This window comes from Meleagris gallopavo, chromosome 15 (assembly GCF_000146605.3).
Source record: "Meleagris gallopavo isolate NT-WF06-2002-E0010 breed Aviagen turkey brand Nicholas breeding stock chromosome 15, Turkey_5.1, whole genome shotgun sequence".
Lineage (NCBI taxonomy): Eukaryota > Metazoa > Chordata > Aves > Galliformes > Phasianidae > Meleagris > Meleagris gallopavo.
The window spans coordinates 16,659,955-16,732,043 of record NC_015025.2 but is presented as its reverse complement, the minus strand read 5'-3'; the positions used below and the strand labels follow the sequence as shown (position 1 = coordinate 16,732,043).

The 72,089-nt window shown below is 43.4% G+C and overlaps 1 protein-coding gene across 1 annotated transcript; it reads right to left on the bottom strand.

Moving 5' to 3' along the window:
* Positions 1-13,248: 13,248 nt before the first annotated feature.
* On the bottom strand, positions 13,249-71,376 carry LOC104913323 (follistatin-related protein 4-like). Its single transcript, XM_031555748.1, has 3 exons — positions 71,212-71,376; positions 60,231-60,264; positions 13,249-14,363 (listed from the first exon to the last, which is right to left on the bottom strand). The coding sequence occupies exons 1-3, from the start codon at positions 71,338-71,340 to the stop codon at positions 14,080-14,082; spliced, it is 447 nt and encodes a 148-aa protein (XP_031411608.1). The 5' UTR covers positions 71,341-71,376; the 3' UTR covers positions 13,249-14,079.
* Positions 71,377-72,089: the final 713 nt, after the last annotated feature.

Sequence of the window (72,089 nt, the reverse complement as noted above, 5' to 3'; positions counted from 1 at the left end):
AAATTGCTTTAGCTTAGGCTGTGACCCATGGACAGTATTTTACAGTAACAGCTAGATCTGAGAAGAATGAGGAAAAACTGCTTTCAGCTGTGGGATGTGAGCAATTAAACCAGAATCCATTAAAATGACAAGGCATTAGATAGAGTGCATGACCCTGTAAAGTTACTTTGTATTAGAAATATATTCAGCTATTTCTACACATGAACCTGGTCTGAAGATAAAGATTCATCTAGTTAATATTAAGGGATTTCTGCAGCCATAACTGTTAAAAGCAGCTACTTAAAAATGTAAATTTGAATGCAAGATCCAAACGTCTTACACAAATGCACATATTTGCATTTTATTCCACAAGTTATATTTGCATCCACTTTTTTGTGTATTTATTGCAGTGCAATTTGTGAAAGCACTGACAATTAAGCCTTAATCCAGCCATAATAAAACGCAAAAGCATTTATATAAAAAGCAAAAAAATTAAATCCTGACTTCAACAAAAGTTGTTACAGGCCTCAAAAGCCCAAGCACCATGAAAATCCTTCATCGTTATAGCACATAAAAGCATATTCATTCACACTGCCTCAACCCCCCACTGACTCCACTGTGCACAGAAACTTCGTGATCATAACCAGCACCTGCAAAGGTTCTACATAAAGCCCAGGGTGCCATCAATTTTTGCATGCAATCAATGATTGGCAGAGAAAACCAGCATTATATCACAGAATCATTAAGGCTGGAAAAGACCTCATAATCATCAGCCACAACTAAGCAACCCACCCTCACCATGTCCACTCACAGATGGGATGTGTGGTGCATTTTGCCTACGTAACCATCATTTCCCACCTGAAAAGTCTGCACAGAGCAGGTGTGAGGGTGTAGTATTTAGGGATCTCCGCAACAGATGGCAGAAACATGGAAAAACTGATAGTATTTTCAGACATTGGAGAGCAAAGCTTTGGAAAATAGCTGTTAGCATCCTCATTTGCATGAAGGAATCGCACAAAGGGTGCATAAAGGCACCAGCCATGTGAGCAAACTTTTAATGGTGGAAAGCGTTTGGTTAGGACAATAAATAAGACATGCTGAGCAGCAATTTTTCCAGGGTTAATTTGATGCAAGCACTTCTGTTCTCACTGGTATAAAAGAAGCCCTGCCCTCCTCTCCCTCCTCCCTGGAGGGAAGAAATTCCTTCTGCCCCAAGAACAGCATTAACACCAAAGTCAGCCCGGACCTGCCAGCCAAAGACTGTGCTGTGGGGAATGCAGGCAGCAATGCAGGCAGCAATGCAGGCAGCAATGCAGGCAGCAATGCAGGCAGCAATGCAGGCAGCAATGCAGGCAGCAATGCAGGCAGCGAGATGTGGAGGTGGGGAGGAGCGGGTGCTGAGGGCACCCAAAGATCATGAGGTCTGCACAGCGAGCAGCACCCAGCTGCCTGCCAAGCTGCTGAGTGTGTGCCAGCTTCCTGCTCACATCACGCCTCTTCAGGCTTCTAACAGCTTGAGAACTGGAGGACATCAGCTCTAAATCAGTGCCTCACACTGCCGTACCACATGCGGCGCTGCACCGCAGCACTCTCCAAAAGGGTGAGCTGCAATTAGTTAAAAATTATTACTGTTTATCCACGCTGAGAATCCCTTCTCGCATCACAGCTCAAAGCCCTGCAGCAAAGAACTTTGCTTTAAATATACATAGACAGCATTTTCCCCACAAATTCTCAATTTTGTTTTACGCTCTTTAAACATTTTATTTTGTTTTACAATGACAGACTTGATTACGAGGTATTAATTTACAGAGATGTTCTGAGGGGAAATTGCTTCATAAAAGTAAAATTAGAAGGCATGAGTTACTTCCCTTCATAAACTTTTCCATTTTCTATAGCTTAAGAGGGATTTAATACTGTATTGAAATTCTGAGTGTCAATACTTCACCTGCACAGTTTCCCTGCTGTAAAATTCCCACAAATGTTCCCTGTGTAGTTAAGGATTAAAAACTGTTCTCACAGCAATAAGTTAAGGACAGCATGCTGATGAAGGCCCTACATCAGTTCTGATCAATCAGTGCTAGGCTGTTTTACAGATGTGTATATCCAGAATTCAACACTTGATATTTTCACTAAACAATTACTGGAAGTCAGGGGGACAATCCAGAAAGACAGACTGAGTTGCTCCAAGCCATGGAATTCCCTGTAGTAAACGGAGGCTGAAGAGACTTATGGAGGTGGCCAAGAGCCTGCAAGGAGATGATGTCCAGTGGGACGTGTCTCCTCTACCAAAAAAAAAAAACCCACAAAAGAATACATCAGTTCTCCTCCCTGCACTTCAGGGAGGCAAAGGCAAAGCAACCCTTCACAGAGCAGTGGTATCAGTACAAGCAGTGACTGCCACTATAACCAACCCTCAGTACTGCTGAGGTGTGCAGAGAAGTCATGCAGCTACCACCTGCCACAGCTGCTATGCTCCTATGTACAGTTCCTCATGTGATTATGAACAATATTACTGAGCTCATGCTTTGCAGACCAAAGGGAACTGTGAACTGCCAGCAGAAATATAATTGCAATAAACTGCTAGCTAATATCTTATTCTGTGCTTTTTGTGATGGAACACTCAGGTTTTTCACTTCTGTAGCAAGTATCAAGCCAAACACAGTAATAACAGAAGAACTGAGAGCAGCGCTTTTGGAAGTGCTCAGAAGTTTCCTCACGCTGCATTATTTACCAGTGAGCTCAGAGCAGAAGATTTGCCTCAATGTTACGCGATTTTTTCAAAGCCTTTAAATGTCACAGATTAAGGCAGGTGCTTGCATGCCTCCCAGAAGCATGAACAGCCGCATACAGCACAGAGAGGCAGGACTTAGCATCAAACCTCTGCGTGATCCATCTTACCTACTTTCTCAGCATTTGAAATCTCTCAAAAGGGACAAAACTCACTTCGGCTCTGCTTTAAACAATACCTGCTCACTCACAATGTAACTCAGCCTGAGACCGAGTTGGAACATTATTTCTATAACAGCTTAAAGTACTTTCTTCCATACATTAAGTTTTTTCCCATTGATCAGAGCAAGGATTTTCAGATGTTCATCTCCACCATTCAGAAGCACTGCAGGATGCTGACCCACCCAATGCTCGGAGAGCTGCCCTGCACTGCAGGCCTCCTTCTTATCCCAGCTTGTATCTGCAGCTTCTTGGCTTTCCCAAAGGAAAAAAAAAACACAGCAGTCCACTGCCTGGCACCAGGAGCACAAGAGCACTTTGTTGGGTGAACAGAAGCAGGAAAAAATGGGAAGCTTAAGTGAGTAAAAACATGCCCATTTAAAGTAAGAGATTTTGGGCTCCCAAACTGAAACACCTCTTTAAGCAATCTGGCAGATGCAGCTTTCAGCTGCTTTCTGAGTGATGAACACCATGAGACGATGTTAAGAAAATATCAGTAAATAGGTTAAAGATATATTTAGAGATGTGGTAATTCTACCTGATTGCTTTGAAAATGTCAGAGTTCTCCCAGCTCCTTGTAGGGGACAACAGCTTTTCCTGGAGCCTTTTTGAGGAGCAAGGAGACAAGGCTCAGGGATTCCAGGTAGCTGCGTGTCTGCTGGATGGACTTTGGGATAACTGGTGGTATTCTACATGTGCTATTGTCAGGAAAAAGAAGTTGCATTGCTCCATTTGCAGAGCTTAGACTACCAGAGATAAGGCAGCACAGATCAGATGCCATTACAAACAACAGCTGCTCTTATGACCCTAACAGTAGGGAACAGGATAAGAAGCAGTTCTTAAATATTTCCTCAATTCTTTCTCTGTTTTGAAGTCTCCAAAACAAAGGTGAGTGCAATAAAGTGTAAAGGAGATGCATATGACCTCTGCTGATTCAGAGCAGGTGCTCTGCAGCACGACTGAAAGGGAAAAAACGAGCCATATGTCCATGTAACACAGGGAAAGACAATGCAGAAAAGAAAAAAAAAAAACACTGTTCCCAAAATTATATTCAGTAATTTCTGTCCATAGGAAAATGCTGTCAGTCTAAGAAACTGAGGCCCAGCTGGAAGAGCCTGGCAGAACTGAGCTGTTCAGGTGCAGAAGAGCCCGAGGAATTGGCAGGAACCGATGAGCCCAAAACTGCAACCTGTCCATGTTTCTGAAGTGACCCCAAAGTAACTGTGCTCCGGTCTGCACAGACTCATTATGTAAAATAAAACCTAGCTGAATGCCAGCGGGGGCTGCAAATGCCTTCAATTACCTGTAGGTTCTGTTCCAGCAAAGGTGCGGCCAAAACCTCATGGGCCCAGTGGGGCTGGGCTTTTTGTCCTGATAGCCTTGTACCTCCTCAACTCCACACAGCTTCAGCAAGATTTTCTGCTGCTCTGTTTGGCTCTAACAAGCCATTTCTCCATTAAAACAAAACAAAATGTGTCTGGGAGAATTAAACATTTTCCAGAAAGCCCTGTGTTACTGAGATGCCCAATTATGAGTGCGAGGCAGATGCACGCCAGGTGTGCTGACACCTCATATCTGTGCTGGACATGAGGCTCTGGCCCAGTGCTACCTGGGGTGTCCCAGATCCCAGTGCTCCTGCTTCCTATCAATTACATTCTCCAGAAAACAGCCACATCTCCCTCCTGCCTACAGCAGGGCCAAGGATGAAGTCTGATGATTACCAGCGTATGGAACAAGCGGGGAAGTCAGAGGAACTCATGGATGGAGATGCACAGCACTGTGACCTCCCCCCCCCGGCAGTCCCATCCCAAGGCAGCACTGCAGTGGTTTTCTTTCAGCCTGCCTTATACCTCGGGAAGAAGAGCACAGCAGAAGACAGAGCCCAGCAAAACCCATCGCATGGCAAGGGATGCCAAGGACAGATCTCTTGGTACTTCAAGTCCTTCTCTCGTGTCAGCCCAAGCACAGCTCTGATACAAAACAATGGTAAAAAAAAAAAAAACAACCAAACCAAACAAACAAAACAAAAAAAGAGGTTCCTGAGAGCCCACAGGCACTTTGCTATAGCATTTTACCCGCAAGGCACCCAGCTGCTGTGCAGGGGACACTTCATGCAGCTGGTCCTGCCACTCATCAGCCTTTGACATGGTCTGAGAATCCCATTTCCTAATGAGACTTGCTCTAATTGGCCAAGCAGCTCCTCCCAGAGGAGCCTAGACAGAGCTCCTGCAGCAAACACAAAGCTAAAACCCATTTTCCACAAATAGCCAGGAACATTTGCTTGCTGGCAACACGCCTGTTGGTAAACCAATTTGCTAAAATATTCACAAATAGCAAACTAAAGGGCCACAGATTCAGCCAAAGCGATTATAGACAAAATTAAAATAAAATATTCACCGCAAATGTTTTTGCAGCATTTCCTCCAGATTTACTGAGAGGGGGAAAAAAAGTCAATAAAATCATAGTAATGCCAAAAATCTCAGCAGAGGGAGAGCAGTGATGAAGGGAGCTGTGCCATGTGAGCAGGGCATCAGTGTTCCTAACCCTGCAGGAGGAACCAGGGCTGGGGCTGCTGGGCCAGGACAACAGAGAGACAATACTACTGCCCAGCCAAGCGCTGCCTGAGCTCTGGCTGCAAGGCAAAAGCTCTGCATGTATTCTGGATGCAATCAAGTTCTGTCCCTTGAGGCTTTTCTATGCCTTGATCATAATGATCTGAACAGGATAAACAGATAAAATCCCACTGACACTTCTGTTTTTCCCCTGAAATTGTTTCAAAAGTAAAATTCCTCGTGTTGTCCCCAGACAACAGGTGCAGTCACTAAATTCTCTTTAACTGCATTGCCCATGTGGCAGAGGCAAAGCAAGCAAGCAGGGAAAAGCAAATCCCTGAGACAGAACCTGAAAGGAAACTGTAATCATTATGGGAAGAGAGAAAACACCAAGGTTTTACAGGGGGACCCTCTGCAGGCGAACCTGTGTTTGCTCATCAGGCTGTCTGCAGTGAAAAGAACCCCCACTAAAAGCAAAACAAACACCTTCCTTTTGTGTGGACTCCTCACACCACAGCCTTTTCACTATGCAGGTTACATTTAAGCAAGTGTGTTTCTAGCTCCACATTGTGCAGTTCTTCCCACCTCTGATTTTTTTTAATTGAATGAGCAAAATAAACCCAAGCAGTGCTTTTTTCCACTTTTTTTCCCCCATACTTTTATTACTGTGGGAGTTTTTTTTGCTCAGCAAGATCCTTACGAGATAAGGAGACTGCAAGTGCAACTGTAAAATTGCAGTATTTCCTTTTCTGTCCCAAAACCGAACACAGAGCCACTGTTTGCGTAGCATCACAGCTGGATAGGCTTCAAAGCCTGCTACTGTGAGTGCCGTGCACAGCACAGCTCCCTGTTCACAAACATCACTGCCCACAGCCACATCTCTGCTGACTGGAACTCACAGCCCCAGCCAGACCTCCCCTCTCCTTCAGCCCTGTAAATGTATAGGAAAAAGAACAGCACGTGCCACGGGATTTTTGAGGGATTACAGAAGGGATGATTTGGCAAGAGCTCTGATATCTGCTTCTATGATCTTGAGGAAGCCTCTGGTTCCCTCCTAAACTGCAGACTTTCTCTCTGTAGAATAAGGACTAACATTTTTCCAGTACGTAGGGCTGCTGCAATATCTAATTCATTAATCTTCGTAAAGCCTTCTTGGACACTGATGGAAAACACAAAATACTATTAGCGTGAGCCTCCCATTTCAATCTCACCTGAAAATCTTCCTTGTGGGTCTTAATTTGAGACTCATCACTCTACCACTGTGAATGGGATCCGCACATTTGTTACACTGTGGAGCTGAGGCAGGAAGGGGAGCTAACACTGATGGAAGCTTATGGGTTTTCCTCAGCCACTTAACTGAATCTACAGTATAGGGTCTGATGGTATTCCCCAGCATTCAGAATCCCAATTTGTACCAAGGATTTTTATACTCAGCACCCAGTGAAAGTAGCATTTGGGCAGAACACCTTTTAATCAGCCATTCTCAAGTGTGAAAGCACTCCTAAATCTCTTTGCCTAAGTCTCTCTTAATTCTAAGATGTATTTGATATACACAGATTCCATGACTTAGTTTCCAGCAGCCTTTACTGCAATCGAATCATCTCAATCTTTAACGCTCATCTCAACCTTTCAACCTTTTCAACTGTCTTTTAAAGTGATCTCCTGGTCTTTCTCAATTGTGGGTTGGTTTTTTGGGGGCCTTAAAGAACATCCACTTCCAACCTCCAAAACCAGAAACAGGAGCTTTGTCAGTAACTGCTGCTCACTGTGACTCTGCCTCCAGACCAACAGCTTTCCATACAATGAAGGCTTTTGTTCACTTTGCATTGGATTCTAGAAAAAACATTAGAATGCAAAAGCCAACAGAAGTCATCCTACACCTCTTCCAGTGAAGGAGGACAACCAGCAGCTGGTTTTGGAAGGCTGTAAGGCTCTTCATGGTTTTTCTGGCAGCAGCAGTATGCTCTACATGGTATCGTCACTATCATTAAATGTTTCAATAAAGAATAAATTAAAATTATCCTTCCATTGAGAATTAATAATGCTTGCAACCACAATAGATACAGGAGGAAATCTCAGCAAGCTGTTTGGCATCAGAACACCAGATTTACAGAGAAAGAAAGCATCTTCTATTCAGTTAACATTTGGGATAAAAGGCAGGTGAAATTCTGCAAGTACAACAATGGATGGAAAATAATCTTACAAATCTTAGACATACTCCTACAAGATCTCTATTACTGCAGCCAGGAGCAAACCACCTCGTGTTTGCATTCTACATAAATCAATGGATCTTCCACAGCCTACCCCAAAGACAGATGCAGTCAGTTTATATAGGAATCAAGTTGTCAATCACATTTTAAAGGAATCAGCCTGACAATCGAGGTAAAACTGATCATTCCTCAAAAGTCTCAGAGGAAGAAGCTGATAAAACAGCATGGGAATAACAAGGAATCCTTTGGATATTCAGAATCCTGAAGTTCCTGAAGTATTCGTTGCATTAAGAACTGTATTAGCCCTAGTGAAATGAAACAGAAACCTCTATTATATAAAATGCTTATCTCTCTTTCTAACATTTGAAAGCTCTAGCATGCTTACACTGGGCACCAAAAAGATCATTAAAGGCCAATTCTGCATGCTGGAGACCGCGGTCTCCTCCCCAGAGGCATTAATTATACAAATCCCAACTCCCCAAGCCCATCTCACTGCCACCAGCCTGGCAGCAATGTTGCAGGTTCAAATTGGCAAATATTAACTGTGGGCTGGAAAACGTGCCATTAACTCACACTCCAATTTTTCCACCTGGGAACCTGCAGGGCTAAATGGAGCAGGTTTTTCTGCAGCCTGCAGTCCAGCCAACCAAACGGATCTGTTTTGCCACCACTAAATGAGAAAAACACTCAATATATTCTCCAAGAGGTTTTGGAATGCTCTTTTCTAGAACAAATGACTTCGGCAAGTAACAAAACACAGCACTAAGACATGGACAATAAATAAAGTAGCGAGGAAACAAACCACCACCACCTGAGGCTGAATTCATAACTACTGAAGATTGCTGCAGTCCTACTTTGCATGAGTTACCAGTCTGGTTCTTTTTTTATTTCTCCTCCTAGTTTGCAATTCTTCTTAACATTTAAGCATTGAAAGTTTTCTGTCATCGTGCAGAAGATTATAACGTTCCATAACATAAGAAGAACAAACAAAAACCAACTTTTGGAAAATAGGAGGATGGACATATAAGAAGTCAAAAAAGAAAAATGCCACTTAGGCTGTGAAATGGTGAGACCATGGATAACCCAAAGGTGGGAGAGGCCTCAGCACTGAGACCTCCAGCATCACATCCTGCTCTGAGCAGGATGTTCAGGGGTGCTTCCAGCCAGGTCTGGGGTGGCAGAGTCTCAGGAATGGGCATTTGGCAATGCCTACGTTGGGAGGCTGCATAGAGGGCTTGTGGTATGAAACGTCCTCTGAGCAGCACTGCAAAGCTCAAACTCAGCAGCAGGACTGCATGCAGGATGTACGCAAGGCAGGCAGGTGCTTTTCCACACCTTTCTTTCCATTTTCCAGCCCAAATCAGTGCAAAAGTATGATTTATTATGAGGCAAAAACTGTCCTTAGCTAAGAAGGAAAATTAGAAGTATTTCCTTAATAGGAAAAAAATACTTTAAGTAATAGCAGCAAATCATTGAAAAAATTACCACTAACATTTTGGGAGAGGGTAGAGAAAGAACAAGAACAGGACTGAAATACCAGAGCATGAATGGGTTTTTATAATGTCCCATTTTTCACACGAGCTCTGTCAGGTCACATAAAATTAGACATTTAGTAGAAGTTGGAATAGATTAAAAAAATTAAAGAATAAGGTAATAGGAACAGCTACATTTACATAATGTGAAGCTCAAGAACGTGGTCAGTTGTGCTGCACTGAATCCATGTGAGAGCTCCAACTAAATCTGACCAGCAGCAGTAGAAAGTCACTGCACATCCCAGCGAGAAAAACTGAGCTTCTCATTAAAGACAATAATGATACAACTGGATAAACAGAGTATGCCAGAGCCAGAGGAGATAAGGAATGAGTTTGGGCAATAACACGGCCACCCTTCCTCTAACAGAGCTGAGCTGATGCTGGGTGTTTTAGGATTGTTGATCTCACATGAAACAGCGAGAGAGAAGAAGTGGGAAAGGGGAGGAATATTACTAAATCTTGGAAATGGAAAAGCATGGCACTAAACACAAGAGCTGTTGTTGTTTTTGGCTTTTTCCTAGGATATGCTCACTGCTAGAGAAGTAAGTTGTTCCTGTGTTTGAGGAGAAAGGGGAGAGGTAAGAGAAGAAAATCTGTATTGAGCGCTGCATGTGCAGCTTTTGCTGGCCAAAAATAAGAGGAAAAAAAAAAAAATAAGTGAAGAGACTGAGTGGGTGTAAGAACTCAAAAGGAAAGAAAAAATGAATAGAGTGGAAATAAAGGAACTGCTGCCATGGAAGAGCAAAGTATAGTCCAAATCACTGAGCAAAAATAATATAGCTGCATTATGTGAGGCATTTATTCAGATAGGAACATTCCAAGGGCAACTGCTCATTTTGCACATCTGTGGGACAATTGTCATTACAAGCACAGGCATCTCTCTGGTTTTCAGTTACTGGAATGCTTTTGGGGAAGAGAAACCTCTTCTCTTTGGCAAGGAGCAAAATCATTTTCTCCTGATGTGTTTTGTTACAGAATCAAAATCTCCAAGCAATTCTGTGACAACAAGAACACAAAAAAGCAGTTAAAATATGTTTAAAAAATATATTAAGTAAATAGAAAACCATGAAGTCAAGATGTCTCAAGCAGAGCCTTGTTCAATGAGAGAATGAAATTGCTTCATACCAGTGAAGACGGACCAGGGAGGGGTTCAGCAGCTCCGTGCAGGAGGATAATTCATCAGAGACCTCTGGATGTAGGGCTCCTGCTTTGTGGCACTCCCCTGTGGGTTTCAACTCCTAAGGAAGGTTTCCTACCTATTTATGGACTGTTTGTCAATCGACCAAAAGGGGAAGGTAGGTACTTTTCTGCCTCTTTCAACTCCTGGATCTCAGCAACCTCCCCCAGCAGGGCCAATGCTTCTAGTCACACCATGAAGAATATGCTGAAAGACCTCAACCATTCCCCAACATACCAATGCAGGAGAGAAATAGAGCTCTTTCCTGTTGGCTTTGTTATCAGCCTACTACGGACAAACTGAGGACAAAAGGGAACGGAGGTTATTTTTTACCTGTTGCACCCGACAGCCCTCCAGTTTGTCACTGATAACTGGGCAAAGCAGCAGAGCACACAGATGCTGCCGTGTACTTCTGTGCAGGGCTTTCAATCCTAATTGAAGGAGCCAACTGAGACAAAAAAAACATGAGGAAGCCCACTCAGCAGCCTAATTAGACTCAAATAAGTAAACTGTTTACTTGAGGGAAAACAAATAGCACATGCCCATGATATATACCTAACATCTAGGTGAAACAATACATCTTGCACCTTTCAGATACTTCTCCAGTCACAAAACTTACATTTACAATGCTACTGTGCATATCTGTAGATTAACAGCTTAATATAAATCTACTGATATAAAGAAGTTGTACTTCAGTCTCCTGTTTGTAAATCAAGAATGACAAAGAAATGAAAGGATACGTAGATGGTTACCCCAGGAGCCACATATCAGAAAGAAAAGCTGAAACCAAATATTCCTCAGTCCTACTCTGCCTGTTTATTCTCCCTTAAGGTAAACTCCTTTTCTCCTACATTTTATCTCTGCAGACAGTCACGAAAAGTACTTTTTTATTACTCATGATGGAAGCGAAGAGAGTTTGTTTCTTTCTTTCCTTCCATAAAGCTTTTATTTTGCTGGAAAGCAGATTTAAGGAATGCCCCATTGCAAGAGTTTAAGGGTTACTTTAAACTGGGACACAAAACTACAACTTGTGACATCATTTCATGGCATGTTCAGGAAAGCATTCAAGCGTGACATTGTATCATTAGGTATAATACAGCCATTCCAGAGGCACTGATTACCGCAATGAGAACTCATCTTCTTTAACAGTATATGCGATAAGGAATGAATAAAAACCCAGGCCAGAAACATCATTGTAAAAAGGCAGGCTATGTACAAGAATGGAAAAAGCCTCTGTAGGCATCTTTTGGGGAACTGGAAAAGAAAAACCTGTAGCACTAAGTGGGATTCGGGGGATGCTGAGCATCCCTGGAAATGAAGATCTGTATTTTCCCCTATCCACTCCCAATCCTTGGGGTTTAAGGTCCCTTCCAACTGTAACCACTCTGTGACCCAAAAACAAGTCCTCAGAGTAAACAAGACTTTGCAGTGTTGAGCAAAACAGAGTGTAGACAAGTCTTGAATTTTGGGGCTGGTATCTCAGGACTTCCTCAGCCTAGAGAAAAGAAGGCTGAGGGGTGACCTCATTGCAGCCTTTCAATACCTAGAAGGAGCCTACAGAGAGGAGGGGAATCAACTCTTTGAAAGGGTTGAAAACTGCAGGACAAGGGGAAATGGTTTTAAGTTGAGGGAGGGGAGATTTAGGTTGGATGTCGGGGGAAATTCTTTACAGAGAGAGTGGTGAGGTGCTGGAACAGCTGCCCAGAGAGGCTGTGGATGCCCCGTCCATCCCTAGAGGTGTTCAAGGCCAGGTTGGATGGGGCCCTGGGCAGCCTGGGCTGGTGTTAAATGGGGAGGTTGGTGGCCCTGCATGTGGCAGGGGGGTTGGAGATTCATCATCCTTGAGGTCCCTTCCAACCCTGGCTATTCTGTGATTCTGTGTTCCTATCTACGAAAGGTATCACAAAGATAAATTAAGTCTCTTTATAAAGAGCTTCTTTAAACGGGCCCCTCTTTCTTAAGTAGACTCTTCTACCATCACGCACTTGCAAGTGTTAGTAAATGAGCACTTCTGATGGACAGCTGTGCACACAGTCAAACTCCTCAGGGCCTCAAGTGCCCATTGAGCTGAAGATAAAAGAATTATTTTCATATTTGATCACATAAATGTCACTGGAGATATTTGCAACAGCCCACTCTAATCTTTCTGTAGGTAGATGGAGGCATATTCGACAATCAGTTTTCAAGATATACTCCAGTGAGACCCTTATATGACCCCTCATTAGAAGTAAAATAATTTACGACTACTTCCACTCTGTGGCATTATATCACACTCCTCCCAGTACCGCAGCCTCACTTGATTTGTGACAGGAGGTACACAGCCCACGAGTTATTAACAGGAAAAGATAAAAGACTCCATCCCAACAGCACTTCAGTGCAATAATGATAATGAAATTTACTATCGTACCTGTCCAACAACAGCAGATGATTGCATCCTACTGGTAAACCAGAACTGTCTTTAACATCATCGCAGCTGAATTGCTATCACAGCTGAATTCCTCCTGGACTCAAGTCTCATGACACAAAGGGAGAAGTAATGCAGGAGCACAAAGCTTCTCTGCCCCTTGACATTCCTGTTTGTGTACTTCCTCCTGCACATGGTCTCCATGTGCTTTCTTAGCAACTTCATTGCTTTCCAAGATCAGAAGAGCAGATCCACACCAAGTCCAAAGCAAGGCTTCAATCTTAGAAATTTCAGGTTTATTATTTGCAGGAGCCCATATTGCTATGAGCTAAATCTCAGCAGTAAGCCATCTATTTTTTCCCCTCTGCATTTCATACATAATGATTTGGCTATAAAGTTGATCCAAAGATCAACTAGATCAAAGATCTGGAAAAAAAAATGTCACAAAATAGCAAACATTTTTGAACAGCTGCATGTAAGCCTTGCTTCAGAGCCCAAATACCCAGCCTCAGAAAGCCATTTGAAGTGTTTCACTTCTGGGCACAGACATTCTTACAACCAACCGATCTGCCACTTCTTTTCTGCAGGAGAACATCTTCAACACTTCATCATCTATTTGCCTGTCATTCTTCTTTGGTTCTGATGGTATGTTTCCTGCTTCTCTAACTTCATTTCAACAACTTTTCTCCTTTGCCTGTGTCACTTGCCTACATGGGCTAAAGTCTAATTATCACTGAGGTGCTTTTGGGGAAACATCGACCCCATGAAGATGACAGATCCCTAAATGTCCCAGCACAACCACACTACCAAATCTGTCAGACCCTCACTGCCAGGGCTTGGAGAGCAGGCAGTGAACGATACTGCTCAGCTGGTACAGATTCAGCTTCTACATTCAGTATTAGGAGACAATTATTTTTTTTCCCCTCACTTGTGCAACGGATTTTTGTTAATACTGTACACATTTTTCATAACGTCTTAGTCCTTGTCCAAGCCTTAGCCAACAAATCAGCTTGTAAAAGGTTATTACACTGGAAGCTGTCAGTACTGAATACAGTATAACTGCAGTGCACTCAAAGCATGCACCAATGTTAATTATTTATTCGATCACAGTTTGATTACATTTTGGGTGACAACACGCAGGGGCTTAGATAACTGCATAAAACATTGCATTCTGTTCTACAGAGACCCAGAATAAATCATCCTTTATAAATTCATCTCTCAGAAATAAAGCACATTACTCAGTCATTTACCAGGATTACAGTAGGATGAGTGATGGAAGTTATACAGAAGTATTCATTTTTAATGATGTCCTACCTTTGAAGAAACAGTCCTTGCTGTGGATAATGTAGATTTTCTTCCTCTGAAGACAGGAGGCTCGATGTAACTGACAGTGATTTTCATAAAATTTGCCATCAGATCCACATATTGGCATGTAGCTGGACTTGCAGTCTTCTATACACCTGCACTCAGGCTGGTTGGTGTCCCTGTTCACCACACACCTACTCCCTCGGCCGCAGTACTTCTTCTCACATGATGCATGGAGGCCATCCTGACCATAAAGAACTGGACAGAGAGAGAAAAAAAAAAATCAGTGTTAGCAATATAGGTATATATAGCAATATATACCTAACAGACCATCCTCGTCTGCTGCACAGCAGTGCACAACCCGTACAAGTGCAGAAGCTAAAAGGTTCCCAAGGCTAAAAGCACACTCTGAACAGCAGCACGATGGCAATCTGCAGAGTATCTCCACTTCTGTGCTCCCAGACCTCCAGCTCTGAGTCATCAAAATCTCAAGTATGTGCTGAAAGTGCTTCCCTGAGAAGTGGTGGACATGGGGCTGTTCATTCTTCTAGGCTTCTGCAAAATTAGACCCTAGAATAGGAACTAGCGAGAGTATTCCAGCGCCAAAAATTTGAGCATGACTTGGACTCAAAAAGCCATTCTGAAAGCCCACACTCCGGCAGACTTACTGGATATAATGCTCTGAATGTTACTGTAACTGTCTGCTGTTTGATACCATTAAAAGGCAAACCGAGCTGCCCCAGTGCTGTAACATTTTCTGCTTCTGAAGTCAGAAGGCTTGCAACAGAACGTTATTATAATTCATACAGGACAGGATACTCCCAAACAAGCCACTACTCAGAGCAATAATTAGCATTATACTCAGCAAAGAGAGTTGGAGGGAATTGGATTATTCTATGCTAATTGGAGCACACAAAGCAGCAAATTGTAAAGGGAAGCTGCAAAAGGCATGATTAAAGGAGGAGTAAACATTTAGCAGTGCACAACCTGCTGCCTGCTCTGCACAGCCTCCCGACAGCAGCCACCCCTGTGCTGCGACTCAATCCGGACCAGCAGAGCAGGTCAGAAGCAAACCCCAGCTGTCCACATTCACCACACGTAGGATTGACTCTCGGTGAGCTTTTGCTGTGTCCCAACCTCTCACCCCAAAACCTCCATCACACATAATGGAGATGTGAGGAGCATCAGCAATAGCTGCTTCAACTTACTGGTCCTATTTTTTTTTAATGCTAAATTCCTTGCTAACAACCACACAGTCCCTGCTTGCCCAACCACTTCAAGCCACATGGAACATCCCGGCGTTGAGCCCACTTTTCATCTACAAGCAATGCAGGGTTAAAGCATGTTCATAAAGATGAGTAAAAGTTCCCACAAACCCCATTTGATTTGGTCCCGTTAAGTCTTTGTTTTATTTGAAAGGGGGGGAAAATATCTGCTGCTGGAGGATTAACTATTTGACTCAATAACTCATTAAAATTCTTCCAACCTTGGCAAGCTGGGTAATATTGACTTTTCCTGACTTATAATAAACTAGAAGGTCAGAGCATATCTGAGCAGTGCAAAAAATACAGTCCCTGGAAAGCATATCTAAATATTCTTTATTTATTTACTAATTGTCCCAAGGTTTCTGAAAAACATCCTCAAGAATACACACTTTGTGACCTCCAGGTGAGCTCACTGCCAAGGGCACCAGCGCTCAGCCCTGCTGCCTTTTGGAGCAGCACAAAGGCTCAGGTCAGCTCCTAGAGCATCCTAGAATCACCGAACCACTAAGGTTGGAAAAGACCTCTGAGATCACCCAGTTCAACCATCCACCTACAACCAATGCTGCCCACTAACCCGTGTTCCTTTGTACCACAGAGTGCTCCTCCCTTCCCTCCTCCTGTTGGCGCAGGGACCCACACCATGCAGGCACCAGGCTCATCCATCACTACAGACCTCACCAAGACATGCACTGGGCACAGTGACCACCGTGACACTTAAAACCAAGATTCTGGTGTTACTGCCTACATACACGTAATTCAGGTACAACTACAGCACAGCCCCCCTGTGCTATAGCTGCAATTCTCCCTAGTCCCAGCACCAGCTGAGCACCACACAATGCACCTCACCAGAGGTTACTGCCCCTCCTGCTGACTACATCCTGCCCCAATGGCCATCACACACAGCAGCAGCACAAAGTCCTCTTGAAGCCTCACGTATTATGATTTTTAATATTAATTTGGCATTGCTGAAAACAAAAGCAATTCCTATTGCAAAGACAAGGTTTGTTGTTTTTTTTTCCTTCTTTTTAAACAACACAGCAAAGATTTGTTTACCACCAGCTTACACAGCAAAGCACTCTGGCTATTCTATCACCACCTGGTTACTATGGAGAAGCCTCATAAAGCCTGTGTGCTTTCATGTCTCGCTCCTTTTGTTCAGTTTGGTTTATTCTGTGTTCCCAGATGAAGAACTCCTGTTTGAACACTCAGAAAGGGAGGTGGGCTGGACAGCCCACAAACAGCATGGAAAGCAAGAGCTGTGTATTCAGTAATCCAGACACCCAAATCCATGATAGCAGCACATGAGCAAGCAGAGTGTTAATATAGAATTTCTTTGCCAGAATCTGATAACGCTGCTCATAGCCCCTTAATTGAATTACTCCCTGAATATTCCTTGGAGGAACTGAAGGTCCCCACACGCACACTCAGCCATGCAGACAGGCCCTGCGCTGAGGAAGAGTAAGAAACACAGCACACAAAACAGCGGTGGAAAGCCAGAGGATGGAAGGTTTCCAACGTAAAAGCTCTGCTGTCTTTACCCAGGTAACCAATCAACCCCCGGCAGCACCGCACACCAGGACCCAGGGCCAAACAGGCAGGGCAGCAGCAAACAGCCATCGTTAGCTCTGCTGCGTTATTAGAAGTGACTGCATTCCTCACTCTTACAAGGATTATTAAAAACAGGAAAGTTAATCAAGTGAAATCACCAAGTAAGTATGCGTGGTATTTAGGAGCCTCACTGCACAATATAATTTATTTAATTTATTAGTCGCAGCGAAAGTCATACACTTAGGTTAAAAATGGGTCATCTTGCCAAACAAGCCACTTTTCAATGCTAATTAAGTTTACCCAACATGGCTAGTGACTGAATTGCGGCATTTCAAGTCAGCTTGCTGGAGAGAGGAAGCCCATTTGTGTACATCCACAAATCCGCATCACTTTCTCAAATCAGCTTCTGGCTGCCCATGAGAAATTTGGAATTCCACTCAAAACCCAACAAAGCCGGGGTTCAGGCAGTACAATAACCGAGTTTGGGAATTGTGGAAGGTGCTAATGGCTGCCTTCATCTCAAGCAAGACCTAAGGAAATGAAGATGCCATTGCTCTGTTTAGACACTGGAGGATACGCATCCTTTGGCTGCTCATTAATTTATAATGACTTAGGCAACAACTGCTATTACATGTCACTAAACATGTTACAGATCAGACTTGAGCTATCAGGTAATTCATTGTTTTCTACATCCAAATCCAACCCTTTTCCTTATCTGGGCAAAGCTCCCAAAGAGTTCAGGGAAAGGCCGGGATGGTGACAAGCACTGACTTCATTTAAGACCAAACAGACAAACCCATCACACACAGAGCAAAGCCAAAAACCAAACAGCTCTATCATATTGCTGCTCATAGAAGGTTGCTTACATGCTGCAGAAATATAAATTACTACATTTACATTTAAGAAGCCAGTTTGTCTTCAAGGAACAGCGCACTGCTGCAGGACACCTCATTTCATCTGTGAAGGAAAGAGCTGAGGCTTTACATCAGAAGAACTGGAGCCAGAACTGGCAGCTTTAATTATGAGGAACTGGAGATGGGTATAACTACAACTGGAAGCTCTCACTCCAGCTGCTTCCAAGGCAGATGATGTAAAGCAATAAAATAAAATCTTCTGTAGTTGTAAAAACACTCAGTCACCAAACCTCATTTGTTGCTTCCAAGAAGGAACGCAGTGAGCTCACAGGTCAGCAGCCACTCCTCCCCCACCTTGACGCTGAGTTCCAACATTTTCCTTTGCTACGTTAAAATAATCTGCTGTGGTCTGAAGCATTGCACCTACAAGCACTTTTTACTGCTGTAAAGAATACGCTGCTGGTACATGCAGATGCCCATTTGCCAACTGAATACGTAGCCAGTGTGCTTGAGCATTGCTCTGCTGCCTGCTCACAAACAGATCCACGCACACGTAAGAGTGATCTGCCACAACTTCACTCTTTGCTGGCAACACGGCATCCAATGCAGCAGCACAAGGCCTCAAAGCTTCCCTTCCCAGCACATTTTTAACACGTGCCTTGAAGTAACAAAAGTTCAGATGCGTGACTATTGCACCTGGCTGCTGCTGTGAGCAAATGCCTGTGCTGCACACCTTGTTACTACTGCAATAAAATAAGAAAGGAAACAAAGCAAGAATTTCATAATGAACTGCTCTATGAGTTTCTCTGTTTTTTGCTGTACTCCTGTTATGGAAATGGTGAAGTAGAGAAGTTGCAGTGAAACTCCTGGCGCAGGGAATGGCAGCAGCACAGCCATTAGCTCTCTTACTTGCCCTTGGTGCTATAACTTATTTATTCTTACAAAGCAAAGCCAGCAACTTGTCCTGGAGGAAAACACAGAAAATGAGTTGTCTTCAAGTACGTGTTTTTCTAAGGATGCAAACTATTTGGATCCCAGGCTCAGAAGATAACTGGGGGGAACATCTTGGAGCAGGAGGGGAAGGATGCATTAGCCTCTGCTGAGGAGGAAATCAGTCACACACTAATTTGGATGTTCTACAGGGAATGAAACACGGGGTGACACACAAACCCTCCTGCAAACAAAAATTACCAAAACTTCTCATTATTTCAGGTTTCCTACTGAGAATTCTTGCAGAGTTTTAAAAAAAGAAAGATAAGCACGTAAAGGAAAGGGAAATTGCATGCAGGAGTCCCATGGGCAGTAATTACGGGGCTACACCAACACTGAGGGTCTGTGCCTGCCATTTAATACCAAAGACACTGCAACTGCTCCACGTTCAGCAACGACATGCAGTTGTTCTGCAAAAACAACAGCATGAAACACTCAAAATCATGAAATAGCTTTCTCTATCAATGGTTAGATCTGAAACTAGGAATCAATGTCATCTCAGTGTAATTAGACTAATTCTTGCCCACTTTCAAATCCAGTTAGCCACGGTGACACCAAGAGCTTGATTAAACTACATTTTTGGATGGCACTTTGGTTTATGAGGGCACTAACCTGAAAAACAGCCAGAAGAAATCAAAAGATCTAAAGCAATGTGAAGTATTTGCACAGATTATTGAGGAAGAAACATGGACCGAAACAAGACCATACATATTTAGGTCCTTGCCATGAAACTCTACCACGCACAATTTGCCTGATTGTTCTGCTATTGAAAATACTAAAGAGGCGATTCATAAAATTGCTCTTTACTCAACGTTTACCTAAATTTCTCTGTGATAAGTACTTCATATTGAAGGCAATTTTATCCCATCGCTGCTGTGCAGTAAGTGGAGATCTGTGCCCAAGCCCGCACTGCTGAGCACACGTTATACGGGTGCCCATGCAGATGCTGCCTGCAAGGATGGGACTTGGTGTTTCCTTCAGCACCCACATTTAGCCTGTTGTGAACAACCTGGTACAGCTGGACAGTATGAGCACACACACGGATCTGTTGTACTTGATCACGCATTTAATTATCTCAGTGCTGCACAGCGTGAATAATGCAGAAACTTTCCAGTGTCGGATCTTGAGGGAACAGATCATATTAATACTTGGGTTTCTTTGACAAAACTGTGTCAGAAGAATACACTCTTCTGAAGAAAGGCAATGAAATTCCCACAGGTGACTGCTCAAAACCAGCCTTGTTGCCTTTAATCTCTCTCATCAATCTCCTGCCTGCCCCAGCCCCTCGCTCCCCCTCCCAGGACCTGCCTCGCTCTCCTTGCTTTCAGTTCCCTTTCATCCTCTGACCAGCACAGCAAGCCCCAGCACTCTACAGGCTGCAATAAAAGCTATGAGGAATCAATAACAGTGTCATGCATCTTTCTGCTATTCCTTCAATGAAGTTCTTGTGGCAGAGACTGTGAAGAGGGTCAAATTCAATAATGAAATAACTACAGGTGACGTGCGTGTCCTCCTGGTGAATTCTCCAATCATATTACCAACAGAGCTGCCAGAGGCAAGCTGAACAAACAAGATGCTTCCAGTTGTCCATGTTATTGAGCTTTAAACCCAGCCCCATACATTGCCTTTGCTTTGTTCCTGGTTTTCCCCCAGACACAGAGCTGCAGCAGAAGGGGGACACGCACTCGGCCATCATTCATCACACCAACATGAAAGTTACAAAGCACGTTGTAATATCAGCAGTGGTTCCAGAGCAAAAGACTCCATGTTTCTCTCTAAGGGGTACTCTAAAGTCTGTTTTCTATTTATTTATTATTATTTTTTTTGACTCATTACCTTCCAATAACACCATTTACTGGAAAAGTATTATTTTGTTTACTGTATATTTCTTTTTCCCTTACACATGCACAAGTCAAACATTATTTCACACCGCATGTAATTTTTTTTCTTTTTCAGTTTCCTATTTGTTTTCTCACTCAGTGCATCAATTTCTCAGGCTCACTGAGTAAAAAAGAACAGCTCATTGCATTTGCCTCAGAAAACAACATTTTTCTAATAATATATTTTTGGTTGAAAGATGAATAGACAGAACTTTTATAGTTAATACTCACTGTGTGCCCTTATTACATTATTCTGGAGTTCTGCTCTCAGTGAACATCACCAGTCTTGCACCTGTCTGTACAACTGCCACTGCTCAAGGTTTCAGGGTGACTGATTACAGACATCACAGCAATACCAGTGTCAGCACTTCCCTTAATATTCCCTTTTCTGAGGAAGCACGTTTGAACCCGAGAAATGAAGTCTCATTCTTAAGAAGCATTTTGCAGGCATGTCCCGAAAACGGACGACAACAGGCTGCAGACTTTCACAGCTAGGAAAAGATGGAGAGCAGGACTGGGTACGACCTAAAACACAATGATCAGGCTCCAGGTCTTCCAGTAACTTCCATGTTCCACTCTATTATTAGTGTTACCTGGAAGTGCACCGTGGCTTGGAAGAATGGTCTTTGTGCTGCTCCACCAGGAGCAAATACTCAAAACATGGATCCATAGCAGAGCCACCTCTCCTACAGCAGCCATATATGAAGTTCTCAAATCAGGCACCATCCTATACCAAGGGAAGCTCTTACCCTCAGAAGGAAGCAAGCGAGAGTCTCCAAATCCACTTCCAGGGACACCCCAGCTTTGTTAAGGCAACACACACATAGGCTCCTTTCCTCGCCCCCCCCCCAACCTGTGCTGATTTTCATGGTCAGGTTTCCAGACAGAGCCCATCACCAGCTGCACGCACAGCCTGCAGTTACTCCTTTCATTTGGTACAACACATGCAGGAAGGCAGACAACGTGGGGGAAAATTAGGGGCTGGATAAAGCTTTTGAGAGTCTTATTATGAGCATCAACATCTTTCCGTAAAACTTGACAGCTGCTGAATATAAATTGAGAGAAAAAGGAAAAAAAAAGTATTAAAGCTATTTAGTTGTAATGGAGTTTGTGTTAGTGCAGGTGGTTTTTTTACTTCTTGGTGAAGCATAATGCGTGTTTGACTCATGACTACTTCACCTGATTGAAGAGACAGCCCCAGCAATGGGATGAGCAGCATTCCTGTACCACATCTAAATCAGCATCAGCTTCCTGCTGGAACTGCTGAGATTGCACTGTGGCTTTTCACATTTTTTTCCCCCAAGACATTTCATTTATGTTTTCCTGACTCGATGCCTTCGAGCCTCATACATTACAAGTGCAAGAGCTTGCTGGTTATACCAAAAGTGGGAGCTGGTAGCTAAACAGGGCCATTACAGGGAGAAATACAGCCACACAGCACCCAACGGGCATGCATTACATCTGCGTTGGGATGCAGGAGGATATTTTTATAAGTCAGTTTTAAGCCACTCCTCAGAAAAAGAAATATCTGTTGGAAGGACCCACTCAGCTGCTCCATGTGAGGGAGCTGGTTGTTGGCCTGCACACATCCCGTTTGCATTCTTAATGATTCATGTAATCTCGGTCAATGAGAAAACTGCAGTGTGCAAGTGGGTGCAGCAGAAGAAAGCCATGGGAGGAGCCTGCAGCCACCGGTCAGCTGCTGCACTCTGACTCCTTCCTCTCCATTGCTCCTTCAGCTTTGCAAGGAAAAGGGAAGCCCTGAGGACCACCAGCTGGAGGAGCAGCTGGCCAGTATGGTGCAAGAGAAGCATTTCCCAGCTCAAACTTGCCTCCACCAGCTCTGCCTCACACACAGCCAAAAATCACTTTTTCAGCTGCTCTAAAACCACAAAATACTTGAGCTCCAGATGGCACTGCCCTCACCTGCATGTCCTCCAAGAGAACAGCAAGACCTTTCCTCCTCACCCTACCTGCTGCCCAAACACTGCACCGAGAGAAACATGCTGTGGAAACACATTTCATTGAGATAGCAGCTAAATCTTAAATACATGTTACTGCCCAGCAATGGCAACGGGCTCAGCACTCACAGCTGTGCCAAGCTGGGCTGGCTGCGGGTTAAGGATGTTTTCAGAGGGAATGCTGTATTCAGATCTGCACAGTGCCAGGCAGATGAGCCAGTTTTAATTGGGATGTCACCAAAACAGCCAAAAAATAAATAAATTACGTCCACCAAAATCCTGAGCTATAGATGCTGCTCTAGCAACAACCTGTCCTCAGGTGCAGGACACAGCAGTGCCTGTAAGCCTTAACTCAGTGCTGGCCAACTTGAGTGAGCAGCAGGTGCTCCCTAGGCTTGGAGTCAGCCTGAAACATTGCCACAGCACCACACAAATCAATAATCATTTGCATTCCACTTTCCCCATTCTGTTATTTTTAATTAATCCCCTCCCCATCCCAGAGCCAGGCACCATTTCTGTCTCAGGAACCGCATTACTATTCATCCCTCTTCTCTACAAACTCAAGGTGATAATTTTAAGTTTCTGGAAGATTTTCTCATATTTCCTTGTCACGTTCCAACACTCTCTGTATATTCATTTGTCAATCATTTGTCCATAGTTTCAGCCTTGTTCTGACAGATATTAAAAATATACTGCACCAAGTGGTTGGAAGCATAGGCATCAACATCTTAATCTCCTAAATTAAACAAGAGACATTCATTTTATCCCCATTTACCCTCCAGCAGTTACTTCTCTCCATACTTCTACAAAGAAGGACAGAAGAATTAAAGCCATTTCTAATGCATCGCAAACCTTTTATTCCCCCCACATTTGCTCTTGCTGAGGAAGCAACATGAAATGCATTTACCTGATGAAGAGTTACAGCCTACCAAACAGGTAACACAATAAACTAAAAACCTACTAAAAAGTTTGCTTGGAAGTGAAGACTTCAAATCTCACACACTGTTAAAACTGACTCAGATGGTATCAATACAGAAACGGAACACCAACACTGAAACACTGACATTAACTACTTTGTTTTTATTCTGAGGAGTAGGAAAATCACCAGCTTCGCTGCTTGTGAGTCACAACAGAAAACAATCCAGAAGAGGTGAAAATAGATAAAAATAACTGTCACAAATTAAGGGTTTCTGCAGCAAGTGTTACTTGCTTTAAGTATCATGATCTGAATTTTGTCAATTTACATAGGTGGGGATTTGGACTGGTAGATATTACAGCCAGGGAAGGGATGGGCTCAGCCATGTGAGATGAGCCCACCTTTGTGACATCCCTCTGCCATTAGCAGATGACATTAATGCAACCACCACCTAGAAAAGAGGATTACAGCTGTGGGTCCCTGCAGGGCACCTGTCCCAGTGGGGCAGAGCACAGCCCTGCAGCCAGCCTCCCTGAGCTGCATCCCTAGGGAACTCCTGGGCCACGCTGTACCCGAAGGCAGCAGTCTGCACCCATGGTGCAGGAGCAGTATTCGTTCATTCATGCTGGGAGAGCACTTGGAGAGCTGAATCTGAAAGGGTACATATATAATAATAGCACATGTATTCACTGCTTTCCCTTCAGAAGTGTTCTGTATGAGGAATAAAAACAAACACAACTGATAGAAATCAACACAGCATTATTTCTCTTGGAATACAAAGGCCCCTGATGGAAACAAAAGGGTCACATTTAATAGCAGAAAAGGGAAAGCTTGGGATAAAAGGCAGGAATAAGCCACAATCATCACTCATCAACATCAGAGCGCATTGGGCTGAAGCAGCATTACAGGGCTTTTTATTCTTTTAAGATAGTAATGGAATAAAACGTATTTCAGCACAGGGCTTATCTCTGCCCTTAAGCTGATCCACACCAATACAGCACAGGCCTGATCCTACAAGTAGAGGAGAGGAGTACAGACACCCAAGGCTACAGTTACACCTGACCACAGGTTGGCTGTAGGAAGAATCCAAGCAGCTTCCAGCTGAGCCACCAGGTGAGGATGCCCAGCACACAGCACAAAAGGACAGGCACTGCGTTTCAGACTGAAGACTGGGACTAGGCTTTTTCCATCAGTTTATAATTCAGATTCATTCCCTGGTGCCTTAGGAAAAAAAAAACAAAACAGAAGTAAAATATTCATTTTCAAACTTAGGAACAAGGGAAGAAACTCCCCAGTCTGCCTTCACTATCACTGCCCCTGGCACAGGCACATGCAGCTCTCAGGCAGCTTAGGAACTGGATCCAAGGAAAGGAGATCTGCCACAGCCCATTGAGAATACTGTCCAGAAAGGAATAAAGAAATTAGAGGCGCTGTATTGAACTCTACAGTGAGAACAGGCGTACAGAAACAGCTTTTACCAATTTACCTGAAATTACAGCCATCCTTCAAGCTACCTTTTAGTTATGCTGGCAGATAAGCAGCCTTACTATTTTATCCCTCAGAGAGAAAAAAAAAAGTTTGAGAAGCTGCAATAAACTTCAAAAATTACTTTTTTAAAGGGACTAGATATTAACTGCACTTTGGCACAGCTGATAACTTGCAAAAGAAGTGCATAAGCAGCAACAGGACGACTGCAGAGGTCTAGGGATTAGTTCACTAAACAACATTTGCATTAGAGAAAATGCTGCTCCTTGCCCATCCAGCATGGCTCATCCCATTGCACCCATTGCTTACGGCTGCAGCTCTCCTCCTGTACCCACACACTGCTCCACAAGGAGAGATGTTGCTTCAACCCATCAGTAATGGGTGAACATTTCCAGAAGGCAACATCCAGCAGGCACGTTGTGGCCAGGGTAAATAGGATTACTGGCAGCAGTGAAAAGTTCAGTCCTCTGCTCAACAACACACCAGGGATAGCAGCTGCTTTCCAGCCTTGGACTGCAAATATCATCTTGCCAAAGCTTTCTGTGCTAATGGGGCCTATTTTCTCTATAGGGAAGAAAAAGGCAGGGAGAGAATTCAATTTTTATGCTTCCGAGTTTCCTACTGATGCACATGTATTTGACTGCTCCTGTTCCCATTAACACCCAGCATGGGCGGATTTAAACAACTTCAGAGCTGCTACAAGCTGGGATCATCCAAGAGACAGAGCAAATGCTTAAAAAAAAAAAAAAACAAACAAAAAAGTTGTATTTCATGTAAAGATTTTTCTGCACTAAATAATACAGTATAGATTTGACTTAGGAAAAAAAAAAGCCAACCAACAATGTACTTCTCAACAGAAATACTCTTTGGAAGCTGTGGCACAGAGCAGTGCTGCCTGCCTCTGTTTGCACTCACAATTCTCACCAACACCTCCAGGAGCTGCGCTTGCAGAGCAGGGTCCCGCAGGGGTCCTGGAGGCAATGCACTGACTCCAGCACGACAGGGACTACACGGCTGCCTCTGGTTTAGTCAGGTGGAATAACACACACAGTGCTCGTTCTGGAGGAAAAAAAAGGTCTGAAACGGTCAATGAAAGAAATCCCTCCAGGATCCAGCATGAAATGGAGTGAATGAGCAGCTGGAGAAAGGGAGAAAAGCACATTGTTCTCAGAGTGTGATGGCAGGAGTCATCCTGAGCCAAAACTAAGTTTCCCCAAAGTTCACGTTGGAAGTTGTACTTGTCTCAACAGCACTCATGTACAAGCATGTGAAAAATTGAAAACAAGCTCTATTTGTGTGTAGATGCCCTTCCATCAGGAGCAGGGCTAGGTTTCCCAGGAACAGAGTTTGCTGGGGGAAGAAATAAGACCACTGCTTCCCGATTTGCACCATGAAAACCTCAAGGCATGTCCCAGTCAGGAGCCCGATGCTGCAGCACAGGGGTCCCACTGTGGGATATATCTGCTCCCACTGCAGTCAGAGTGCACACTTGTGCTGCAATTTCAATCTATTTGATACTGAAATGTTACTGCAGGACTAGACAGCATCACACAAGAGGTGCAGATGCATTTAACACAGCCAGCAGCAAATACATACTTATTAAAGGGGAAGATGGGAGAGTGAAAGATTCCTCATTCAATATTTGAACTTAGAGCAAATATTCTGCTTTGACAGAACAAGAAAGGATCTGTTTCCCCCCCCTTCTCGTGTATCCTTCCCAGCACAACTGTTTCACGTGTTCAAACCAAATAACAAACGCCTGACTGTCTTTGCAGACATAAATTGGGAAACAGCAAAGAAAGCTGCTAACACCGAGCTTTGTACTGCGTGGTCCAAAGGGAGTCCACGGCGGGGACAAGGCAGAATGCATTAAATCTCAATTAGATCACAGTACACAACAAAGCACAGAACATTATCATCATATTTGCTCACCCAAGGATTAAGTGGTTTCCTTCGGAGAGGGCTGTGCTTGCAAAGTGTCTTGGGGACCGAGTGGCTCTTTGTGGTGGCGAGCAGCCACTGCGCTGACTTCTCTTAATGACTTGCACCCAGCAAATGCATCTCATAACACAGCACTGAACGTGCTCCTGTGTGACAGACTGCGGGCTGCAAAGTGATTTAGCTCAGCATTTTGGAAGTGCTTTCTGAGTATTTTTAGCCTATGTAGCACACTGGTGCCTGCCTAGATATGCCAGAAAAAAAATAAAATAAAAAAATAGTGATGTAGAAAGAAAAACAACAGCAAAATATAGAGAAAATACCAAAGAAAATAAAGCTTTGGTGGCATACTTACATTACTGTAACAGTGTACTGTTTTAGTCATTTTAAAGCACCATGATTTAGGCAACATGATGGCACTAAGGAAGGTGGTTTAGTGATGGGACACAGTAGGTCAGGTTCACAGCTAGATCTGATGGCCCTGAATGCTCAACATCCACAAGTGCTCAAAGTGATGTGTGCAAACAGCTGATTCCCAGCACCACAAACACAACGGCTGGCACACACAGCCAGGCAGCAGCACCCAGCCTGGGCTCCCAGGCTCCATCCCAGTGCATATCCTGACACAAGCTCCAGCAGCAGGATTCACTCAGCCACACAGAAGAGCTTTCACCCCAACCCCTCCTCCTCAGAGCCAAAGGCTTGCTTTCCCTCGACTTCAGAGCCCTGGGTTGGGTTCTTAACCTCAGCAATTCTTGCCCCACTCCCCAACTTTCCCAATTCCCTTCCCCCACTCCCCAACTTTCCCAATTCCCTTCCCCACTCATTTCCATAGTTCTAATCTCACCTGCCACCACTCTAAGCACAAGATTTGCCTAAAAATCTTCCAACACTGGACAGTTCAGATGCCACCAGCAGTGACAAACTTCACCTAACCAGCCACCGTGAACTGCTAGCTGTTCTTTGGGAGTGAAGTGCAAAGTGCAAAACTTCTGTGCTGTTTGATTAAAGCCAGTGAAATTGATACGTGCAGAGTGGAACCGGCCTCCTCCTGGAGGCCTAATGAACCTTAAAGCCCCATGGCTGCCCCCAGAAGCCTTCCTGCACAACCCCTGGGTGCTCTACAGCTCAGGTGTGAGCATCTCTGCACTAACTGCCCATAGCAACAGCCATGGAAAAAGAAATAGTCATATTTTACAGGGAACCCAAGTGCAACAGGAGGGCAGGTGCTTCCGCTGTGTATGTGTGCCTGGCTTATACAGTTTACAAACACTTGCTGTTGATACATCTTAAAGCACACAATATTCACTAAATGCAGTGGAAATTATCTCAAAAGTGGCAGCACCTTGACTTGCTCGTGCAGCAGCACTGTGATACCTGCACACTGCATTAAAGCCCCTTGGAAGGCTTTACTCTCCCTCCAAGCATCAGAACGAGCAGCTGAAATCACGGCAGGACCAGCAACCTCAGCAGGGTCCCCATTACCTTCTGAGGGCACTTTTTGGACTCGCACCAAAAAGGGAAGGAATCGGGTGCCACACACTGGAGTTAGGATTTGTGAGGTATTAATAAAACTGATTAAGATAATTTTTTGCACTGCAGTGGCAAACAAACTGCTTCAGCTCAGTGTGTTGATAACAGGGCTGCCAGTTATTAAAACTGAATTGAATGGAAAGTCACCAGAGCCCCTCCATCCCCTGTGCCTGGCACAGCCCAGCTCTGAGCATTCAGACACACTGCAGTCCCCTCCAAGTTACATTAAGGGGAAGCGAGCTCCATATTGAGGGGAATTCTGGAAACACAACGCTGCTGCACAACCAGACCATCACCTATCAACATGGGAATTGCTCAGCCAACAAAAGCATGGCTTGCCAAACACCCTGAACCACACACGTACCTCCAAGAAAGCCCATCACAATATTTTCTCTAACAACCTAAGCTATTATTTTGCCCTACAATGAAGATCAAGACTTCTACAATGGAGGGATCTCCTGAAAAAGGACATCACGCTACCTTTCAGAAACACATCTGGAGCAAGTAGCTCACATCTACAAGCCCTGAGGCTTTCTGCCCAGACATAGAAACAAAGCACTCCCCTGCCCCCAAGGAAATAAACACCCTGCCCAAAAATAGCTCGAGTTCCTGATTTCAAAACTCCCTTAATGGTTGGGATTCAAGCTATATGGTCACAGCACAAATTATATTACACATCCCCTGACTGCACACACTGAGATTATGACTGCTCAGTGCACTCAGCATACAGATGCTCACAAAGGAACACTAAAAGCAAATTCTGGCCCTGTCTATCATCCATAATTCAAGAGAAATCAGGGTTAAAAAAAGTGCATGAGCAATTGACATAATTTATATGCTGCGAGTGGGAGAGTTGGCAGTCTCTCGCATCATAAAGTTTAAATAACAGTAGTTTAACACCAGATGTATCCGCAGCTGTCCTGAGCATCGTGCCATTAGCTCCATTACGGCACAGCACTATTCCTCCCCTTGCTCGGTATCCAGCCCTGCCCAACCAACTACTGGTGAAGGCAGATTTCCCCAGGAATCTCAGGAACAACCAGGCAAACACGCACTGCAGCACAAAAAAGCACAAAAAAAAAAACTCACCTTGAAAAGTTTTGTGATGCCATCGATTGTGAAAGGTGCTACCTTTAGAATTAAAGGAGGAGAGACAGGAAGAAGCATCGGCATCTTCAGTGCAGCCAGTCCTGCAGCAGTAGCACCAAGTTGTGGAGATGCAGCTCGGAGCTTTGATCAATATAGTGACATTTACCTTTAGAAGATACACTTTCTTTCTGTTGTAAAATAACCAAAAATATTCTTCTTCCCACTGCCTTTACACGAGGGAATATCAAATTAATTCAGTGTGTGTGCACTGGGGGGTATTAATTGATTATTCAATCTAAACCAGCTTTTAGTCAATAAGTCCTACTGAAGCTTCACTGAAACAAGAGAAACCTGGAACGGCTGCAGCATCCTCCCAGCATCCCCAGGTTCACCCACAGTGTACATTTCCAGGAGAAAATCCAAGCTCTCCAGAGCTGAAGTATGACACAACAGTATTACGTTATTGGGCAACATTGGGATGAGGCACAGGGAATAGGCCACCAAAACTCAAACCTGTACAAATCGCTTCTTCAACTGATTTGTTCTCCACCTCCTCGCTCCCACTGCAATTTGCTATAGAATGACTAACAAGGCAGAATATAACCAATACCATCCACAATTACAAAGTTGAATTTGATGAGTGCCAAACCCAGAAAGCTGAAACCAAAAGCCTGCAGTCCAGCCATGCCTCCTCCTCTAAACCCAAAGTCTTCTTGCAGGAGGCCGTGCATTTGCAGAAACCACAAGGCAAATATGAAGACAGAGCACTGATGAACACTGCCATCCTCCTGTTGGTTTTGCAGCACCTTGCACATATCAGGATGCCATCACTGCATTACCAGTCCAAGCACCATCTTTCTGCAGTTAATGCTACAATGCAAGATTGACAGTTTTTTTTTTTGCTTCCTTCATCTGTGCTCAGCTGGGAAGTACAGCTAAGCTGTGTTTAAAACAAGAAGTCACCATCAGCACAGAGCATCAACACTAGGTCAAGAAATCCCTTTTCTACCTCCCAAGAGCAGATTCAGCATCTCCACAGCATGAAGATGATGAGACACTTCCCAACTTCTTCATGAAACACAAAACTTGGTGAGCACACAGCAACAAGAAACATAGTGGGGAGGGAGTCTGGGTCATTTTTAGGGTGGTTTTATTTTTCCCCATCTTCTGATTTCTAAGCAGCAAAGCAGGACCAGAACAGGTATGATAGCAAGTGATGCTAACACAGACCTAAGTCTTCCCCTCTTCCTTTTATAGTCTCAATCTCTCTCTCTCTCTCTTTTCCCCCTACCGCTCCTGATGTGAGCAGCACCTCTGCTCCTCAGTGTCACTGCTTCCAGGGCCATGGCTCTCCCTCCCAGCTGTGCCAAGCCACATCCCACACTACCTGAAGGAAAAAGCCCCCGACCATCTTCTAGGCTTTTTTCCTTCCTCTAGGTCATGATCCAACATTCTTATCAGAGCATGCAGAGCACACTGTCTAGACAAACTGCTCCTGCAGCAGCACCCAGGAGCACGGCTGCACACGGGATATAAAAGGCACACGTCTGAAATATGGCACAGAGCATCCCTTTTAACACTGCCACGTGAACTGCCAGCATAAAGCACTTCACATGGGATTTACAGCACCCATCTCCCTACCCAGGAGGTGAGGAGAGAAATCCGCAAAGAAGGCAGAACATAATTTAAGTTTATGATTTATATTCTTTCTTCCAGTAGCCAGAGAAGAATTTAAATCAGGCATTTCCAGAACTTCCCTGAACATCCAAATCTCCACATATATCCACAAAACTCAATGAAACCTCAGGATTATGTTATTCCTCAACTCACAAAACACAATATATGGCATCTCTGCTGCCACTTCATACTGACTTAGTGTTACAGTTACTGGCACATCTGGAACTAACAAACATTTTGAGCAAATTAATAAGATGAGTGACTTGCTAAAATCTCTCCCTCTGGGCTAGATACCCTACAGCTTCCTGAATAACGAAAACATGGAGGAAAGAAAACCCCAAGCCTCTTACTCCAACCTAACAACCAAACACAGAACCTCTGCAGCCACCCTTCTGCACCAAAGGACGCATCTTCACAGAGTCTTCAAGATATTCTTTAACACATTCTCTCTTGAAGACTTGCCCAGCTCCCCCCAAAAACTACAATCCCCAAAGGAGAAAACAAGAGAAAGGAATCCCTAAGCCACACTGGATCATATGAACCACTGGCCATGCTATAATGCTGCTCTGGGGGGCTCACCTGGGACACCCACCTCTGCCTGCTGCCACGCTTCCCACTGCTTTGTTCCCATCCTCTTCTATACTGACTCTACAACTAACCAGAGCAACAGCAAGGCAGCAAATGGAAGGGGGCTGGGTTTATCAGCAGGACAAAAGGGGCTCCCTGCCCCAAATGAGCACCACCAGCTGCGATGCATTAACAAGGTGACCTTGCTCTGCCTGCCACACACACCTGGGTCCCATCATGTTCAGTCAAGAGATCAACCTCACCAGGTGTAAACAGGTGCCACCTTACATCAGAGCAATGAATTTCCCACTTCAAATGAAGCACAAACCCCACAAAATAGGAAACTTTGGGAATGTCAAGTTTATAGCTTCTAAATCCAAACCACTTTAAGTACAAAAAGATTCTGCCCATCGTATGCTGTCTGCATAACCTCCCGGTGAAAGCCTGCCCTCCCCAATCCTTGCAGGGACTTCTGCATTTAAAACACCTTCAGCTGCTGAGCACAGAGCTTCAGTGCTGCCCCACATGTTCCCAACAAGGCACACCCAGCCCAGCCCAGCCCAGCCCCTGCCCTGGGACATGGGGATGCAGCAGCAGAAAGCAGCAAAGCTCACAAAGGCAAGTAAGGCAAGTTCTGCAGCATGATGAAACGCAGGAGAATCATCCAGATCCAGCCAGAGGGAACGTCACACCCAGTAACTGCAGTTCTAATTACTCAGGATCACGTTTAATACTTCTGCTCATCTTTAGCAGCATTTTGTCCCTGTACAACATTACTAAATTTACTGAGCACAGTCAAGGTGCCACTTTGCACAAGCATGGATGGGAGGTGCACATTTAACAGCAATGCAATAAACTAGACATCCTTTTTTTCCCAGAAGCACGATCAGGGTCCCATCCTGAATCCCCTGCATGTGGTGGGAGCTTTGCTATTAATGTCTGTGAGAACAAGAACTCCTACCTGTATTTATTCCCTCTGGTCTACCACGCTATATTTAAATCCGTTTCCTCAATAGGAAGAAACTTAACCAACCTGGAAAATAACAAATCAATGCTACCTGCATTGTTTTTCATGTCTGACTACACCATTAATGCCGTGTCAGACACCATCAGCATCAAAGGAGGCATCAGCCTTTGCCAGAACTATAGCATTTTCTGAATGAAAAAGATATGAGCAAACCTCTTAAATTCCCAGGACACTTTTCCTGCTGAACTTGCCCACTGCCAACAGTGTGATGCCCTCCATGGCCCTGCCTACTCAGCCTGTTCATACAGTGCTGTGCTGGGAGTTTCTGCCCCAGAAACAAGAACTGTGCCAACCTGCCCTCTGAGAATAGAGACTTCCTTACAGAGCAGCTGGTGAAAGGTCTGGTTTCCCCATCAGTTGAGATGATCCTGAAGGTCCAGCTGGGAGGCTGCTTCCCCTGCTGGAGTATGGGAGTTTGTAAGCATAATATCCAGACAGAACTCAGCACTGTGCTGTCAGACAAAATTCTCATTCTTGTAAGCGCAGCACCCTGACAGCTGCAATATGTCTGCTGTGTGGTTAACAGGTGAGATTGGTTTGCAACAGGACTGAGAAGCAAACTCCAAAAACATACAGGTTTTCACGCAGATCTTCGTTTTCCTTATGCACTTAATTGTATTTTAAGCTGTTCTTAATTCCAAGTGCCATACAGTTGTATGCTGCTTGCTGCAGGGCTCCCCAGGAACCCTAAAAGTCAAAGGCACAGGGCAGTGTCACAGCCAAGGATGCAGACAGCAACCACAGAGCTGGATGAGCAGAAAGGTTTAAGTCAAACTGAATACAGAACAGGAGAAAACATAAATAGCTGTAGATAAAAAGAGTTAAGTATGGAAGGACTCCAAAACCAGCACTTGTGGTTAGCAAACATTATCCTGCTGAAATTCAGAGAAGTCTTTTCATGTACAACATTATTTCATATCTCCTCCCCCCAAAATTTGGAAGGACTGTGGTAGAATAAGAGGGGAAAAAAAATCCTTATCCCTCTTTTCAAGAGGGAACTTAAATATATTCTACTATGCAAAGTTGGCACAGCTAAGAACACCCAGCAAACATTGCACACTGTTCACAAAGAGTACTTAACATCGTATAAGACAATAAAAAGGCAGTAGAGATTTGCAGACCATTGCAGACCAAGGCTGCCTGTCATACTTAGATTAAAATACAAACCCATGTAATGTATTCTCCCTGTTAGCTCTGCTAAAGCACTAACCGGGGCATACTGCAATCGACTTTGGAGAGAGAAAGGGCCATGTCTTTAAATACAAAAGAAATGCATTTGCTCAAGGACAGGAGAGCTCACAGCTCCTCCTTGCACATTGAGGGTCTTAAAGCAGCAGCTATTTAACATGTCTCAAGGACCAATCAAGAATGCAATAAATTCTTTAAAGAAACCTAAAGGGCCTCCAAGAACCCAGGAATAAATAACAAGTTCACACAGCTTTATTTGCTGTCCTCCCACCTGCACAGTCCCCACTCACTGTGCCACCTGGGCTGGGTGCTATGGGGAATACCCAACAGCAGGGCCTTGTCCAGGTAGGAAGGTGCCAACCAGATCTCTGGGCTCTGCTCTCATCCACACACCCATGGAGCCCCAGAAGATGCAGCCGAAGCACCCAGCCACGTGCCTTCCCACATGGAAATGCACACTGTTTGACTTGGACCGCAGCCGTGCTGGCAGCAACATCTGCATCAGCACAGCCTCACTCACTGCCAGTGCCCTGCTATGCCAGGCAGCCAGGAACACGGCTCAGACCTGGTATGTTTTAATCAATTCCTTCTCCAAAGCTCTGCAGCACAGTCGCATGACGGTCAGTTTACAGAATATCAAAGCTCTGCCTCTGCGCTGGATTGCTGCGGACTGAGAGCAGCCATTTTAGCAATTAACTTATTTTTGGTAGCACTGTTTACTTCTGCAAATTTGAGTAATGCTGTTTCTCCCATCAGATACCTTCTTTTTAGACAGAAAAAAATAGCTTGAGTGCATTAAAGCATTTTTCATCTCTGTTCTTCACATGCAGTACTGAACTTTAAAATATTCAAAGTTTAACCAATTGATTTTGCTTCCGGCAAATCTCAGTTGCAGGCAGCTCTGCAGTGAGTGCAGCCTCTCACTCTGAAATAACTACTTCTTACCTAACCCGATCTATTCACAGAAGAATGAACAAACAGCCATTAATACAGATCTAAAGTTAAGAAGACAGAGCAGTCAGTGCAGAGAAGGGGAGCGAGAGTACAGAGTGAGAAACTTTAGTGATGGAGCGTCCCAACATCTGCTGCCTTTGCTGAGCAGTATGGCAGGAACAAGAAGGATGCAGGGCAGCAGGACTGAGGATGCAAGGTGTGGGTGCCCTCCTCTTTCTCTTACCCATGGCATTTCTTGTTTGTTCAAGGATTTCATATTAGGTTCATCTTTGGAAAATCATGAAGGAATTTATCACTGTACTCCTTCAAAATGCCATGTAAATATTAGCTGCCCTTCCAAGCTTAATCGCTGTGCAGTAGGCATTATCAATGTTATTCTTTATGCAGGGAGTTTCCAAAAGCAGCCAAAGTGAGCACATGTCCATAAACCCTTCACTTTTTCCCATCACAAAACTGCCATATGGGATGGTGCTGTATGAAAGCAGAGCAGGAGGAAGATGGCACAGCAAAAGACAAAGGCCTTATCCCCCTAACTTTGTGCTCCTTATGAAAATTCAGTGCTTAACAGCAAGGGGCACGGTGATGAGGTTAGAAATTGGGACCAGAAGCATTACATGTAGATTACTTCTCCCCATCCCAAACTACTGTAACTTTGCACACTTCTTCCACACTGAAGCAAGAAAAACAATACTGACCCTACATAAACTGAAACGCTGCGCTCACCAGCTGAATGATCCCGATCCCCATGGCCCATTTTCTATTAGTTCTTTAAGACTTGGCTGACTCTGAAAACAGGTTTTCCTGCTTTACAATCCACTCTGCCCAGCGAGGGCAGCTGGTAGGCTGACTGCTGGGTGCCGGCACTGCAAGGCAGCCACACCAAACCCCTCCCTGGGCAGGCACAGCTCCCTGCTGCCACTGCCTGGGCAGCCTCCCCTCTGCCCAGCACACAGCCACCCTCCTGCAGCACAGGCAGCACCACCCAGAGCAAAGCCTGGGGGCAAAGCCAGCGCTCTGCAGGTGCTGTGACAGTGCTAGCGAGCATGGAAATTCAGAATAGACAGAACAGCAAGAAATAGGACAACGTATTCATTATTTTTAATGAGGTCTTTAGAAGTAAAAATGGTAACTTTGCTTTTTCTTTTACTTAACAATAGAGTTCTAGGAATGTGAGAAAGAGAAATACTCTTATTTACGATGCCTTAAAGAGACCCTACGGGCATCCTGCCCATCTATTATGGCTTCAGTTTAATTCAGCAGCTCACAACCTTTTAGCATGAAAATGGCAGTCAGATGAGTGTAAACTTAGATGCCTTCTCGAGATACAGTATCACACTGCGGAAATACCATCCCAACTGGGAAAAAAACAAACCACCATGAGAAGCTGTGACGTCCAGAACTTATCAAAACATTTGCATGCTTTTCAAAACACATCTTGGCACTCTTCTCTGAATGACAATAATACTTTTCTTCTTTAGTGAGACATATCCATGTATACATGAGAGAACAAAATTCTTGGCTGGGCTGTCCATGCTGCTCTCCATGAGGCAGGAGCTGCCCACGCTTACTGCTGTGCAGCCACAGCCCTGCCATGCACTCAGTGATTCGCACTGTTTTAACATAACTCTTAGTGCTCAAAAAACAAACAAAAAAAACAAAAACCACCCAACAACAACAAAAGGGTATTCACAGAGCTATTGCAAGGTGCAGGCCAGCATTTAGGAGGAAGTTTTTCACTCAGAGGGTGGTGATGCACTGGAACACGCTGCCCAAGGAGGCTGTGGATGCCCCATCCCTGCAGGCATTCAAGGCCAGGCTGGATGTGGCTCTGGGCAGCCTGGGCTGCTGGTTGGTGACCTGCACACAGCAGGGGGTTGGAACTGGATGAGCACTGTGGGCCTTTGCAACCCAGGCCATTCTGTGATTCTATGATTAATTTTATATCTAATTTTATATCTCCTGAAAGGATTTTTAAGAAGGATAGTCCCCAAATGCTGATAGGTATGGACAACTCCAATGCTTATCAGTTCCACAGCAGGCGTTGGACTTGCAGAATGAAAACACGAGTGACTTTTCCTACAGCCACCACCTCACAATATTGCATTATCCCACAGGACACCCCTGGAGTAAACTCTGCTCTCACCAGGCAGATCTGTGCAGTAGGCCAGGACTTATTCCTTGGCAGTCTGTCACCACCACCCTGCTTCCTGGAGGGTGCATTCAGACATGGTTCTGCAAGCATTGTCAACCACTCTATCAATACCTTGACTCAGGCCTTGAATCCCTGACCTTATTAACAAGGAAAAATCCCCCATGTCAGCTTCTCTATTTGGGGAGCTGTTGCTGTCTCTGAAGAAGAGGAAAAACACTGTATGCATTAATAGAATAAACAACAGATTTTTCAAGGGATGACACCATTCCATTTCAGTTTTTTGAATGCATTTCAGACATCACACATTTGCAAATTTAATTGCAAATTCTTCTGTGGTTTTCAGTTTAAGATTGTATTTAGATCCTCTGGGCCTAAGCAGAGCAATGCTGTGTGTTTACCCACCAAGAACATTGTAATTCATGTCCTAATATTGCTTCATTAGTCTGCTTTGCACTTTCCAGATGATGAAAGCAGGTCTTAATTTTTCATGAAGAGGAAAATTACACCTTTTTGCATGGTAAAACAACTGGGTTAATTGTCCACATTAACGTTGCATCTGTTTCCCAAGAAGCCACCAAGTCTTTCCATCAGAACATCGTAAATACAAGTCAAAGCACAGAAAGCAACACCATTTCCTTCAAGCATGCCAGGCCAGCAATTTGAATCTGGTATGTAAGCTTTGTTTTTTTGTGATGATCCTACAACCAACATGCCCTTTCTGCATGAATTGGGAAGTCTTACAACACTGCAGATATGAGAGTTTTAATTTGTAAGATTGCTTCATCCAAATTTCCACATTCAGCTTGAGTGTTGTATGTTTTAGGGAAAAAACAACTAAAAATATAGAATATTTTCAATACTTCTGAACACTTTCATGAGCCTGAATAATTTTCGGAAAGTTTTCTTATTGGTTATGATTGGTTCTTATTGGTTCTAATTGGCACACAGGTCATCACATTCACGGTCAGATTAGAAGAGAGACTTCAGGAATCACCAGGTTCCAGAAAGAAACAAAACAACCATCCTTGCCTCTATGCAAACCTAGCACTACAAATACATATTGATTTGTAAACTGTTCCTTTTGTGTATTTGAAAAAAATACCAGTAGCTGATAACAAACAGGTTCCTTGAGACTGAATGAAGGTTACCCATCCCAAAGCCATCCAGCACACCACACAGCACTTTTATTTAGGACATTAATTAGAGTAAGGGAGATGACTGGCTCGATGGACCGAGCCTTGGCTTCTCCAAACCACAGACAAGAGGGGCAGAAAACCCAGAAGAGTGCTGTGGTTTGATGAAACCCCAGTTACAAGCTCAGCTGGTGGGTACCAGCCAGAACTGCACAGAGCTCTTAACCTGCAGGATTTTAATCTGGACCTGAACCAGCCCCAGCAGTGGGAAAATCAGACAACATGCCAGCAGCATCCACTTCTTTAGCAATTTACAACTCCAAGAGATAACACAAGCACCCCACTCGCCCAGATCTCCTTCTCACTTGAAATGAAGTGACAAATTGCATCTAAAAGAAGAACTTTAATGAACAGAAGTGAACTTCTAATGAAGGCAGTATTGATAAAATGTCAAGCACGGGGGCTCTGCTCCCAGCTCATTTAAATACACAAGGAGGGGGAACACAAGGAGCTCCATTTGCCTGCTGTCCAAGCAGTGCTCATCACCCACAGCCCAGTTCTGGGGCAGCAGCAAGAAGGGAGAGCTGAACAGGAACTGCTGGGCACAGATCTGTGCCATGGAGCATGCAAAGCTCCACAGGACTGTTCAATGCACTCACTCTGGTACAGTGCACTGCTGCCATCTCCCTGGCAGGGTGCTACACGTTTCATGTATAAAAAAATAGGAAGACTAGAGAAGATGAGACTTGTTCCCACTGAACATAAAACAGAAATAGTAGAAAAAGCATGACAAAACCATGAGAACCCATCAATGCTGCACTGTGCCATTCAAAGCTCCATTTATGTCATCACACACAGGGACCTGCAGTGAATTATTTTCATGTACTTTTAACACAAAGCACACTTCAATAGACAGGGCTCTTAATGGCCTCTGGTTTCATCTGTCTGTGCAGCATAGTTGGTGTTCTAACCTGCACTCCTCTCCACCTCACTTTGTGGAGGATGTCCTCCAGAAGCACAAAGCCAGTACTTACCAACTCGTAAGCTCGTGGTTCTGACATCCCTCCAATGGATGCTAACCCCTCCTATCTCTCCAGTATGCAATAAGAAATGTTGGTTATAGATGGTGGCAAAGAAACAAAGATGCTGCTGCTGTTCACATTGTGAAAGATGATGCATTCGAGTCAGACTTACTACTGTACCCCAAGCAGCTCCTCCACGGTGACACTACAAGCAACAGGATAAAAACAGCTGGCCTGCTGGAAGACTGGAATCTGAGCATGATTGATTAGACTGCCCCTGAAAAATAATATTTTACAAAAGGGAGAATCTAAATGGAGGCAACAGAATGGCAATTTTGTGTGGCAAGGACAAGACAAATCTTCACTGCAGCAAAGCAGGATGCTTCGGGCTGAATTTTATTGGCTACTTCAAGTCTTGTCTCTAGCAGGCATTGCATCCTAGATAACGTTTTGTCCCCATGATGAAGGCTGAATCATCCCTTTTCAGGATCTAGCATTTTCAACATAAAACAGGAGAAAGGAGCAGAACAATAGCAGAGGATCAATTAAAATGTGTTTTGACATTTTTACTGAAAATAGCAAAGAGAAAAGAAACAATCCACAGAAAAAGATTTAGAGCTACCAAGATCAGAACAGTTTGACATCTGTGACAACACACACATCAATCCCTCAAACGCAAATTGTATTCTCATTTTTATAGAGTTGTGGGCATTAGGCAGTTTTCTCTTTATGGAAGACACTCTTGCAATGTTTTGACTGAAAAAATAAGAACAGCAGCCTTGAGTGAGGGGCTGGGCAAGATATTGTGGCACTTGGATGTCCTTGAATCAATCTGAAAGCATTTACAGAGGTACTGAAACATTTATCAAAAGGACGTCGCCATAGATGCATTTTAGAGTCTTATCTGTTTGGTTTGCCAGCACATTAATTTTCTGTTTTCAGTGGCAATGTTGTGATGTTTACAACACCCCTTCATTCAGTTTTAATTAAATGTCTCCCATCATATTTACTCCAATCACACCTTATTATGAATAGCTGAGTTTTGTTATTTACGATGATGCTTAGTTTTACTATAGCCTCATCACAGGATGTATTTTACAGCTTTCTGTCTTACAAATGATTGGACATTACTGCTGCAATATTACAGATCAAGTAAAATTAATATCCCCTTTTATTTCTCATCTTTTTTTTAATCAACCATCATTTTTTAAAGTTATAATCAAGACACCATACAACTGCAAAACAATCTAACTTTAATCACTTGTTTTGTGTGTCAGGAAACAAAAGCTTATCATTATCAAGAGGGGCATCTAAGTGAGAAGTTCGTTTGTATGCACAGTGATGAACAGGTAGAGCAGGTATAACAATATAAATCCACATCCAGCCTGAATGCATTTGACTCCATGTGAATGAGGAGGGAAGAGCTGCCCTCTGGGCAGCACAGAGATGATGGCCCTGCACAACTTTGGCCAACAAAGATGAAAAAAGCATGGAAAATATTTCATGCAGCATTGCAGTGCTCTGCTCCTTTCTCTTCCCTTGCTCTCTGCTGACCCTTACCCTGTGAAGCATCACTATGGGCATCCTTGCAAGGTGTATTTTAAAAACCTTTTGTCCTCTGATGGAACACAGAGACTGCAGTGACTGGCTGATCTGCTCACTTCATGTTGCTATTGGTTTCCAAAGTCATTATTTGACTTTTCAGCAACATTCTCACTCCTTGTATGAGACATTCAGCTGCACAGAAGAAATTAAGTCAGTGATTTCAAATGCTCTTGATAGAAATGCTTAAAAGCAAGGAGAGGCGTAACAGGAGTTCCTCTGCTTCAAGAAGTGTTAAAACATGGAATCACATTGTACACTCTCCTAGAATTCTGATTTTGAAATGATTTGAAAGGGTTTCTGGATGTGACTGAGCTCTGTGTGGAGCTGCAGGACTGAGCTCTGTGCAAGGAGGAAGCTCTGTCCCACGAGGCTCTGTGACATGGGGACATTGAGGCCAACAATGGCTCAGGGCTGGATGCCCAACTCAGATGGCACAGGGAAAGATGTTCTCTGAGGATGAGATCACAGTGCAATCAGGCTGAGCAACTGTGCAAAGTGGGACTTGGGAATCTCCAACTAGAAGTGGAGAATTGGCATTTGGAATCACTGTTATAGGTCACTTCCTATAAAAGAAACCCAGAGCTTCTCCAAGGCTGAACAAAGTCAGGAATACCTTAGAAGACTGCAAAATATTTTTAGCTGTTAAACACTTGAGGAAAGAATGTGTTAGCCAGTTCAGCTGCAGGTGTCAATTAATTCTATTAGTTAAACATACTCTTGTAAAATAATTAAGCTTTACAAGTCCACAGAAAAGGTTCTGTTTTGCCCTTATGTTGTTTGTGGGAGGATCATTAAAACTTTAGATACCAAAAATCACACGTTGGATGAGATCAACAAGCATTCAGTATTTTTCCCAAGGCGTGCAAAAGCTACATCACGTGCTCACATTGCTCAAATTATGTGCTAGTTTCTCTCAATACTTCAGCTTGCAGTGCTGTAGCATTTCTTCCCAAGAACAACAATTCCAAATGAAAAACCCCCTTAGCTTGATCCTTTCCGAGGCTGAGACAGACTTGTAACTGCTTTCCAAGATGCCCGCCACCAGTGAAAATGTTCTGCAATCTCGTTACAAAACCCTCTGACTCCTAACACTGTACAGAGTGGTACATGGGTTTCCATAAACCCTCAGCTTCTCTGATTGCTGGGCGAGCTGCATTTCTGCCCTTGGCAGGCAGCCGCAGTGCATCTTCCCTCCCCAGCAACAACTAGGAGAAGCTTCCCTTTTAGCTTCTATCTTTTAAGACTCTCTGGAGTATCCTTATTCCCAAGCAAACCTGCTCTGTCTGCTCCTCCATCAGTAGCTCCTATCTTAGCCTCTGGAAGCCAGAAAGCAATATCACAGAAAAAAAAAAAAGCTTGTAATATTCTAAAAATACCCTATAAAAGATTGTGATTTAAGTGCCTTATGCACAGATCTAATTTAAACATACTTGGCTGGCCAGAAAAGCATCACTTTTAGCACAAAATGATACATCTACCATGATCTTTCTCAATAGGAGCCTGAGCATTTTTCAGCACAAGTTGCTTCCAAAACTTGTCTGTTCCCACTCCAGACAGCTGCCTCCCAGCTACGGACACACCAGCTCCATACCCCATCTCCAGCTCAGCCCAAGATCTGCACCTTTCCTGGATATCAAGTGAAACCATGAAACAGGAGGAGGACGAGGAAAGCTCCCTTGCCCAGAGCATCCTGATTAAACTGCAAATTCCCAACAGTGCCATCTCCAACCACAAGGACTAAATCCCACCTGCAACAGAAGCCTTCTTCCATGAGCTGCTCTCCTTCCCAAGCTTTTCCTCCCCATTCCTGCCCCTCTGCTTTCTGCTAAGAGCCCTCCCTATGAAAGTTAAAATTAGGCAGAGCAAGAGAGAATTAAGGTGATGGATGCAATTAACTTCTTATTAACTTGAAATGTAGATATCTTGGTTCTCTCCTTCCTTATTGGAAATGTCTAAGACCAGTTGTCAACAATCATGCCAATAGCTCCTTACTTTGAAAATCTGAACTGAGATGAGCTGTTCTTATCAAGTGAAAACACACTGGCAGTGATTTTTGACTGTGTCATCTATCTTAAAATCTTACTAAGGAAGCACTTTCTTCAACAGTAAAGTATTTTAATCCACAGCATCACAGGGACCTCTTCTTACACCTGTGAAAGAGTGGCCAGAGTCACAGCGTGACCCAATTCCGAGGGCTTAGAGGAGTGCTTAGACAACTTGAATGAAAACAGATCAGTATGTTTACTACTGCATTTCACACTGAAAATATCACCCATGCAAATCATTTTATCAAGCCATTTTCTCAGTCACCTTGGTTATTCCCAAACTGATTGTGCCAGCAAGCGCTCTGCCGCATCGGTAAACTCCTGCACACAGCCAGACCATTTCTCAAAGCGATCACAAGAAAAGCCTGTTCCTGTTCTCCTCACCATTGGAAAGGGGCCATCCCAGCGCAGCACCAGAGAAGGCACCACAAAATCCTCTCAAAAGGATGCAGAATAAATTAGAGGCGTGCATAAATACACAAACATTTGCAGACATACACAACAGCAAACAGCAGCAACTAATCCCATAAAATCCTCTGAGAGAACAGAAAGATTTTTCACTCTTTGAAACGTGATAATGAAAAAACAATTCCCAGATGCTCCACCAGATGAAATCATCTTGTTTGGAAGTTTATAATTATATATGTTAAATGCATCGGTCCACTGTCAAGATTAGTGATAATGATCCTACATTTTTAATAAAACCCCTCATCCCTAGGGATTCAACGTGAGCTTATGCAGGCACTCCAGGATCGTGGCAGCTACCTCTGCCTCGAGATGTGGCAGCTGTTTGATACAGCTGCACATGCTGTAAACAAGGCACCACAGCACAGAATAAATGGAGGACGTTTGTCAGGAAGGGGGAGGGTACAGAAAGAACTCCCACAACCCTTGATGTTTCCATACAAGAATTCGAAGACAGAAAATGATGGAATGGGTGTGCAGTCCCCGAAGACAAAGCAGGGAGTCCCTGCTCTCCTCCACAGCCTCTTGGCTCAGAGCAGTACTGGGACCAGCCTCCATGCTGCCCTCTAAATGCAGGCTGGTTCCTTTGCCCACAGGCACAGCCTGGGTTACAACAGCTCACCAAAACCTGAGTTGCACTGATGTAAGCATTGCATGCAAGTTATGCCACTTTGGTAGGAACAGAAGAGAAGGATCAGCCCTAGTCCTTCAAGAAACACTCTTCAAGCTGCCCTTGAACTACAATTTCCAAACAAGACCTTCATTTTCTACTTTCAGGCATAGCCCTTGAGCCTTTCTGCAGGTAACCAGAGATGCTGGAAAAGAAAATATTTAACCTCTTGGTTATGAGGACAGAGTTCTCAAGGTTTTTAAAAATCAAACAGTCAGCAGAATATAATGCTGCAGAGAAAGGCTCACAAGTCATTACTGGAGATGTTGTACGAAATGAGTACAAGCAAAAGAGGAAACCTCCTTCAGTTTTAATGGGTTTGGAATTAAGCTCTTTGGAACGGAGAGCAGCCCGTAAGGGACGCACAGCCTGGCAGGGCTGCATCCCACCACTACAGATGTTACAACTGATCACAAATAACCTCTGCAGCAAAAACCATCTCAGTGCTGCAATTGAGGTATGAAAGTAGAAGGATGCACTGCGATTTCTGACTGCTGCATCCTTCGCCTTCTTCCTTACTATACAGACAAGCTCAAGCCACAGAAATAGTGGAGGGGCTTCAACCTTCCATAAGGGCTTGTGGTACTTATGCATATTCCAAAGAACTTCTCCCAGAAAACCACACTTTAACTTGCTGTTAACACTACAATCCTAAGGTTTCACACAGCCACTCTTCCTTATCACAGTGTGAGGCCAAACTAATCAATAACAGGCTGTTAATGCCAATGAATTCACACCAGCAGTTTGTTCATAAAATGAAAAGTTACTGAAACAGAACTAAATATTGCCTAAATCAAATTAGCTGCGCTCACAATAAATAATTAAAGCAATAAAGTAGTTCATAAATAGAGAACAATTTAATTAATTTTCCCACCAGGTACAGAAATATCAATCCAGCAGCAAGAGATGGGGCATATAGGAAGGCAGGGAAGTGAGACACTCCTGTATCTGCAGACACTCAGCCAGCACAATAGCAAAATGATTGTGTATATACCAAAAAAATCAAATCCAAGCAGTAATAGAGTACTTGGAAAGAATAAGTAGCTATTGGGAGCCAGATAACGGGCTCAAGCAGAGAGACACTGCCCACGTGAAATACATTTTGTGAAGCTGAAGGATAGGAAGGACAGAGAAGGATGGATTATTTGAGCTAAAATCTTCACAAGCTTTAGATAAGCAGCTGTATTTGTGATCTATTCCTGCCCAAGACTCCACATGCCCTCTCCAGTGCTCACCATGACCACAGACATCTGTAAAGGCTTCACTTCTCTCTGTCTCCTACAGGTGGGCACCCAGGACCCCACCCACACCCCACACACACACAGCTGCTTCCTTCACAACTTGGTATCACAGGTACACACATTTTCCTCTCAGCCTGAACCAAAACCTTCAGGGATGAGTAAAATCAGCTGAAATAACAGAATACAAAACTGAGGAGATTATGCAGGTGTCAGCTGTAGAGCATTGCAATACCACAGTATTAAGTGTATTTAAGGAAGGCGCTACAAAATATCAGCATAGCAGTTACCTTGGGCTATTAAAATGTTTCTGACTCCCGTCTAAGGAAGGCAAGCACAGACTTGGCAATCTCATCTCTCTGTAAAGCTCAGCCTTCCCCAGAGAGGGCTGTATGAAGCTATCTCGCAGTTGTGTATCACAACAAGGTACAGCAGAAAGTCATCTGAGGCCAGCCATGTCACAGAAACATCTATCAAAAATAATTCAGCACAGCTAACAGAGAAGTCAGGCTGACTTTGACAGCTGAGCTCTCCTCTAACAACACTCCACCTCCAGCACATTTGGTGCCATTCACCCCACGTGGGAATTGCTGCTGGGAGGGTGCAAAGTGATGCAAAGCAGACAGGAGGTGCTGCTCCTGGAGGCACTGCTGAGCACTGAAGTTCATCCGTTTTTGTTCTGCACACAGCCTTGCTCCAATAGAGGCTCTGTAACTCGACCACCACAAAGGTTGCCTCTCAAACTTGGCTCATGCAACGCCACAAACCAGGCACTTAATTATTCACTGCACACCACAGCATCCTTTCGTATGTTCAGCATGATCTTTCCAGCCGTCAATGAGATGGGAGACCAAGCAGCTAAAGGCCAAATTTGCAAACACAGCCAGGTGCACAGCTCCCAGCAGAATCAGAGCAGGGTGAGCCTGGCAGCAAGAAGAACACGGGAAACAAAGGCTCCATGAGCAGGTCTGGCCCAAAGCAATGCAGTGGTGACAGGCAGGAGGCCCTGCTTTTTGGGGCAGGTCGGTATATCTGTGCAGAAGTGTGGTCTTAATGCCCCGCACACCAGAGCACACTGCAGTCTGTCAGTGTTAAAAGGAGATCCCAGCAACTGTTGCAGCACACCAATGCTAAAACCACCAATGCCCTGGGTATCCCTTTAGATTTGCTCTGATGAGTACACCTAAGGATGTCAAGTTCCTCTGCAACATTCAGAGCTCAACTGGAAAACCACCTGCTCTGAAAACACACATAGGAGAAATAGTAGCACCAATAAGCATTAGCAGCTGCCCAGTAAATAACTTCCCCAGCAAGCAAATCTACCTGTTCAGCTCTTGGTCTGCAGTCCCTGCCTCACCTTCACGAATGACTAATTTGATTTTAAAAGATTTAGATCAGGAAGGCGGACCAGACTCAGGGCTTTCTTCTTTCACGGCACTAGGGTCGTCGTCGTCTTCAAAACAATCTTCTTGCTCACCCATTCTAATTGCCATATGACAGAAATTGCCTCTTCCTGACCCTCCTGCGCCTCCTGTTGGGTTTTCCTTCCCAGCATCAAGCAGGCTCTCATGGAGCCTTTTCATTCTGCTGCTTTTCTTTCAAAGAGGATCTGATTCAACTTGCCCTTAGCCAGTAAATTTATTTCCAGATAAGAGAGCCTGAAAGCTCTTTCTACAAAGACTTGAAGAATTGTTTTTCTCTGCCTGTCCACACATGATGCAACATTGCAGTGCAAGCCTGGCAGGAACCAGTACTTTTGAAGGGCTGAGATTTGCAGGAAACCAAGCACAGCCAAGGGCAGACCTGCAGGGCAGACAGCTCTGCTCCACACACCATCAGCCTGGGTCACCCCCAACCTCCTCCAGCATCACTGCTGTGTACATGAGACCAGAAATAAACAGCCTCATTTTTAGTTTTCATTAGGCTCCCAAAACCAAATGCCTCCCTGCAACTTTACACTGAATATCAGGCAACATCAGAAACACTTGTAGACAAAAGGTGGAACTGCACTGTGGAGAGGGGCTCTGCTGGGTGAAGGACAGGAGCTCAGCAAACCACTGTCCCTGCCCAGTCCCTGAGCCCAGGCCCCCAACCTGTGTGTATTTTCAGCAGCTTACTGTGGCTGACTCAGTGTCATCTCCTGAACCCAGACAGAGCACTGTTGCCTTCTATTGCAGAGCGTATTGCTGGCACACATGCACACAGTTTCACTAACAGCTTTATTTTAAGGATACCAAAATACTTTCACCACCCCACGCAATGTTACTAAGTTTATTTGGTGTTATCCTCACTTTCTACATGAGAAAGAGAAAGGTTACTTGCTGTAATTGAGATAATACAGAGGCTTTTAGGACAAAAAGGCCATATTCAATATGAATTCAATACAAAACTCTGAAATTCATTCAAAAGCATGCACGCAGCCAGCAAAGATACAAGAAATTCCTATTAATTCCTACTCTTCTCAGAATTGCATGAATAGAAGTTGAATTATTTCTGAAGCTCAGACTCAGCTAGAGGTATTAGGCTCCAAGCACTCAAGATTCATTGAGTTGGAGTCCCTGAAATGCAGACCGAGGGACAGGGGTTAGCTGTAACATAAACCCAGTGCATCCATATATTCAGCACAAGTCGTGCTGATATAGGATGAAGCATCACAGCACCAGAGTAACAGAGGCACCAGTACCTCCTTGCTGCTGTCTCCCGTTTTTCCTCTTACAACTTGTATCAGATCAATGGATATTACTTTCCCTTTAAACTTGCCTCACTGAAATCATGACAAAGGCACAAAACAACGACCGAATGAGGTTTGCACACAGAAAGCAAAGCGTACCAAATCACTCAGACTAATATAGCTCCAGGAATCAATAGGAGTATTTTTAACCACTCTCATAAATCTCTGCTCTGCTTCTGCTACTGGAAGTACCAGAATAGATGGAGTCTCTCAGGCATCAACAGAGTCAGATCTGCAGCACTTGGGTGTGCTTCTGCAAAAGCCTCTGAAAGAGGCACCACGACTCCCTGAGGGACACAGTGTGCCAGGGCAGAGGCACAGCTCACAGGCTCAGTGCACCAGTCATTCAATCTTAAAAGAAACAAAAAGACTAACCAAAAATGACAGAAAAGGCGCCAACCACAGAGAAAAACACTAAAAGCTACACTACAGTTTTGGAGGATAATCTGCAACTTAAGTGTCTTGCCTTTCTTCCTTCTTTAACGTATGCACACCGTTATTTGAAGCTTATCAGAGTCGTTGGGATGGGATCAGCAAGGAGCACAGAGTGCCCCAGCAGGCAGCCACGAGCTGCTATGTATTAAGGCTGAATGCTAACCAGGACCTGAAGGATTTGCTTCTGCCCTGCAAGGGAGAGGCACATCGTGGCTATGAGATTACAGAGGATTGACATCTTGCTAGTGTTATGAAGTTAAATATTATAATTAGTTTTAAGTAGATTTTTATCTTGGAAATCACAGCAGCTTTGGTGATGTTCACATCCCAGTAAGCCACGTTGTCCTGTGTCCTACCACCACAGAACACCCCTAAGCCTCGGCTGCCAGGTCAGAGTATATATAAACACAATATACGTATATATATTTTTAAAAGTCCTACATGTAGCTGGCATCAAATTAAATATTCTCTGTCAAAACTGTCATTTTGTTTTTGGCCAAAAAAAGAAAGATTAGAAGCAACTCAGACAAAGGAGATAAAGAAGGGAGACCTGAAGGTCATTTTTATCTTAATAGCTGGAAAACACACAATTAGATTTTGACAGCAAGTAAAGAAAGCAGAATGTGTTTACAGTAACACAAATCAGCAAATTCCATTCAAGAATAAAGAGCTGCAATCCAATATCTGACAATTGCCATTAATGTTCTACACCTGACAGACTACTCCTGCACTCAAGTTCCCCTGGTTTCCTTCTATCTCAGTTGGCATAATAAAAGATACTGCTTTCTCCCTCCAAGCCTTAGCTTCCATATCCTAGCACCTGATAAATAATGGACACAGAGTATAGATTTTTATCTTAAGAAGAAAATGTGTGTCCTCAGCAAGGACTAACCAAATCCTATCTAAAGGGTTTGGCTTTATATGGCTTTATACAAATTCCCAGTAGCTCCAAGGTATGCTCATGGAAGGAAACCTCAGATCTTTCTGCCATATGGAATGCCTCAAGGGAGATGGATGGTGCCACTGGTGACATCAGGAAGCTTCCTGAAGTTAAAAGGAAATACTGCCAAAGGTGATGTTTGTGGAGAACAACTAATTAATCTTCATAGCAGCATTTGTAGCAATAATTAATGAGAAATTTGCCTCCCCACAGATACAGTGAATTACAGAATCACAGCATCAAGGTTGGAAAAGACCTCCAAGACTATACAGTCCAACCATCCACCTACCATCAATATTTTCCCCCCTAAAACATCTTCCCTTAGTACAACATCCATACATTTCTTGAATAGCTCCATGAACACTGACTCAACCACCTCCCCAGGCAGCCCATTCCAGTGACTGACCACTCTTTACTTTCTCCTTTTCCCAAATATCCAACCCAAACCTACCTGGTGTGACTTGAGGCCATTCCCTCCAGTCTTATTGCTGTGTTTAGCTTTTATGTTTAGCTTCATTTTTATACATGAAGCAGCAAAATCTAAACTCATCTCTTCTCATTGGAAATTAATTTAAAAAATTGAACTTCTTTGTATTTAAGTCAGCATGGGTCTCAGCTTTAAAAACTAATAGCTCTAATTAATTCTACCTTATTCTTGTTCACAAGGAGTTTAGCCACAAATTACACATTGCTGAGGAGATTTTGCTTGTGCAAAGAGTTAAGATCTAAATTAACTAAGTGCAATGGACATAGTTCCAAGTGACAGAGAGGAGGGACAGTAATGGTGTCCCATCAGTGCTGCTTCCCCCTGGAATGCCATGCCACTGCTGCCCAGCGTCCCTCCCCTCTCTTCTCTGCCCTAAATCAGACTGCTGAAAGGAGTAATATTGTTGTTTTGACAGAAATCCTGTTATCCCATGGGAATTCCTCTGAAAGAATACCAATAGGTTTGGTTTAAAGGAAGTTTGAAGCTTATTGCTGCAAAACCACAAAAGTGAAATGGAAACTCTGAAAAGGGAGAGCATCCTTAGAGTGCCGAGACAATGTTGGTTTATCTATACAAAAGAAAATAAGTTGGGTAATTTTAATGCTTCCGTCTGCATTCTTTTTGTTAAATGAATACAACAAAATGTCTATTAATTCTGATACCTGCAGCAGCTGAAAATAATGCTTCAGGCTTTCCAAATAATCAGGGAAAAAAGACCCCATGGCAAAAGTCCATGTTGGGGCACACATTCAGCAAGGACAGCATGCAGAGCTGCTCTCACAGCAAGACCAGACTCTTCCCCTCTGGTGAAGAAGCACCTTGTGAAATAATCATAGAGCTCCTACCTGTTGGATGGGAGAGGGGTGAGGGAGCAGGCAGGGGACTTTAATTATTGCTTCTGTTTTAAAATACTAGAGGTACACAGAGATGTCTGAAAGAAGACAGGGTCATCTAAGCAGCTGCAATACAGCTCAGCTCTGATAAACATGCCCTGATGAGCACACTTCCTTTGAAGAGTGAATTATAGCCCCTAATACACAGATCAGCAAGGATTTGTTCTGATGATGCTACTTGTATCAGGTGAACATTAAAAAGTGGTAAAGAGTTGTTTTTAGAAGTACTGCATTCTTAAAGAAATCTTTTCAAAGCTCACCCTGAGCTGGATCAGCTCCCCAGCACTTCCACGCTCTCCAGAGATGCTTTAGGACATTCCAATGGCAACTGCAAACTCAGACTTGAGGCTTTGCTAAGTGAGCATTTCCTTTAACCCAGGTGACCTGTTTTGAATACATTTAGAGATGCTGTCCAAATACAAACCTTCAAGCTTTGGGGGGCATTTATTCTACTTTCAAATAGGAAGTAGGGGACTTTCTGCTTTCCACATTCCTTTACCACTACCTTCATATGAAACTTTCCTTTAAGATGGTGCTGAGTACTGAGAGCAGTCAGGGCTTCAGGGATAACTCAAGATACCTGCATGGGCTTTGATTATGCCCCATGCTGGGACTAGCAGCAAGGAGTGGCTTGGCAGTGGTTTTGAGACTAACAGATCACTATGAACATTTGGCAGCCCATGATGGTAGCTTACCCTGTCAGTGGCAGAAGCAGCTATGGGGGTATAAAGCATTTCTGTACACTTGCACACTAAGGATAATGTAGTCCATTTAGTGTTTTCCCTCTGTCAGTCATTTTATTGCTGAACTTCCCTTGTAGTTGAGACACTGCTCAAATCCCCACTCCTGCATGCTGGGTACATCCCATCAGTATCTTCCCCTGCTATGGGCACAGGAATATCCAGCTCACGAGCCAATTGCAACAATCCCATCCTTTATGAACTGTTGTGTCTCTGTACAAACATACCTGGCAATGGATCATCCCTCATTGACATAGATGCCAACAGTCAGACTTGATGATAACAGCTGCACAGGGCTGCCTCCAATTTCCAGCTTCATTCACTCTATTCCCAGAAAATAAAGTTTGCCATACTGTTGATTTTGCTAAATGTGGTTGGTGAACTTATTTAATGGGGTATAAGGAAGAGTTAAATCCTAAACCTAGGATTATGATGTAATTTCAGAAAAAAATAAGTCAGTGAAAAGAAAGGCTATGGAAAACAAAACAGGAAACTTACAAAGGATAATGAAAGATCCAACTTATGTAGCTCTGAGAAAAAGTGTGTTTAAATCATTCAAATATGTAAAGTGAATTCATAGTATAGGCAGCTTACATCACAGACTTTCAATGGCGGAAGGAAAACAAATAGATGAAAGGTCACTGCATACGATTGCCACCTGCTTTGTGGTTGCAGTGAGAAGCTAAATTGAAATCTTGTAAGAAGTGACATTTTGAAAAACTTCCAATTCTGCAGATAGAGAACAGGGCACTTTTTTTCTTGTTGTACTGTTTATTCTCCAAGCAAGAGCATAACTTCAAGCTATTATCTGCTGGCTGCACAAGGTGCGTTTCAGCTGTGGTCTTTCTACCAACTGTTCCATACAACAAACTACAGCAACAGACACTGATAACCCAGCAGAGCTGAACCTATACACTGAATAAAATTAGAAGCCAGGCTGCAGCTTATCCCTTTTGAAGGAACAGGCTCTGAAATCTATAGGTCCTATAGGTCCAGAAGCACTTTTCTCACACTGATTTCATGCTGGTAGAATATGTAGCTTGATTTCTTAAGCATCCAGTAGTTTTCTATGTAACCAGAAGCACAGCTGGGCTGGGATTCAGTTCTCCTGAATGTCATATCTTAGGGGCAGACAGAAGTCAGAAGGAAGACATTTTTTAACCTCACCAAAACTGAGAGGTTAAAAGGAGTGGTCTTAAGACAAAGCACCTCTGAGAGGCAAGGGTGAAAAGAGGGAGGAGAAGGGGCTGGGATGTGAGGACCACAGTCCCACTTTCTAAATGAAAGGAATTCTACCCCTCATACCTCATCCCACAAGGGAAGTGGCTCTCAGTGGTTATAATGCCTTACAGTTGTATGCAAACCAACAAACTGTTCTCATATTCTCCTACAGATCTCATCAAACAGCAAACAAGCAGTATGGCATAGATAAATAACCGCTGCCTTGTGACAAACAAGGAAATATTTATGGAAGGCTATTAAACCTTGATTACTTGTCTCAGAGACTGGAGCAGACTCAGAATCACCAATCAGCTCTGCTGGCAAAATACATATTTACAAATGCTTTAACTTTCAGAGTTTACCCAACGGACCAAAATGGCTTATTCATTCTATTCTAGCTCTATTTTGGTCTACCAAATACAGTAAATGTGCTGTTAGGTGCACAATGAAAACCCTTTTAGAAAAGTAACTGCATCACGTTATGCACACGAGTTCTTTTCCAAACACCAAGAACAACTGGAACATTTTACAGACTCATAATTTCCTATTAAAAATATACTGGCATACTAATCACCGAGCTGAAATCTGGCTTGGAAGTGTGCAGTCTGAAAGAAACACTCACCAACACAACACAGCCCGCTGAGAACACATTCACTGGGTATTTCCTACAGCAGCACCCAAGGACTTAGCTTACGAGCCAGCCTGGCCCCAGGGTTTGCTGAGAATTTGACACAGTGGAAGATGACTCTGGACCCACAGGTACGTACTGCAAATGCCACCAATCTCACCTTGTAGCCACTGCCCTGACAGAGTCCAGCAGCACCAAAGGCAATGGAAGGGCAGCATGAGTGCTCCCTGCTTCAGCTGGGCTAACCAGGAATGCTTGGCACACCACTGCCATCACAGGTAAAGGCCACAGCCACCTGGTTATGGCTGCTTGAACTAAGAGAGCACAAAGAGGGCAACTTGTCTTCATTTATCTCATCTTTGGGCAGCAAGTTGAAGCCCTGGAATATTAACTTAATTGCTCTGCCTTGTGATAAAAGCTCAGTTTAGGAAGAAATGGCATGCTGATACCTGATAAGGCTAACTGAAAATATACTGTGCTCTTGCACATTAAGTGGCCTACCAGCATATTTCAAATCATGACTTAAATTCATTGAGCCCAGAAGCAATCCTGGACATTGGGATCTCTGACTGTAAGTCCGCAGTCTGCTATTTTGCTGGTTCGATACACAGTGGGTAAAAAGACTTGAATATTTACGTACTACACTCTGCTGCATTTACTAGAAACACCTGCTCATTTTTCTTTAACCCTCACAAAACAGTTTATTGTACTGTGGCCTGGCAACTCAGGGTTTCCAGCAAATATGCACCTTTCAACATTGTTTGCAAGCCTTCTCAATAGGGGAGAGGCTTCCACACCGTGCACTGGGCTCTGTAACAACTGTATTTGACTTCAGTGATTTACCAGCAGCCCTGTCTAACAGGAGAGGGGCTGGGAACAGAGATCAGGGAATGCAACTGCAATCCACAAAAAGGGCAGGAAGGAGGATCCAGGGAATTACAGGCTGTCAGTCCAACCTCAGTACCAGGGAAGATTATAGAGCAGATCATTTCAATTGTCCTCTCTGTGTTGTGGGATGACAACTGAGTGATCAGCTGCAGCTGGCACAGGGTTATGAAAGGCACGTCCTGCCTGGCTTACCTGGTCTCCTTCTATGACAGGATGACCTTCTTAGTAGATGAGGGAAAGGCTGGAGATGCTGTTTACCTGGTTTTTAGTAAAGCATTTGACACTGTTTCAGCATTCTCCCAAAGAAAGTGTCTGTCTGTGGCTTGGACAGGTGCACAGGTTGCTAAATGAAATACTGTGCCAGACTCAGAGACAAAAAGGTAGAGAGTTTTTTTAAACATGCAGAGAAGAGGGTGACAACATCAAGGAACGAGAAAACAGGAGTTAGAAAGGAATGACTGCTGTAATTGGGCTCCTGAAGGCAGGTCACAAGAAGGAAGCTGCCAGTCTTTTTCATGTGACAAGTGGTAGGAAAAGGTACAGCTTTAGGTAGCACCAGAGGAAGTTTGGATTGGATATTAAGAAGAATTCCTTCATGAAGAGAGTGATCAAGCTCTGGAAGGGGCTCGGTTTTGTTCAGAATGTTGATGGTGTTTGCATCCACTCATCCTTGCTCAGAGCCCCATGCATGTGTGCATAGTGCCAACAGCTACAATAAGGCAGTATGGGCAGATTATTAACTACTGTGGCTAACACCAGCAAATGAGTCAACTATTTTGGGTCCTTCTCCCTCCACATGGTTTTACTCTGTTAACTCACATCACCTAGAGCCATAAAATATAACAAATTATAATTAAACACTGATGCTGACATATGTGGGAGTGAAGAACTTTGTCCAACCTCTACTCCCACTTTGGGTTAGCCTGCCTCTCTAGAAACACGCCAATTTGATACATACATAGCATACACACAGAGGTATATACATTTGTGTAGTACCTTTAAGTCTAAATGTCATTTGAATTACCTGACAGCCAAGATCTTTTGGAGCACAGCTATTGATTTCCAGGAGATTTGACCAGGACATAAGGAACAAAGATTTCTTGGACTCTAGCAATAGGAAGAGAACAATGGGATGGGAAATTAATAGGTGATTTACTATAAAAGAAATTACAGCTGATTGCTTCACTGTGTCCCTGAAGGGGCTGAAGAGAAAAACTTGGCTGCTCCTGCCAAGATTTGAGAGCCTTTCATCTTCCATGGATAGGTGGAAATTTGCGATGTGCAAAAGGAAAAGATGAAGTCAACAGAAACTCTAAAGGGCATTACTGTTTTATAACCATGACTCAGTTTTTCATCTAGGGCATAAGTGGCAAATAATGAAATTTTTCTTAAGCTATTGGCAGGATCCTCCACCCCTGCTAAACTGATGCACGCCCAAAAACTTTCAATAAAACTACTGCAACTTCTGTGTTTTCTGTTCTATAGTCTTCATGGTAACCAGTAGTTCACTACAGCAATGATGATTCCATATCATTAAATATATAAAAATACAAATAAGGCTTTCACAATACTGAGCTTGAGACTACTTCAAAGAAAAGGCTTCAACCTTTTAATGCTGAAAAGACAGCCAAAGTTCAGGTCTTTATGGTAGTTCGATATCATCTGTTTGAATAAGCCTGGAGTTACATCTCATTTAAGATTATATGGACAAACAAAGTGGAAGCAATCTGCTTGAACATTTCTTGGCTGAATGGTTTAGAAAGCATCTTTTGACACTAATTTGTTGAATGGATGATTGTGAGCAACATAAAAACAAATTAAAAGTTTTATACGTGTTTGGACTAGATCCTCAGCTAGTAAAGAGAAAGAGGTCCATTAAATTCAGCATGGCTTTGCTTGTTTGTGTCTGAAAATCTAGCTCTCTGCTTAGTGACTATCCACACATATGGTCATACAGTTCTAGTCTGCATACAACTTATTCTGGGTACTGAGCACCCTTTAGCCCTGCACTGCCAAAAGCAGTAGGAGCATTTGTCAGCTCCACAAGTTACAGAATTAGACCTTATGTGGTTAATTAATCAGGAAAACCACCAGATGCCCCTTCTACTGAATGCACAGAATTAGATGTGGAAGTACATGGTTTTTATACAAGTTATTTTCCTCTTTAACAGGAATCAAGGTGGATCATATGAACATATCTACTGATCAGACAGTGAAATCTCTATCTTCGAAGTTAAGCCCAGCCACTGTAAAGCCAAATGCTCACAGGTGTACCCTTCGGAGCTTGGTCTGGCACTTCTGCTTGCTATAAATTTTTTAGCCTCCCAGTTTTCTGCTGAATGCTCTTCTCACTCTTTCACTAAACTCATGCATCATCCACTGGCCAGCATGAACTGCAGCTTTCCTTTCAACCCCTGTTCTTGCCCTGTTGTGTCCCACCAGTCCTCTTGCACCTTTTCACTATCCTCAGCAACTGATATGAAAATACAGGTTATTAACATTTTTACTCAATTTCCCTTTCTTGAATGCTACAGGAAACCAGCAATAATGCTAACATCTGACATCAGAGACATCCACACCTGGACAGAAGGGCCAGATCACACCCTCCACTCACCTCCCCAGTGCAGGGAGCTCATCTGCTCAACATACACTCACCAGAGTGCCAGCAGGCATTGAGATGAGAATAATTCAGAAAGTAAGAATTTTGAGGCAATACTGCATCTTCACTGCAAGAACTGCATGGAGGCACAGTTGTGTAGATGTATAGAGTAAATAATTAGAAAGCATTTAGATAGAAAATGTAAGAAGGCTGGATAGTTTGGAAAAGCCTGCCTGCTCTAACTTGCTCCCCGACTTGAGTTTATAAGAGCAAGAAAATGGTATTCAAATCCTGCTTATTAACCACATGCTGGGTTTTGTTTTTCTTTTTAAAGAAGGCATCACAAAATCCTGTGTCTCGTGTCACGTTCTTTTTTCCATTATAGGAGTATAATGCAGATGCAAACTGCACTGGGTTGTGTCTGAGAGCAAAATTTCAACTCGATGGGATTAAACGGGAAATACAAAAATATTGTTGCAGCTTCTAATCAGCTACCAGAATGAATTTTTTCAGTTCACAGAGCATTTTTAGCTTCAAAGGATAATAACCAAACACCAGCTCGACATCCCAGGAACAAAACAGATCTGCCACCTCTGCCGCTTAAATTCAGAAAGAAATCAGTCTTCATACATCACAGAGGAAGCTGTCTGCCAGCTGCAGTCAGGGAGGCATCTCCCCTCCATACCACAGCAATTAAAAGTTCATGTAATTATATTTGATCCCGTGCCCACAGAAGCCAAAGGAAGCCATTCATCGATTGTAATGGGCTTTGGAGATGCTTCAAAATTTCTCCAGCATATGCAGTCCTGACTCTGGAAACCAAAAGCATCCCAGTTTAAATAGGCTTATCCACAGTAGAAAAAAAAAAAAAGAAGTGTTTTCACATCTTTCTTCCATCTATTAAATACAACCCTACTAGTCCCGGCAGAACTGACCATCAAGTGCCTATTAAATGGACTATTTGTTGAAAGAAATAAGTACAGTGAGTCAGTGTTTACCCATGGACCATCTGACAACGACCAAGGCTTTATTTCATTTGAAAGAAGGAAACTCCTTCAATCTAAAGAAATCAAGCCTTTTGCCCAAAAAGAAAGACATCTGAGAAGTGTAAGCCAGGACTGCCCCCTACTCCAGCAAAAACGTTTAAAATTGCCCTTGCACATCCACAATCACTAGATAACAAAAGTAATAATAAATGTAATAAATAGAATATGCTTGCTACAGCCCTCTTATTTGTGGTGACTTCTGTTTGATATTTTCAAGTTTCATTTTTTCAGCTTTCAACCACAAAGCCAAATATTCCACCGGGGATGGGGAATGACATTCACAACATTCACCTTCTCCAAGAAGAAACATTCGAACCTCTTGCGATCCTCTCTAGTTTCCTCAGGTGAAAACAAGTCATGATCCCCAACAATTACTACTCTAAAGAAAAAAGCCTCAATTTTAAAATCAGATCACATAATATAACAATTTATAATAGATTGTGTGCATTTATTTTTTTTTTAAACATCCCTGTTGTTTTTTTTCTAGGCTTAAGTATATCTGCTCTGCAAACACTGAATGCTCATCAGGTTCCTGAAGGAGACTTGTTGGATTGTTGTACAGGAACTTCTGAGGGCTGACTTCAGAGATGACCATCCTTAATCATTGCTGAGAAATCCCCAGGCAGCTCAGCAAACCCACCGGCTTTATTGACCAGTGTGTACTTACCATGTTGGCATTTTCTTCCCGAATTCCAAGGAGTTTGCAGTCCTTCAGACACCTCATTTCTGAGACCACACTGAATGGCAGTCTTCTTGGCTGCCACTCTTTTCTCCACTCCCTCCACACCTGTACCTAAGCCTCCTGACAGATAACTCCTTTGGCAGAAATACACTCAGTATAATAAGCTTTTGTTTCACTCTCAAGAAGTGCTTTCTGTTCAGAGATTGCTACATTAAACCCTCCAAACAGAAATCAAACCTTGCCCATTCTGTGAAGACAAAAAAAAAATCCACCTGAGCCTGGAAATTCAGTGTTTAGAGCCACTGAACTCAAAATCCAATCACTACTGGCAAGGAACATTTTCAGAGCACCTGCACAACCCATAAACTCAGTATTACTTCCAAAAATTGTTATTTAAATTCGTAGGTGTTCTGGATACTTTCAATGGTAAGTAGACCTTGGAGACCCAAATCACATCTCAACTCAGACTTGTGGTACTTTCACAAAATTTTGTTCATTAAATTCTTTTTTCCACCAGAGCAAGACTGGACTCAGTCTGTACATCAGTAATGAACTGCACCACACACTCTACAGTTAGATAAATGCCTCCACATCTAGGAAGCAAGACTGTTTCTCTACATCTTAGATCCACTTCAACAACCCAAAAGCCCTCCTCAGATTGAGGCTGACTGAAGTCTGATAAAACAGAATTTCCTCATTAGAAAAGCGGTAGAAAATCATTTGGCAGAAGTTTGGTCAAATATACACATGCCAAAAACCTAACAAAATTTCTTCTACAGCAACAGCTATTATTTAAATTGTTCAAGTCCCTCTGCTGTCTCAGCCTCACTGGGCTGCAGAGCCCTGGCCTGGAAAGCCATGACCACCATGAAAAACACAAGAAATCCAGTCATTGCCCAGATGACAAGTTACACTTGTACCTAGCCTTTCCTTTCATACAAAGGAACAGTGCTAGTTACAACCTCTTTGTGATATACAGGATGCCCAAAGCAATAAAAGTAGTTACTGAATAAAAACAGGGAAAGCATTCATTTGTTCAACAGCAGAGAGCCTCCCACTTCACATTATACAAACAGAGATGAAACAAAACTGCATGAAAACTTTCAGAAAACTTCTAAACAAAATCAAAAATGAGTAACCAGAAGGAGCTCTTTGATGGCCAACTCTTATGCAGCTGCCAGGAACCACCAATGAGCCGCTCACAGCAGCAAGCAACCATTACTAACACCAATGCAAAGGAGTACGCAGGAGCAGGACCTGAGCTCAACGTTCTTGCACTGTGTTGGAGGGGTTGGGGGATTTGAAGCACATAAATGCATTGAAAGCCTTGTTCAAGCCTTTTTTCCACCCCTAAAATGCTCCCAGGGTCAGAGTTCAGATCATCTGCTAGCACTCCAACTCTGACTTGCACCCCCACAACTGTCACGTAATTCTGTGCAGGAAGAAAAACTTTGCATTTAAAAAAAAAATCTACAAGTCACTACTTTAAAAATCTGTCAGGCAAATGCTAGGAGGCAGCCTTTGAAATCTGGCAGCAGTACACCCTTTCAAATGTGTAAACTCATGTTTGTTTTAAGAAGTCACTGCAAGAATACTCAACACCAACAAGCAGATTGAAAGAAAACTTTCCTACCTTTTCTTCTTGTGACTTCAAACCTTCCGGATATCTATAAGGAAAAAGAGAATTGTTTGTGGTTTTTTGAAAAGTACAAGAATTGTTCAAAGCCAGCAAGAACAGAAATCCCTAAAAACATTAGTCACTGTCACAGAGAAGCATCCATGAAGTTCTACACAGCAGCTGAGTAATTGCAAATAAACATTTAGGTTTGTTCACAAATATTTTGGTAGATTAATACATCACCTGAAGTGATTCATCATTCTGCAGTAGGTTACATGATAGAGCACAATACCTTACCTTAAATTGATTTTTTTTCAGTTGTTAAAAGGTTTTATTATTTTTATTAATATACTAAGAATTTGGGATCAAGGGGGGGAAGAAAGAATTAGAAATCTTTAGCAGGACCTGTCTCAAATACCTGAATAATTTCAGAATAACCAGGGTACTCGTGCTCACTTCAGTATTTGCACAGCTACATCTGCTCTGTTTCTTGCAAAGCATCACTACTACCTCCCACCATACACCTTTTAAAGACACACACTGCTTAAAGTCCCAGTGGGTACTGCACTCCCAGACAACTTATCCACTTGTACTAATGGTGGTGATACTTCAAGGTAATAAATATTTAATTTCAAGTGGGAAAGTTATTCACAGATTAATTACAAATGCTTTCAATTTCCATCACTAAATTATTTCTTGTAGCCAGTATTGAATACAGTGGGGTCAGAGGCCATCCTTCCCATTACCTGCTCCGTGTCATTTTATCCTGGACACTGCCTGCTCATACAGGATCAGCCCCCTGGGCACAGTCCTACAGCTGGAAGATCCCAAAGATGCTCAGGTGGATGCCAGCACAGTTTCTACCAAAGGAGCTGGGGACGCATCAGATGCCAGCACTGGTGCCAGCAGCTGCTTCCCACCCAGCCCCATGCTGGCACCCAGGGCTGCCCTTGCTGCATTAGATGAACCTTCACTAACAGCTCACCTTCTGCTTCCCTTTTTTAAAAGCTGTTTTCCTATCCACATCCCCTACAGCACAGACACAGGGAACAGCAGCAAGCTTTCTGGCCTTGCACTAAACACTCATTAAGCAGTCTTTTCATCTTGTGGATATGCTTTATTTAACTTCATTTCACCCCCTTAGTGTTCATTGCTCTCAGATGTTTATCTGAGAATGAAATAAAAAGGTGTTTTCTTTCCTCCTTTTGATAGGAAAATAACACACACAGCCTTCCCAGCCACCTGAGCCTTCTGACCCACCTGATGCTTATTATGGTTTTTATTTGTGCTTTGTTTGCACTTACAAATAACTCCCTGCAGACCGTGCTTAGACAAAGGGAAGTAAAACCGTGTAGTATGTCATGAAATCCATCCACATGCTGCCACTGGAGCACACAATGAGAAGAAAAAGCTTTTCTATACGACAGAAGGTAGAAATAAGCAGAAGCAAAACAAGCTCAAGGAGAAACAGCAGCACCTGCCCCGCTGATTCCTGCAGGCCTTGCATCTCCAAACCTGGAGGCACCAGACAGGATCACATCAACACGAGGAGTTTCACACACAGCACACACTACATGGCTGCAGATATCTGTTTCCAGCCCTTTCTGTCCTGTCACCCCAGGTTCCAGCAGTGACATCGGGGCTCCCAGCCAGGCCTGGTCCTCGCTGCAGGCTGAGGATGAAGCCCATCACACGCCTGGGCCTGGCCTGCTCCACCCCAGAGACAAACTGTAGCTCATCCATCATCACTATTGGTGTGCACACCACAGAGGGAGATTCTCTTCCCTGCAAGGGACAGACACACTACCTTGAAAACAAAGTTCTCACCAAAAAGATTATCAGAAAGGCAGAAATAGGCTCCTTGGAACCCTCTGTGCTAACAGAGGGAGATAAACAATAAAAAGGGGTATTTGCTTATAAAAACATTTATTCGTTATTCCCCATAGGATTCTACCTCAGTGATCTTGAGAAATATGTGAAATGGCAGTCAGGATTAGTACAGACTTCAAAGCATTTATCCTCTTTAGGCAGCAAAGCTCCGAGCTGTGTAGGCAGTTACACTCCAGGGACCTCTCAAAGCTTTTCAAAATATTAGTTTGAGAGGTGGGGCACAGGATGAAAAAATCCAGACACAGCCTGGTATCATTAAGCCTGTGTACACAGAATATATGCAAAAGGGAAGAGTACTTTTAAAGTTCCTCTGGAGTCCCTCGCTGCAACAAGCTGCTTGAATTCTCTGCAGTTCAAAGGCTCAGAAACAGTAAAACTAATTACGACTATTATATTGATCAAAAGGAAAAAAAGACAACCATGCACTACAAAAAATTCAAGTGTCAACTCTCTTGTATTAAATACCCTTTTGGTATTTCCATGAAAGAGCTGTAGAAAAAACAACACAAAGGTTGGTCTTCAAAGTTCCCCTTCTTTCACACTGCTTCCCTTTATAATAAGAAGCCCTAATGAATGTAAACTATCAAAAAAAAAAAAGACAGTACACAGAGGAAAATCTTGATAGCAATTCAACAGGAGAAGATGAGGTCATGCTGCAAAACATCGCTTCGTTACCTGGGAGAATATCAGTGCCTGGTACACTCTATCACAGAGAAAAGGCCAATAGTATCGAAAGCAGAAAGTATTGCAGAAATGTAGACAGGAGCTGAGAAAGGGAAAAAAGAAATACCCAACAGCTGCGGTAGGACCGCAGTGGCCACAGAAAGGCATCAGCTCCAGGTACAAACAACTCAGTCCCCCCAAGTAAAGTGGAGCTACAGCAAGGACTCGTTTTGTTCTTAGTTTGCCTGAGCCTCATTTCATTTTTACAGCACAGAAAGTAAGAAATGATGCTAATTTCCCTCCTTGAGGGTCTGCTGAACAAGGCAACCTTTCTATTAACGATCTAACACGCTGCTCAGACTCACTGCTGGTACGGCTGGCCACAGCACAGCACTGTGACGCACGCTGTGACGGCAGCAATCCTCACAGAAAGGAGCAGTCTCCCCTTCTTTGAAGAGTAAAATGCTGTTCTCCAGTAAAAAATCACACAAGTTTTAATAACATCAGCAGAGAACCAAACTGTTTTGATAAAATGCCATTAAAGTTCTCAGATGCATTGCCTGAGGAACACTGTTCTGCAGAAGACAAAGCAGATGGTTATATATTAGATTTATTCCACAGCCACCTTTTGGTGACTGCAAATTTCTTTAACTAAAAATCTAGTTTTACCAGAGCATAGATCATAAGTTTTCAGTGAAAAAATTTATCCCTTCTATAAAACTTCACGAAAACTGTAGCATTAATGCAACAGAGCAATTTTATTTGTCAAGACTCAATTTCGGCACCTATTTCCTTCCTTTTAAAGTCAGTTAATCGAATGCAGAACAAAGGGCCCCTCTGCTCTGTATGTGAAGTGCCTAATCATTGTTTATGTGGAAATCAATGTAGTATGTTTGCTCCAGCATTGCTTTTCACAAGACAACTACCTACTGGAAAACTGCTCTCTGAAAGACCAACCAAACCTCCATCTACAAATCAGAGCAGTTGCAGTGTCATTAAGTACAATTATTAATTCTATCTAGGTTAGATGGAACAAGGAGAAAGAGCAACAGTTCACTGCCTTCTATTACAGCTTCACTCCCCCAGTAGCTGCTGTGGGGAAATGTTACACACATCCATGCATGATACTCATGCAATTTAATGACTTTTTTGCACCAAGTCTTTTTCTGCTTTTGCAGAAAGGGAATGATGATCTTTTTGAAGACAACATTGAGATGTCCTGCCAAGACATAATAGCCAGTTTGTGTTACAGGCTCCTGATTAATGCTAAATCATGGGCGCACAGAGTACTTCTGGAATAAGAATCACATTTCATTCAGAACAAACATGGGTAGGTAGAAAAGATTTGTACAGAGTTAACTGCAACTACACATAGGGAATACATAATGTAACACACTGCTTGGTGGCTGAGGAGCTAGAAATGGATTTACTGGCAGTCATTAGTGATAGAAATAAGAGGGAGTGCAGAACAAGGCTCCTCATCCTGAAACACTGCTGAAAAGCATGCAGAGTCCAGCACTCTCAGGAATTACATTAAGTAATAGCACTTTATACTCTGTTTCTAATTGATGTGCAGTGTACATTCATAATCCACCAAAAGGGAGCAGAAAACCTTCTGTAACTGTTCTTGTTTTTTGTCCCCGCACATCCACATGCACTCCCATGAAAATCCTGGCATTCTGATTTGAAGAGTGAGAACACTGCAACATTAGTAATTAAACAGTCACAATTACATCTGAAATCAGGAAAGGCAAGTTCCTGTCTGCTTTCCTTCAGCTGAAACCAGAATACCGCTTCTTATAAACCCCCTCCCCCCCCCCCAGAAGTACATGACCAGCAGCAGAGCAATAGCCCAGTATAACATTTTAAGGAGTGAATCTTTACAAAACAACGCCTTTGTATTTCTGTTTCTTTTCTTTCCTTAATTCCCTCCCTTTCACACACCACTATTTAGATATTTGTAAATGGCTGTGCATTTGCTATTCTCATCACTCAAGCATGCGTCTAACATGTACCAAGTTTGGTACCAAACAGCCCTTTAAGGGGCAGTTTACAGCAATTCAAAGGATCATTTTGCAGTGTTTTCAGTCTTGTCCTTTAATACTGATGTCTATTTCATCACTAGATGATGAAATATCCTAGTTAATAAGGTTATTTACTTAAAATAACTATAAGCAAATGCGAGTGTAGGGGACTTGGCCAAAGCCAACCAATGCAGTGTGTGGAAGAGATGCAAAAGAACAGGTAACATTTCAGATCCATGGTCCTGCTGTTGCTGGACTGTAGCAATCCTCTAAGTACTAACGACAGGACTGCAGTGCTTGCACTTAGATAAAGCAAATTCAGCACGTGCAGCTGCACTGATGGTGGGTCCATCAGAGAGTTAGACATTACATCTGCGCACACCAAGTCTCCAGGGAAGTGCTCCCAGGATCAGCCTAACTGCTGTACGATTTCCAAATATACAGCCCTAACTCATTTAGCAAATTAATAAAAAAGTAGCTGTTCTATTAGCAGAGTGATATGGCAGGGATCATTTTCCCCCCCTTCAGAGCACGTTCTTCCTTATATCAAGTAGGGAAGTCAAGAAATTTGCACTGACACCTAATGCAGGGTGGGTGAGCCACTCTACGTATGGGCTGCAGCACATGCAGCTGTTATGACAAATATGCAGCATGCTTTAACAACCAGGATTTCATGTTTACAGTCACAAACAGTATAGTTTATTTTTAAAGAACAATGTTAACGAGAAAGAATATCCACCTCACTTTTTTTGTCCAGGCACAAGAGGAAAAAAAAAATCACACTACTGTTTAGAGAAAGCTTGGAATTGGTACAGAAGTTGGAAATCCAGATTTACCCTGTCTGGTAAGAAAGAGAGAATCTTTAATGTCCCACATCCCACGTTATCATCTGCTCACGTATATGGTCACCAATTGAGATAATCACTGCCTCTGATTTTACACACTATTTTTGGACTTCAGATTAGAATCTCAGGTAGAGCTTCATAAATTTCCACATTGTGATCTGGAAGCTCAGGGGAAGCCTGTTACAGGAATTCCGAGTACGTAGATGTATCCTTTCTAATATAAAAAGCCAAGGACTGCCCTGCTTGATGCTAGAAAGTACTGTAAGTCACGCTGCCTTCCCTTAAAAGCCATTGCTATAGCCTTTTGTGAATGGAAGATACACTACACATGGGAAATAATGGTTGGTACTTAGTATTTTAAGGTTAATTAACTTCTGAAGAGAATATCAGAAAACATAACCCTCCAGCACATCATACCCAAGTTAAAATCATCTCAGTCTTTTTTTCTTCCCCCCCCAATTTGCCAAATAAGTTTTAGTTCGATGTTATTCTCTGCTTCAGGCATATATCAGCATTTCCCTACCTAGATACAATTTTTCACAGTTTGCTTAACTGTGACATTAGAAACCAATGCAAATTTGATTCCTGCTGGGCAGTCTGTGCCACAGCTCAGCAGAGCCAGGAACCCCCATCCTCACAGTCCCTCCATTCCTCAAGAGGCAGCATTCAGACCTAACCCAACCCAACTCCAGATGAAGGACCCTAACGTGTATCCAAGCACCATGAAAATATTCCATAGTATTCTCAACTGTGGATATGCTGATACCCAGGGCACAGAAGAAAAGCTTTTCATCTCCAAAGGGATAATACACCAGTTGAGATTTGGAATGGTCTACAAGCAGCAGTTGCAGCTTATTAGAGATGCCACAGATGCACGTAACAAGGAGTGGGTTATCAGTAAACAGCTGAGTGATACAAAAATAAATGTAGGCCTTGTTTGTCTCCCTTCACCTTCATTAATGTTTAAAGGAGGGACAGGCTGGAGCCCAGCACAGATTTTAATTCAGCTGTTTCTTTCCTTCCGTTCTGCAAACTGACTTACAGGCAGGAAGAGCACACACACAGCAGAATACATTACTAATAATAATTCCTAAAATAAATACCAGGATATTAGATCTTCAACTGCATATAAAATTGATACACTGCGCCTGTCTAACTCCAAGCTCATGCTCTGAAATTATGCCTCTATTTGAATTATAAGCAAAAGCTTTTATCAAAAGACTTTGCAGTTTTGTATGTTACTTCCCAAAGAGCTCCCTTCCCAGTCAGATTCAGAAATAAAACTTTGCTGGGGGAAGGAGCACAAAACCATCCCCATCACTCCCCTGCTGCTCAGATTAAGCAGCTGCAGCATTAAGTGAAACAACATGCAAGAACCTGCAGGTGATTAGAAGTTCCAGGAGTAACTGATGCTCCTGGAGAAGCACAGTTCAGTCTGTGCGTGGGCACCAAGGGATGGCTCACCCTGTGCAGGAGGGTTGGCACCACACAGCTGGCTGCAGTCACAGTGCAGGTGAAGGTGACATTTATTACGTGCAGATTTTAAGTGGTTCGGGTGCCATGCAAGTCATAACTAATGAGCAAGTCAAACAATAGATAATCTACACAGCCAAAAGCTTCCAGATGCCAATAAGAAAACTGTAACACCTTAGAAAAGAACACGTTTTCAACAACCATTAGCATAAAAATAAGTAAGACTTGGCACAGCTACACATGATGCTTTGAGGCTGATTATGTAATTAAAGGCATAAGGTGACAATCGTAGGCAAAAATGATCAAGGAACCCAAGTCCGAATGAGATTATTTCCACAAAATCAGAGCAGCTCTGGTTCAGTGGCCCAGAAGAGGCAAAATGCCCACCAACCTGGGAGCTATCAGTAACATCCCAATACCGCCTTTAGACCAGCAGCGACACAGGATTATTCTCAACTTTCACTCTATCCAGCCATTACCAAATATGCCAGGCTACCTGCCAGCTGCACCCTGCAAAACATAATAATACAAGATTTAATGGAAGATGCAGCACTGTGCCAGCATATTTGTGTTCCCTTCTGCAGGTGGAGTCCTGCTGATGACCTGCAGCAGTGCTCTGATGAACCACCAGCTGAGAACTGTGCCTTCCCCTCTCATAAGAGAAACTTGCCCCAGGAAACATGGCAAGCAGCCTGGCTTCAGCACAGACAGAAAAGCAGCCTCATACTGACTGCAACAGAGGGAAAATATGAATGTTAACTAAGATACTTTGGTACAGTGCTCCAGTAGCTAGAAAAAAAAAAAAATCAGAGTTACTATGAGTGACCTCAGAGCACTGACTCTGAAACTGCATTCCTGAGAGCTCCTTCCCACACAAGGAGGGAACAGAGATCCCAGAACCCAGACGTTGCCTCAGAGGCACCTCAGAGCCCTTCTAGGAATGCACAGAGCTGTCCGTGAAGTGTGGCCACCTCTAATCATAGAATCATAGAATGGCCTGGGATGAAAAGGACCATCTAGATCCAACCCCCCGCTACGTGCAGGGTCACCAACCACCGATCAACCTCAGCACAAAAACAACTTTGCCCAATGCAGAGCAGAGCCTTTTCCATAAGTCTCACCCCAGAGCTGGTAAGCTCTATATACTCAGGAGTTTTGACACGTACTCTGCTCAGAAGGACTTGGTTCATGATGGCTCACCCCAGAAAGCTGCAGATCCCAGCTGCACAGCGCTCCACGTGCAGCACCCAGGAGCTGTAGAAGTGCTGGAGCACCCCGTGGAAGCAGCCTGAGAAGTTTCACAGTGCAAAAGCAACAGCAACATCCTCCAGAATTAATGTGGACCAGGCAAGCTGATGCTTTTCAGCGCAGTACTAACACCATCCTCTTTAATTAGGTTTCCTATTTTAGTTCATTATATACCCAAGGAAGTTCAGACTGCCTCCACATGTTTATTGCTATTCCAATCAAGACTAAAATATTTCAGAAAACAAATCTCTTCTCAGGAACAGCCATAAATCTGAGAGGTGGAAGGCTGAGCATCAGGGAAACATCAGTGCAGTGCTGGAAAGTTAATTTCTCATGCAGAAGGGCTGTATATTGCAGTCTGTGGCCTCAAGACTTATTTTTCCCTTTATAAATGCAAAGCACAACCGCAATAATTCCACAACAGACCACGAAGAAATCGATTTGGCAATCTGAACATAAATTAAGTAATATTTTTGATTCAGTAAACTTGTTGTGATCTACATAGGAACAAGTAGTAGTGAAGGTCAGTGACCCACAGCCAAGCATTTGCTTTGATGAAGTTTGTAGGCGTTTCAGATCAGAGCACACTCCAAATTATTTGGCCTGTAAATTAACCCTTTGTGTATTCCCAAAGCAATTTCAGAATCACTAGAAGCTTTTCCATTTGTGATTCAACATTTTAAACGCGTGTGAATGAAATTACATATTAATCAGCAGCCACGTTTTTGGTAACTAACAAACATTCCTAATGAATAAAGAGCAGCATGGCGGGATGGCACAGACCGCAGCCTCTGAGCTGCCAGATGCCACGGGTCCCATGGATAAACAGCCACCAGCAGCCAGCACAGGAGATGAACTCCCATCTGATCAAAGCCAGATATCACTAGAAAAAGATTAAATGGCTTGTTTTGTTACAAAATTTATTAAGACTAAATTTTCTGAAAGATAATGAATGCATTTTGAGGGAAAACAGCAGTTCTCAATTTCACTGCCCTACCTTAAAGCTGCGTTCAGTATTCAGATTCATTTTGGTGTTGCACCATACAAGCATCATTTTTTGGAACAAGCTTTCCATGCAGTTAATTTATTAAAAAACCTGAATTCTGACACCCCTTGAAGCTATTTTAACTGCATCCTTTGTACATTAAAGTTTTAATATTCACACCTGATATCAATTCTGTACAAATCGGAACGAATACATTTCCAGCTTAGATCCTTTCACCTCAAGCAACATCAAGTAATTGGTGCAATAACTTCACGGTTTTTAGAGCAAGATCAAATGAATGAGCGCCTTTCATGTCCTGTAATAGTTCTACAGTTTATATTAAAAAAATCATTTGAGTAATGAATTTAATTATTCAGGGTAACATTTTCAAAAATCGTAACAAACATGCATTAGTGAGGAATGACTTCATTTTGAGATGCAAAAATACGTCAAAAACTTATTTTTCTTTAATAAGAGGGCAAAAGTGATCTAAGGCAATACAGAAACATGCTTAACATCACAGTGCCTGCATACGGTGACTCCAGATAGCAACAAAATACAAGAGGAGATGAGGGCAACCATTTCCTTCACTTTTGCAGAACAGAGGAAGACACCTCAAGCAAAACACCTGTGGCAGAACTCAGAATTGCACAACATCCAACTCCATTCAAAGGATTGTCAGGCCTGCTAAACAGTAAAAAGCATCTTTTTCACTGCCTTGAGCTGCTGTACTGTAATTAAGCACACAAACAGAGGTATTTGTAGTTGGAGTCAGCCAGAAGAAAAGGAATTCTCCAAGTAGAACAAAAAATCCTGAGACTTAAATAGATCTGAGTGCTGCAGGAATCCATCACGGGCTCATCGTTAGCTTGGCACTGACTGCCAGCACACAAGTGTTTGAGGCAACGGGAGTCAAAAAATACCAGTGTCCTTCCTCTTGCCTCCCCACCAGATCCCACTTTCAACCATTTGAGCAATCATTTAGCAAATATATAGTAATCAGAAACTCATTAAATAACTAAAGTTGTTCCAGTATTCATTGTTCTATTCTTATGAAAATCACATTTCTGGAGCTTTACGGCCCTGCTGTCCTGCCTCTGTTTCAGCAAAGTGAGAATCTGAGCAGAAAGATCACACTGCAAATTCTGGTGAGGACAGCCTACATAGGACACATCACAGAGCAGGGAACAGACTCCTAACCAGCATCACCACAAGGAAAGTCAACAGTGTCACCTTCAGCACAGAGTGGGTTCAGCTGCTACACCACTACCACAAACCCAGGGCTTGAATGCTGGCGAGCATCACCCACTGCATGGATGCACCCACCTCCCCTTCAGGCCGTGCATTCAGGTCCCCTTATGCTGGATCAACATCACTGTCACTCATTAAGGCCACACCACCACCTCAGTACGTTCCTGACAGCACTGTGCTTTGCAGCAGGGATCCTGTGGCCTTTTAAGCTTGCTGGTCCCCTCAGAACTATGCATGCCTCAGTTTCCCTTTGGCTAAGCAGAGAAAGGACTTCCTCAGGTTTCACCTGAAGTCTCAGTGACTCAAATAGATCCAGGTCAGAGTTCGCTCGTTAAATTTAGCTCAATTGTCCCAATGCCCCAGGACAGAGCGTACCACGGAGTCTTTGGGGGCTGAGACCACATCTCCACTACAACCAGGTGCACAATTTTACTCCCAGAGCTGCAGCTTCTCATACTTCATAGTCTCTACACAATCACTGTTTCTCTGCTGACCTCCTCAGCATGTGCTTTCTACAAATACACAGAGATATAAGCCCCCACTTGTTCTGTCTTCACAGTACAGAAAGCCTGAGAACAGCACAAACAGGAGCTGCAGCAGCAGCCGATCTGCCGTACCTCTTGGTGCAGCCTCCCCAGGTCTGAGTGCGGCCGTCTGCTCCCATCCAAGTCCATCCATCCCCTTGTGAACGACAGGAAAGCCCCAAGCAAAACGAGAGACAACGGAAAACTTCTTGACTTCATCATTTCACGTCTGTTGAAAACAAGAGAACAGTCATGAAACAGCCTCAAAATAAAACCCAGCTCAGACTCAAGAAAGGGGCAGGAGCCAACAGAGCCCACCTCCACTTCATAACTGCTGGTGGGGCTTTGCAGACTCCCATGGCACATTCAGTGAGACACAGTCTTCCTATTCTGCACCCATCAGTGTGCAGGCAATGAATTCCCATATGGTAACAGCTTTGTGAGCTATTTCCCCACAGGGCATGCTGCTCTCAGCCTGCTCCTGCACAACCCCTGTGGAATTAGAGCACTGGGATTTCCAAACCTGTAATGAGCAGCAAGCCATACCAAACAAGGTGATGTGACTAAAAATCATTATTCCTCTCACAATCAGAGGATGATGCTGCCCCGGGGCAGAGGCTGAGCTCAGAGCTGCAGGGCCAGCAGCAGCTTGGGGCTCCAGCTGGCACTCAGGAGCTGCCATGCCTCTCCCAGGTGACAGCACCTGGCCAGTGGTCCCTGACCCCACCAAAACCTGGGAGACCCACAACAATTCGGTACCAAAGAGGTCTGATGTGTTGCTCCCACCCCTCATCCATGTCAGCCTCTCCTGAGACTGTGATTTCTCCGCTCTCTGGCAGGGAATTAGAAGATGTGAAACGTGGCTTTAAGAGTGAGCTTGTATTTTTTTAGTTCAGAAGAATACAAATGCAAGCTACTCATAGGGTTGCCAGGTGGAACTGCTGCATGTTTGCTTATGTGTATAACCCCAA

Excerpts from the sequence above, each read along its gene's own strand:
- LOC104913323 (XM_031555748.1), bottom strand. The coding sequence starts at position 71,340 with ATGATGAAGTCAAGAAGTTTTCCGTTGTCTCTCGTTTTGCTTGGGGCT. Across the intron at positions 60,265-71,211 it reads TGGGGAGGCTGCACCAAGAG|ATATCCGGAAGGTTTGAAGT; the intron begins GTACGGCAGATC and ends TTTTCCTTATAG. Across the intron at positions 14,364-60,230 it reads TGAAGTCACAAGAAGAAAAG|TTCTTTATGGTCAGGATGGC; the intron begins GTAGGAAAGTTT and ends CTCTCTGTCCAG.